Here is a 72,089-nt window from a genome sequence, read left to right as displayed (position 1 = left end):
CAAGTGAGCCAGAACCAGAAACCGCTGAGTGTCCAGATGTGAATCTGGGACCCTCAAGGGAGTAGACCTAAGCCAGGACCCCTGAATGTCTGGGCGTGATTCTAGGACCTCCGAGGAACTGGGCCTGAGCCAGGAACTCTGTAGGTCTGGGCGTGAATCTGGGACCTCAGTGGGAGTAGGCCTGAGCCAGGACCTCTGTGCCTGTGAGCATTGGTCTGGGATGGCAAAGGGAATAGGCAGGAACCAGAAACCTCTACAGGTCTCAGCATGAGTCTGGGACCTCTAAGGGAATAAGTCTGAGCCAGGTCTTCTGCAGGTCAGGGCACACCCATGTCTGGGAACTCCAAGGGATTAGACAGGAGCCAGAGGCCTTTACCGGACCAACCCCAAGTCAGGGACCTCTGCAGGAACAGATCCAGACTAGGGACATTTACAGAAACAAGTCTGAGCCACCATCCTAGGCTAGAGCATGCCTGAGACAGAAAACTCCAAGGGAGTGGAGCAAAGCTTAGGAGTGCTGAGCGACCTCCAGGAATATGGTGTGAACAATGGGGTACTAGAACTGTGGCACTGACTGTACCATGAGGAACAACTATATGAGCCTTGGATTCACTGATACCTAGAAGATTAATCAACAGAATTACAAGACAGCACCAACTACACTTATTAAAGGAAATGATGAGCAGAAAAGGTAAGAACACACACAACACCACAAAGAGCAACATGACACCAGTAAAACCTAAAGACCCCACAACAGCAAGACCTGAGCAACCAAATATAGATGAAGCAGAAGAAAATGACCTAAAAATAACTTCAGGAGAATTAAATTCTTAAAGAGGAAATGAGAAATTCCCTCAAAGAAATAGAGGAAAAGACAAACAAAAAATTAGAAGACATCAGCAAATACCTTAAAGAAAACCAAGAAAAAGCAATAAAACATATGAAAGAAACTCTTCAAGACTTGAAAACTGAAATATAGTCAATAAAGAAAACACACCAAGTAAATTATAGAAATAGAAATCATGAGAAAATGATCAGGAACCACTAATGCAAGCATGAACAGCAGAATACAAGAGATGGAAGAAAGAATCTCAAGCGCTGAAGATACAATAGAGGAAGTAGACTCATCAGTCAAAGAAAATATTAAATCTAACAAGAGCTTAACCCAAAATATCCAGGAAATATGGGACATCATGAAAAGGCCAAACCTAAGAATAACAGGTATAGAAGAAGGAGAAGAAGTTCAACTCAAAAGCACAAAAAATATATTTAACAAAATCATAGAAGGAAAGTTTCCCAACCTAAAGAAAGATATACCTATGAAAATAGAGGAAGCTTACAGAACACCAAATAGACTGGATTTAAAAAAAAAAAAAAGTCCCCTCGCTACATAATAATCAAAACACTAAACATACGGAGTAAAGAAAGAATATTAAGAGCTGCAAAGGAAAAAAGCCAAGTAACATATAAAGGCAGCCTTATCAGAATTGCACTTGACTTTTCTCTGGAGACAATGAAAGCCAGGTCATGGTAAAGTGTTGGGGGCCTTTTTTTGTCTGAGTTTCTGTCCTGCCTGGTTTCTGTCCTCCCACCAGGTCTCACAGCTGGTTAGCCCCAAAGAAATCACACAGAGGATTATATTAATGATAAACTGATTGGCCCATTAGCTCAGGCTTCTTATTAACTCTTATAACTTATATTAGTCAATTATTCTAGTATATGTTAGCCAAATGGCTCAGTACCTTTTTCAGCAGGGCAGGTCACATCTTGCTTCTTCCGTGTCTGGACAGGACTGGGGAGGAATGGGCTTCTTTCTTCCCAGAACTCTGCTGTTCTCACTGACCTAACTCTACTTCCTGTCTGGTTGTCCTGCCTATACTTCCTGCCTAGCTACTGACCAAGCAGTGTTTATTTAAAACATAATTGACAGAATACAGAGTTGTCCCACACCAGTCAAGTGTCATGCAGACATTAAGAGACCACTAGATCCCAGCCCAGACTACTATACTCAGCAAAACTTTCAATCACCATAGAAAGACAAAACAAGATATTCCATGACAAAACCAGATTTAACCAATACCTAGCCACAAACCAGCCCTACACAAAATACTAGAAGGAAAACGTCAACCCAAGGAAGTTGGCCACATCAACAAAAACACAGACAATTAATGGTCTCATAGCAGCTGATCCCAAAAAGGGAAATACACACAAATAAACATCAACAACAATGCAAACTAATTTAACAGGAGGGAGCAATCACTGGTCATTAATATCCCTGTATATAAATGAACTCAACTCACCTATAAAAAGGCACAGGCCTTTTGTATCAGTTTTGGTTAAGAAAACAGAATCCATCCTTTTTCTGCACACAAGAAAAACACTTGAACCTCAAAAAAAGACATTGAAGGGTTGGGAAAAATATTCTAATCAAATGGACCTGAAAAACAAGCGGGTGTAGCTATCCTAATATCTAACAAAATAGACTTCAAACTAAAATCAATCAAAACAGACAAAGAAGGTCATTTCATATTAATCACAGGAAAAATCCATCAAGAGGAAATCTCAGTACTGACCATTTATACCCCAAATACAAGGGCACCCTCATATGTAAAGGAAACACTTCTAAAGCTTAAATCATACATTAAACCCCACACACTAATAGTGGGATACTTCAACACTCCACTCTCACCACTGGACAGATCAGTCAGACAAAAAGTGAACAGAGGAATAAGGGAATTAACAGATGTTATGATTCAAATGGACTTAACAGACATCTATAGAATATTCCATCCAAACATAACAGAATATACCTTCTTCTCAGCATCTCGTGGAACCTTCTCAAAAATTGACCACATACTCGATAACAAAGCAAACCTCAACAAAGACAAAAAAATTGGAATAACCCCACATATCTTATCAAATCACCTTGATTTAAACCTAGAAGTCAACAGCAATACTAATTCCAGAAAGCCCACAAATACATGGAAATTAAACAATGCTTACCAAAATCATCAATGAAGAAATTAAAGACTTCCTAAAACTCAATGAAAATGACCACACAACATATCCAAATTTATGGGACACAATGAAAGCAGTGTTAAGAGGGAAGTTCATAGCACTAAATGCCTACATAAAGAAGCCAGAAAACTCCCACACTAGCGAATTAACAGAATATTTGAAAACTTCAGAAGAAAAAGAAGCAAACTCACCTGAGAGAACTAGGTGGCAGGAAATAGTCAAATTGAGAACAGAAATCAACAAAATAGAAACAAAGAAAACAATACAAAGAATCAATGAGACAAAGAGTTGGTTTTTGAGCAAATCAAGAAAATAGACAAACCTTTATCCAATCTAATCAAAAGGCAGAGAGAGAGAGAGAGAGAGAGACAGACAGAGAGAGAGAGACGAGAGAGAGACGAGAGAGAGAGAGAATATCCAAATTAACAAAATCAGAAATGAAAAGAGGGACATAACAACAGACACAGAGGAAATACAGAGAACTATCAGGTTATATTTTGAAAACCTGTACTCCACAAAATTGGAAAACTTAAAGGAATTGGATAACTTTCTGGATAAATATCACTGACCAAAATTAAATCAAGACCAGATAAACAAATGAAACAGACCTATAACTGCTGAAGAAACAGAAACAGTCATCAAAAGTCTCCCAACCAAAAAAGTCCAGGACCAGATGGTTTCAGCTAAGAATTATACAAGACTTTCAAAGAAGAACTATTACCAATACTCCTCAAATTATTCCACACAATAGAAACAGAAGGAACATTGCCAAACTCTTTATACGAGGCTACAATTACCCTGATACCCAAACCACAGAAAGACATTACTAATAAAGAGAACTACAGACCAATAACACTCATGAACATTGATGCAAAAATACTAAATAAAATACTGGCAAATAGAATTCAAGAACACATCAGAACCATCATCCACCATGATCAAGTCAGCTTCATCCCACAGATGTAGGGATGGTTCAACATACAAAAATCTGTCAACGTAATACACCATATAAACAAACTGAAAAATAAAAACCACATGATCATCTCATTAAATGCTGAAAAAGCTTTTGACAAAATATAACATGCCTTCATGATAAAGGTCTTGGAGAAAGCAGGGATACAAGGAACATACCTAAACATAATAAAGGAAATATACGGCAAACCAACAGCCAACATCAAACTAAATGGAGAGAAACTCGCAGTGATCCCAATGAAATCAGGAACAAGACAAGATAGTCCACTCTCTCCATATCTATTCAATATAGTTCTTGAGGTCCTAGCTAGAGCAATAAGACATCAAAAGGAGATCAAGGGGATACAAATAAGAAAAGAAGTTAAACTCTCACTATTTGCTGATGATAGGATAGTTTACATAAGCAATCCCAAAAATTCTACCAAGGAACTTTTACAACTAACTCATAAACACTTTCAGTAATGTAGCAGGATACAAGATTAACTCAAAAAAAAAATCAGTAGCCCTCCTGTACACAGATGAAAAATGGGATGAGACAGAAATGATAGAAACATCACCCTTCACAATCGCCACAAGTAGCATAAAATATCTTGGCATAACCCTAACCAAAGAAGTGGAAGACTTGTATGACAAGAACTTTAAATCCTTAAAGAAAGAAATTGAAGAAGACACCAGAAAGTGGAGTGATCCCCCATGCTCTTGCATAGGTAAAATTAACATAGTAAAAATGGCAATTTTACCAAAAGCAATCTACAGATTCAATGCAATGCCCATCAAAATCCCAGCAAAATTCTACACAAACTTCAGAAGAACGGTATTCAACTTCATACCGAAAAGCAAAAACCCAAAGATAGCTGAAACAATCCTGTACAATAAAAGGACTTCTGGAGGCATCACAATCCATGACTTCAGACTCTACTACAGACCTACAGTACTGAAAACAGCCTGGTATTGGCATAAAAACAGATAGGAAGACCAATGGAACTGAATTGAAGGCCCAGATATTAATCCACACACCTTCAAACACATGATTTTTGACAAAGAAGCAAAAAATATCAAATGGAAAAAAGAAAGCATAATTTAACAAATGGTGCTGGCATAACTGGATATCAACATGAAGAAGATTAAAAATAGAACCATATCTATCACCATGCACAAAACTCAAGTCCAAATGAATCAAAGACCTCAATATAAAGCAAGCTACACTGAACCTTATATAGGAGAATGCTGTAGGATGTCTTACAGCTTGTGGTTACCTGCCTACTGGGGCATGGCCTCTTATACTATATATGTTGATGCAGAGCATGTCTCTGTTCTCTTTCCTGGTCTCTCTCTCTGTTTGCAGATTTCGGTTTCTGATCATTGTTTCAGTAGAGGATTCTGATTTGTGAGTTTACCCCTAAACAACCATCTATTTCTCAATTCTGAGCTAGTGTGGGATTTCTTTTAAGCGACTGTCCTCAGGAGAAAGTGTGAGGTACACTTGAACACATGGGCACAGGAGACCACGTCCTAATTTTAACCCCAGGAGCACAGACACTGAGAGAAACATTTAATAAATGGGACCTCCTGAAACTGAAAAGCTTCTGTAAAGCAGAGGACACAGTCAACAAAACAAAACGACAGCCTACAGAATGGGAAGAAATCTTCACTAACTCCACATCAGACAGAAGTCTGATCTCCAAAATATACAAAGAATTCAAGAAATTGGTCATCAAAAGAACAAATAATCCAATAAAAAAAATGGAGTACAGACCTAAACAGAGAACTCTCAACAGAGGACTCTAAGTTGGCTGAAAGACACTTAAGGAAATGTTCAACATCCTTAGTCATCAGAGAAATGCAAATCAAAACAACTCTGTGATTCCATCTTAAACCTATAATGGCCAAGATCAAAAACACTGATGACAACTTATGCTGGAGAGGTTGTGGGGTAAAGGGAACACTTCTGCATTGCTGGTGGGAATGCAAGCTGGTAGAGCCACTTTGGATGTCAGTATGGCGATTTATCAGAAAATTAGGAAACAACCTTCCTCAAGACCCAGCAATACCACTTTTGGGTATATATCCAAAGGAGGCTCAATCATACCATAGGTCATGTGCTCAACTATGTTCATAGCAGCATTGTTTGTCATAGCCAGAATCTAGAAACAACCTAAATGCCCCTCAACCAAAAGATGGATAAGGAAAATATGGTACATTTACATGATGGAGTACTACACAGTAAAAAAATAATAAATAAATAAATAAATAAATAAATAAATAAATAAACAACATCTTAAATTTTGCAGGCAAATGGATGGAGCTAGAAAACATCATTTTGAGTGAGGTAACCCAGACCCAGAAAGACAATTATCACATGTACTCACACATAAGTGGTTTTTAAACATAAAGCAAAGAAAACCAGTCAACAAATCACAATCCCAGAGAACCTAGACAACAATGAGGACCCTAAGAGGGACATACATGAATCTAATCTACAAGGGTAGTAGAAAAAGACTAGATCTCCTGAATAAATGGGGAGAATGGGGACCTTGGGAGAGGGTTGAAGAGGAGGGGAGAAGCAGGGAGGGGAGCAGAGAAAAATGTGGAGCTCAATAAAAAATAAATTTAAAAAATTAAAACAAAAAACCCAAAATATCACAGTGGTGCATTATATTGATGACATTATGCTGATTGCATCAAGCGATCAGGAGGTAGTAACCACTTTGAACTCATTGGTAACACATATTTATACCAGAGGATGGGGTGGCAGTGGCAGCTAGGGATGCTATTTGGAGTCTTTGCAGTCCCCTACATGTGAATCAAGAGAAGACCTTTGGGATTTTGGAGCAAGGCTCTGCCATTACCTGCAGACAACTAGTCTCCCTTTGAAAGGCAGCTCTTGGCCTGTTATTGGGCCTTAGTGGAAACTGAATATTTGACAATGGGACACCAATTTATCATGCAACCTGAATTGCCCATCACAAGCTGGGTGATTTAAGCACACTAAGTCATAAGGTAGGACATGCACAGAATCAATTTTATCAAATGGGAGTCATATATACGAGATTAGGCTCAGGCAGGTAGGTCCTGAAGACAAAAAAGTTAAGTATCGCAGGCTATTTGATCACACTGTAAAGCCTGAGATTGCATTATTTACTAGAAATACATGTTTCTAGTTGGAATGTGGCTCAGCCCTAGCACACACCTTTAATCCAAGAGCTTTCTGCTTTAATATTTTAAACAGGATTAAGTAAAGTCAACCATAGATTAAGAGGCAGAGCAAGCAACAAGTTGACAGAAAGTGAACATGATTATTAAGAAAAAACAGAGTAAAATGGAGTCAGGAGGATGGATAGAGAGACACACAGGAAGTAGAAGGGAGGGACACTGAGGTTGAAGAGATTTGTTTTGGATGGGAGAGAGGAGAAGCACTGGAGAGGTCTGTGGAGGAGGAAGGTCAGCTGGGTGCTTTCTCTGCCTCTCAGAACTAACAAGTTTTCACCCTAGCATCTTGCTCCCAAACCTTTATTGGTAAAAGGCAACAATTGAGATTTTGATACAAACAACATTTGACACTCCACTGCAAGGCACAACCACAGGATCAGAGAAATCATGCCAGCTGCAGACAAACTGAGAAGCCATCAGATGTGGTAAGACACCTTGGAAGTCATTAAGAAGAGACTTAAGTAATATTAAAAGGAAAAATCTTTCCCATGTTAAGGATGGGAAATATCCTAACACCAGGTGTTAGTATACAGCATAGTGCTACTTTAGGTGAAAATAGAAGCAGAATATGAAAAACTAAATGACTTATCTGAGATTGACATAATACCAATTATAATTACTGTCAGTCTGGTAATTCATTTTATCTTCAATAGCCATAGTGGGATTTTTGTACCAACCAAGAAAAGTGGATTGATGATTGTGTCAAATATGAAAAATGGACAGATAAGATACAAGCCTTAGAATGATTTATAAGTGTTTTGCTATAAATATGTCCTAATTACTCCAAGTGGCTCCCCCTTTGTTCTCAGCCCTGGGGCTTTGCCATAGGCTCTCCAGATCACTGAGCACACAAAGCTTGGCTGAGCACAGCATTGTTATGTAACAGCATCTCTGGCTTTACTTATCAGAGCTTGTCAGCCTCTTGCCTCACTCTCCTCTCCTCATGACATGGTGTAAACTTTGGGGTCTTAGTCTTGTCTGCCCCCAGTGGACTACATTTGCTTTTGTCCATGGCCCCCTTCCGGGCATCTATCTGCACTCGGGTCCTCCTGGGAGGTTCTCTCTGGCTATCTGTGCTCTGGGTACTGTTGTGCCCTGTCTGTTCCCATAGCCCGCCAAAATGGCGCTTCACTACCTCTGAAGTTGTGATTCCCAGGAAGGTCCCCCAGAGGATGGGTAGAAGTGATATGCCAGCCGAGATCACCTACAGCATGCGCTTCAGGGGACAAAGACACGTGGTCCACATGAAGCTCAAGAAGAACATGATTCCTGAAAATTTTCCTGTATACACTACTAACGACCAAGGAGCCGAGCAGGAGGACTACCCATTTGTTCCTCGAGACTGTTACTTCTACAGCTACCTGGAAGGGGTCCCTGGGTCCCAGGCCACACTAGACACCTGCAATGGAGGCCTCAATGGCATGCTACAGGTGGATGACTTCACTTATGAAATCAAACCACTGGCATCTTCTTCCAAATTTGAGCATGTAATTTCTCTGCTTGTAGTGGAAGAAAGATCACTTGAGTCTAAAAGGTGTAGAAACGAAGAGCAGGTGGCAGAGGCAGATAAGTCCCTTGAAGAGACGAAGCTTGTTGGGATTCCCAGAGCAGCTCCAGTCTATTTGTGGCGCGTGCATGTGAAAGTGCTGAGAGTCCACTACACGATGACTTCTACATTAGCTAAGGCGATCAACAACTTTACCCGTTCGCTTGAGTTTATATTGGTTATGAACAGCCTATCAGACACCATTTACAAGCTAAGTGGCCTAGCTGTGTATGTACGCGCTATATGTATTTGGGAAACACAAGACCAAATGGATGTGGAAAGTAATAAGAATAATGATATGGGACTTGTGGTAGCATTTGGCAGTTTTAGAAGAAATTTTCATGATCAGATAAAGGCATCACTTTCAGTTCTTATAACAGGAAGGAAAATTGGAAATTCTGAATACCTGGGCTATCAGTCCGCACTGTGCAAGCACAACCAGGCTGTGTCATATGTCAATGCTGCCAGCCGCCACGTGTTTATGACAGCAGTTGTTATGTCTCATTCAAACGGTCACGTTATTGGTTTAAAGCATGATGATGAAGGCTGTTATTGTTTCAAAAGAAGCAACTGTCTCATGCATGAATATCCTGTTCTCGTGGACATGTTAAGTAATTGCTCCCAAGCTGCAATACATAAGAGGATCCATGAATGGGACGAATGCCTGAGTGAAAATCGTGCTCAATATGACAATTTTAAATATGTAGTTCCTCGCTGTGGAGACAAGAAGGTGGATGAGAATGAGGAATGTGACTGCGGCTCCTTGAAAGAGTGTGCCTTCAACAGGTGCTGTACAACCACTTGCATCTTTACTCAGGGCACTACTTGTAATATAGGAGCTTGCTGTAAGAACTGTACATTTGCACCCATAGGAACTTTGTGCAGAGACAAACTTGGCATTTGTGATCTTCCAGAATACTGTAATGGAATCTCCCAGAATTGCCCGGAAAATTTTTACATCCAGGATGGAACTCCCTGCTCACCACTAGCAGTTTGCATGTCAGGAAATTGCAGTGATCGTAATTTGCAGTGCCAAGCTCTTTTTGGATATGAAGTTAGGGATGCTTCACCAGCATGCTATAAATTAAATATCAAAGGTGACCGATTCGGAAACTGTGGGGTAGTGAAACAGCGAGGCGGAAGCATACCTCTCCCATGTCAAGATGACGGTATTTTTTGTGGACTGCTACATTGTGATGGTGTCAGTCGTGTTCCTGGTGGTGGTGAGCACACTACATTTCATCACATAAAGGTACAAGACATCAAGGAAGAGCAGTGCTTTGGGTATGATGCACACCATGGGACAGAAGTTCCGGAAATGGGGCTTGTAGTGGATGGTGCAACCTGTGGCCCCGGGAAATACTGTAAAAACAAAGCCTGTGTTTTTCACCAAACCTTGCATTTTAGATGCAACGTCAGCCACTGTAATTTCAGAGGGGTATGTAACAACAGAGGCAATTGTCACTGTATGCAAGGTTGGCGGCCACCAAACTGTGAACACATAGGAGCAGGCGGCAGTTTAGACAGTGGACCTACATTTACTCCGGAGCAAATGTTTCGAGCCAAAATACGAGTGAGTGTGAACAGGATATTACTTGTCTTATTTACTCGTATGGCTCTTATCTTGGTGTCACTTCTTTTTGGTGGAATTTCAAGAGCAATAATAACTATAGACACCAGAGGGAAACAATCTCCTATAAAAAATTAATTGATTTCATTCCATACGAACTGGAGCCACCCAATGAACAAAATCATGTCGATCTCTACAAGAAATTATCAATGATTTCCTCGGCCAGCAGTGTAACTTTCCAAAATCTGAGATTTTCATCATGAAATAAAATCACTGAGGAGTTAAAATTGTGCCTCTATGTTTAAATTTGTGCTTTATAATTGTTTCTTAAAATCTCCCTTCCTCTCTCCTCTCCTCTCCCTCCCTCCATCCTCATTTCTCCTCCCCCCTCTCTGTTTGTAAATGTGGGTGCAGATGCTAGTGGAGGCCAGAGTCACAGTTCTTGGAACCAGAGTTGCAGGTGGCTGTGGGTAACCCATCGTGGATGCTGAGAACCAAACTCTGGGTCTCTGCAAGAGCAGTAAACATTCTTAACTGTTGAGTCTTAATATCACGTAGTTTATCATGTCTGAGGTTTTGTTTGGATTTTAATTGTTTTTGTCTTGTTTTGTGGTGCTGAGCAACACAGTCAAGAACCCCGAGCCTTACCCAAGCCAGGTAAATGCCCCGCCACTCTACTGTGCCCCAACATTTGGTCACATTCTTTATACTTCTATATGTAAATCCATCTTCCAGATCATTTTTCATGAAAAAAGAAAACATTTTTATGATGTCCATGTTAAAAGTTTTCTAGATGCCTGTGTCAAATATGGGCTGCATTAGTGTGTGCTACTGTGAGCATTGTCCTGGTCTGTTTGCAACTCTAGTAGATTATTCTCTGTTTTGTTGTTAATGGAAAATTATTCTCAAAAGGGACATTTGTGAATTAAATGGATGCATGAATGAAAGAAACATTCATGTTTTTAGACATCAGAATTTCAGTAGTGGTGCTGAACTTCGCTATGTGACAATGGGAAAATTCTTTGTTTTGTCAAATACCCAGGGATTACACTCAGCATCTAAGACGTGATATACTCTCTCAAAAGTATCAAACTTGATGCAGTATCTTCAATAATGCTGGAGTAGTTTACGTGCTGAATACACACACTAGCTCCTACCATTGTCTTTAGGTTGTATAACGCCAAGAGCTATAGTTGCAGGGGAGTGTGTAACAAGAACGAGTCCTGTCGTTGTAGGTGTGGTTGGAAACCACCAACAGAGAGGATGGGGTGTAACATGAGGGCCGACTTGTTGGGGTTTCCGTCCTGCCCAGTACCACACAGCTGGCAAGTCCCAAAGAAAATCACACACAGGTCTACATAAGTTATAAACTGATTGGCCCATTAGCTCCGGTTACTTATTAGCTCTTATCACTTATATTAACCCATTATTCTGATCTATATTAGCCATGTGGCTCAGTATCTCTCTCAGCCGCGCAGATTACATCTTGCTTCTCGGTGGTCTGGGCGGGAATGGGCTTCCTCCTTCCTGGTATTCTCCTGTTCTCATTGCCCCACCTCTGCTTCCTGTCTGGTTGACCCACCTATACTTCCTGCCTGGCCAGTCAGCGTTTACTTAAAACATGATTGACAAAATACAGACAATTCTCCCGCACCAATGGGGTAGTAGTGAAGATGGGGCCTTCCACCTTATAGGCAAAAGGTTGAGAACCAGGATATCTATGCGTGTCAATCAGGCACTTATTCTGACACTTTCTCACTTTGTTGTTTTTAAGATTTCAGTGCTTGTCTGCTGACCTTTCTAAAGGAAAAGGGGGCCTTGTGGGAGAGGGGAAAACATCATAAGGAGAATTTGAAAGTAGTAATTCTTGTAACACACCAGAGGAAGTAACACTATGAAGGAAATTGCTGTCTGCTACAGGAAGGAGTCATCATGATTCCTGTGACAATCTCATACTCTCCAAGAAGCCTGGCGTTTTCATCTTGAAATGAACTCATGGTGGACTTAGAAAATGGGCTTCCACATTTAAACTCATCTTAAACATAATTTCTGAAGGTTATTCTGTTTCTTTGTTTTGCTTGGTTTTCTTTATACTGGACTATTCTGTGCCGTACTTCAATGTCTGCTTATGCTTCGTTTATGTCTAGATTTGAGAGAGCTTCCAAAGTCACAAGAGGAACTGCACACATTCTAAGGCCAGTCCTCCCAGTTTCCATAGGATCCCTCACTGAATTTAAAATGATTAGCACATACCAATATTAATGCTGTCGTGGTATTTAAAATTGACGGTATTAGAATTTTATACTTGTCTATTTTACTGCTAGTCTAAACTGGTAAGCATTTGAAGGACGTATGCCAGTGATGTAGGGAGAAGCATGAAAGCATTTTTGTCTTAGGCATCTGGAATTTCAACAGTAGTTCTGAACCTTGCTATGCGGTTACCTATAGTCATATTTTCAGGCCTTGGAGGACGATATTATTATTCCTAGATAAATATACTTCGGCTACATGTTCCTGAAATAAAGACCAAAAGTAAGGAAATGATGGAACATTCTAGGGACTGAATACACAGCCGCGTCTAGGCTACCTTCTCATTCTCATTCCTGAACTATGCTAACTGTGTCTATTCCACGTTCAGTGTTTGACATTTTACTGTTACGCCAGCACACAAGGAATCAGCAGGTATGGTTTTCAATTATTTAATTACTTCCTGAAACTTCTCACGTTTGAAATCCTAGGATCACATATGTCCATTCCCAAAATTACATAAACAGAGGGTGTGTAAATTAAATTTGCATGGCTATATGAAGTTTACAGATAAAATTTTGGTGGAAGAGTTTAGGATGAATCACTTCAGAAATAGTTTCACAGAATATGAGATGGGCAATGAGAAGCCTATTCCCGCCTTTGACGTCAAAGTCTTCAAGCAAATGCATTTTCTGAATCAGAGTTCTACTTTGGGGTTGCCATCAGAAGAGAAAGAAGGGTTAAGAAGCAAGAGAACCAGTGTGGTTGCCACTTGTGACAGTCGTTTTTAATCACCAACTTGAAACAATCTATAATCGGTTGGGATGGGCATCTCAGTGAGGGATTGTCTAGATTAGGTTGGCATGTGTGTGGAGGATTATCTTAGTTTTGTTAATTGACGTGGGAAGACACATCCACTGTGGGTGGCACCCTTCCCTAGGAAATGGGTTTCAAACTCTGTGGAGTGTAGAAGATGATCAGATACTAGCTAGTACTCCTGCACCAGTGCCCTGCTTTCTGCTCCAGACTGTGGACATCATATGATTCAATGCTTCCAATTTTTGCTACCTTGACTTTCCTGCAGAGATGGACCATAGCCTGGAATTGTGAGCCACGCCAGCACTTAGGTTGCTTTCCCCAGGATTTCTTATCATAGCAGCAGGAAAGGAAGCTGAGATCATTTACAGCATTATAGTTTGTCCATTTTCTATCGGGCTCTGTGTGAGCTGCAGCCTTTTGCTCGAGTGGCTCATGTGGAAGAAGAGTCATCTGTGTTTTCACTGAAGATAGGTCACCTCAAACATTAGTAACTGGGTTTGTGCCTGACACTGCTAGCTACAGAAACCAAGACAGGATGGCCCTTTACCAACAAGACTGTATCCGCTTGATCCAGTGTTAGCTACTGAAACCACAGTGTAGCTACCTAGGAAGTGATCATTTTGTCTGTGTTTGAGCAGGCTGTTGCTCAAGTGTCATACCGTAGTCCCTGAAACCATAAGTTTCAGTGTCCCTCTTTTATAATAGGTGCTTATTCTATTACTGAGCTGCCCTGTGTTTGTGAAGGAGTTTTGGTTCCCTGAAGCTGTTTGTCTTCCTCGCGTTCTGATAGAGCTGTAAGTTTAAGTGTGCACGTTTTTCTGGTTTATTCAACATTATTATCTTAGAAATAGTGGAGTAACTAACGTCAGGCAGGATGTAATATATTGAATGGTATTTGAACCCACAATCTATAGTCTCTCTTCATCTTCACTGTTCCACTGTTTCCAGAACTTTGATGCCTTCATGGGACAACTCCGTTTGGTATGTAATTTAGAATTTTTAAATAATTTTCTGCTTGGTACATCTGAGGATTGGACTGGGGACATCATGCACACTAGTGTCCTGACAGTGAGCCATATCCTCAATACACAGTGCGTGTGCTGTGGATGGCAGAGCCTGCTAGGTGAAACTGCTCCAGATTACTATGAGTGGGTCCCAGATGTCAAGCACTGGACATTTTATACTGTTGAAGTTTGGCTTGCTTTGATTGTGACTCTGCTCTTATTCTTCCCTTTGGAGTACGAGAGCACTTAATTTAGCTTTAATTTTTTTTAACTTTTCAACAATTTTAAAAAAAAACAGTAAAAACCATGAAGCTTACACACTTTTTATTATGACACAAAATATTAATTACCTCAAGTCTCCATATAAAATAAGCACAGGATAGCTGAATGTGTTAAGAAGCAAATCTGTTACTTGTGTATAAAAAACTCATCGTAGTTTTAAAGATAAGCTCACATTAACATGAAAGGATGGGGAAAAGTAGTCTAAGAAAATGAGATCAAGATACACATTGGTATTGCCATATTCATACCTGACAAAATAGACCTCAAGCTAAAACCGATTACAAAAAAAAAAAATGAAGAGCACTTATAATAAAGGGATCAGGAAATCAGGAAAATTTAACACAGCTAAACACATGTGCACCAAATTCTGGTGCACCTAACTTTAAAAAATCATGCTAATGGAGATAAAAACACAGATTAACACAAACTAACAATAGGTGAATTCAATATCACATTTTCTCCAATAGAGAGGTTATCTGTTGGTGGAGACTGCTCGTTTGTTCCTGGCTGCCCAGACCCAAAATAATTACACAGAAACTGTATTACTTGCAACACTGCTTGGCCAATAGTTGAAGCATATTTCTAGCTAGTTCTTACACCCTAAATTCACCCATTTCTATTAATCTGTGCATCACCACAAGGTCATGGCCTACCAGCAAGGTTCCAACATCTATCTCCTCTGATGATTACATGGCATTTCTCCCTAACTCTGCTTACTCTCTTCTCTATCTTCTTGGAACTCCCTCCTTGCCCTATTCTGCACTGCAATAGGCCCAAAGCAGCTTCTTTATTAACCAGTGGTATTCATAGCATACAGAGGGGAAATACAACATCATCTCCCCTTATCTGACTAAATAAAAAGGAAGGTTTTAACTTAAACATAGAAAGATTACATACAACAAAGCAGTAAGCAAAAAACAGAAATATACACATAACAAAATTGACCTTAAATTTGTATCAAGATACCATTGCAAAGTGTCCATCTCTATAGCATATCCCTCTGTAAATGTAAACAAACATTTATAAACAACCATTTTGGGAATTTGGGTATAGTTCTCTCCAAAATGTTTCCTGCTTTTTATTGGGCAAAGTAATTTTAGGGGTTTACGGAGATCTTTCAGGGTCTTGGTTTATCAAATGACACTAATCTGGAAGGAATCCAGAGGTCCTCATCCTCTGGGGAAACAAAACTTCTTTTTCAAAGCAACATATCCTTAGACCCAAATTTTGAAGTCAAGATACCTTTAAAGTATGTATGTTGTTTTAGCTTAGCAGCCTGTACAATGAAATGTTTTTCTGTACTTAGTTCATTCACAGTAAAAAAAAAAAAATTAAAAAAGATAATAATATATATAATCCAGACTCTCTATGTATTTTCCATTTCTATGTGGCTTATTTTTTCATTCCTTTAATCTGTGAGTGCCTTGCTCTGTCTCTTTAAAGACTTTGCTTTATTTTTTTAACCTTATTTCTTTTTATAACTGTCTATACTCTTTTTCTTCTCTCTCCCAAGCTTATGTACATTTATCCAACACTGTGACCATTTAGAGGTCTTTTTACCTGAATCTGTCTTTATTGTGGATCTGTAATTATTTTCTGAGTAGAAGCAATTTTTTTTTTAATTTTAAGCAGACATGGCTAGGGCCAACTCCATGGTCCTGCCTCTAGGCTCTGCCCAGTCTAACATCATAGAGGTATGTTCACTGCCTCTGAGAGCCATGCATGCTGGCCCAGCTCCAGGATCGCAGCAGGTCTATGTCACAATTAAGCAACTAGTAGCACACTGCTCACAAACCCCATTTAAGAGCTGCTGAAAGGGTCAGAGTTCTTGCTGCCAGCATGAACCAGGAAGCCTCAGTTTTTTATGCTGAGTCAGTAAGTCTTCTGTTAAAGGAGCTGCAATACCCCTGCTCACCACCAGTAAACAGAGCCTATCTGAAAAAATGTGGCTACTAACAAGCTCCAATTGACTCCCATTTCTGTGAGTCTAGAAGCCTTTTTTTCTTAAGCTTTTTCAGGTCTTCTGTGGATCTATGCCCCAGATGATGGGTGCCATTCTGTTGGCCAAGGCTGCTTGTTTGTTTCCTGGCTGCCCAGACCCAAAATAATCACTCAGAAACTATATTAATTGCAATACTGTTTGGCCAATAGCTTAAACATATTTCTAGCTAGCTCTTATATCCTAAATTAACCCACTTCTATTAATCTGTGCATCACCACAAGGTCGTGACCATTTAGAGGTCTTTTAATCAGGAAGGTTCCAGCACCTGTCTCATCCAGTGGCTACATGGAGTCTCTCTGACTCCACCAATTCTCTCCTCCTCTATCTGCTTGGAAATCCTACCTTGCCCTGTTCTGCACTGCAATAGGCCCAAAGCAGCTTCTTTATTAACCAATGGTATTCAGCATACAGAGGGGAATTCCACATAAGTTATCTGGACAAACACAGAGAAATCTCAAAACTAGATGACATCTTACATGTAATGTACCTAACATATCCGCAGAATATTGTTCCTGCTTTAGCCAAAATTCTATTGCTGTGAAGAAACACCATGACCATGGCAGCTCTTATACAGGAAAACATTTAGTTGCAGCTGGCTTACACTTAATACATTATTTAATCATGGCAGAAAACATGGTGGCATAGAGGCAGACACAGTATTGTAGAGGTAGTTAAGAATTCTACATTCAGATCCACAGGCAGAAGGAAGAGAAAGAAACACTGTGCCTGGCTTGAGCATGTGAAACCTCAAAGCTCAACCCCAGTGACCCACTTTCTCCAAAGGCCATAACTACCCCCAACAAGGCAACAGTTCTTAATCCTTTCAAATAATGTCACTATCTATGAGCATATAAGGGGATATTTTCATTCAAACCACTGAATTCCACTCCCTGGCCCCCTTAGGCTTGTATTTATACGATAATGCAAAACTATTTAGTCCAACATCAAAAGTCCCCAAAGTCTCAACACTGTTTAAAAGTCCAAAGTTCAAAGTCTCTTCTGAGACTCATGGTAATCCCTTAATATAATCCCCATTTAAAATAAAGTAAAAAAAGGCAGATCACATACTTCAATATACAATGGCACAGAATATACCATTTTAAAAATGAGAAAAGGTAATGTAGTTAGGAAATGCTGGATCAAAGCAAGACCAAAAGCCAGCTAGGAAAATTCCAAACTCTGCACCTCCATGTCTGATGTCAAAGAACTCTTCAGATCTCCAGCTCCTTTCCCTATTGTTGACCGCAGCACATCTACCTCTCCTGGCTTTGTTCCACACCTGGTTAGCAGCTCTCCTTGGCAGGTGTCCCACAGCTCGGGCATATTCCACATCTTGGGTTCTCCAAGGCAACCCAGGTTTCACCTTCACAGCTTTGTGGAAAGGTCCCTCTACCCAACACCAAAGAATATAAATGCTACTCGGCAGAACATGGAAACTTCTCAAAAATAGACTGTATGCTTGGCTACAAAGCAAACTTTAACTCTGATGGCTATTCTTGGTTGTCAGCTGGACTGCATCTGGAATTAACTAAAACTCAAATGGTAGAGGACACCTGTGAAGGATGTTTTTTCTTAATTAAATCATTTGAAGTGGGAAGACTCATTTCTAATCTGGACCTTTGAGCTGACAAGAGCCACTTTTATCTGGGCCACACATTCATCTGGCAGCCTATACCAATGCCATGGAAGAAGGAAGCTCTCTCTCCTTTTGCCTGCTTGCTCTCACTCTCAGCCTCACCTCACAGGCTGAACTACTACTGGGTTCTTGGCACTTTCATTGGTAGACAGCTATTGTTGGAGTAGATGGGCCGGAGCCTGTAAACCATTCTAATAAATAGATATTCATCCTATAAGTTCTGTACCTCTAGCAGTGGTTCTCTCCCTGCAGGTTGTTCCCCCTTCAGGGGTCACATATCAGATAGCCCGCATATCAGCTATTGACATTATGCTTTGTAACAGTGGCAAAATTACAGGTATGAAGTAGTAATTAAATTCTTTTATGGTTGAGGGTCACCACCATATGAGGAACTGTATTAGAAGATTGTGGCATTAGCAAGATTGAGAACCACTGCTCTAGAGAGCCCCAACTAATACAGATTTGGGTACCGGAAGTAGTTATAGAGCAACAGAAGCATAAGGATGAATTTTTTAATTAATTGGAATAGGCGTTCTAATTTTCCAACACCTACAGTTTCTAAGGCTCTATAGCTATTAAAGCTTCTCCCAAGGAACTCAGAGAGCACAGAAAGACCATGGTGAGAATTATTTTACAAACTTAAGGAGACAAATTAGTTTTGATTATCCTGATTCACAAATTGTAAGAGGCAACTTATTGGGTGATTTTCTATACAAAACTTTTAACAATTTGTAGAAAAAATAGGAAAACAATAATTGTCATTTCCTCCTAGCATCTCTGGATAAACAGACAAGGAAAAGACTGAGCACCCTCCATGATCAAATGAACAACTTCTAGCATCTTCAAATATACTGAAGGACATTTAATGCAGTGGTTGAACTGGTCAGCTCTACATGGGCATAAACAGTCGAACGATTCCCAAGTTCACAAGAGAGTAACTGTCAAGAGAGCAGGCTCAAGCCAGGGACATCCACAGAAACAGGCCTGAGCCAGTGATCTCAACCAAAGCAGGTCGGAGCCAGCGCCCTCTGCCAGAACAGGTACAAAGGGATCTGCCCAAGCCAGAGACCTCTACGGGAACTGGCCCAAGCCAGGGACCTCCATGGGAGCAGGTCTGAACCAGGGACATCCACAGGAACAGGCCAGAGCCAGAGACCTCCATGGGAACATGCCTACATGACTTCCGGGAAAGACACTGCCTGCATCAATTAGAGAAAGAAACGGCAGGCTCCAATGAAAGGACACATTCAACAACCTAAAGAGCAATGTGAGATACCAAAGCCTAGTTGTCCTACAACAGGAAAACCCGAACATCCCAACCCAGAAGAAGCAGAAGAAAATGACTTAAATATAACTTTATGAAGATGATAGAGACCCATAAAGAGGAAATGAAAAATTCCCTTAAAGAAATGAAGGAAAAGACAACAAACATTGGAATAAATCAATAAATCTCTTAAGAAAGCCAGGAAACCCAAGGGGGAAAAAAACAAATAGGTGAAGCAAAAAATTCAAACAGTTCAAGACTATAAAATTGAAATAGAGTAGGTGCCGAGAAGTTTCATCGGGACGGGTGAGGGTGTGCTATCCTGGGGCGGACTGTCCAGGTAGAGAGCACAAACACCCCTCCCCCAGCTCCTGCTGCAGGGCTTGCTCTCCTACACACCCGCCCCCACCCCCACCCCCAAACCTGCCTTGTCTGCAAGGTCCTTAGCTGTGGAACAGTTTCCTGCCATTTCACTAAGGCTACCAACCCAGAGCAGTGAGTCCCTGACCAGAGGGCAGGCCTCAAGGTCCCCGCCAGGGAAAGCGGGCCCCTGCTGCTGGGGCTGCAGTCTCTGCTGTGATCTGCTGGACCTGCTCTGCCTGCGCCCTACTTCCCTTAGTCCCTGGCTCATTGGGGCATCCAGGAGTTCCTGTGTAGGTGCCGAGAAGTTTCATCGGGACGGGTGAGTGTGTGCTATCCTGGGGCGGACTGTCCAGGTAGAGAGCACAAACACCCCTCCCCCAGCTCCTGCTGCAGGGCTTGCTCTCCTACACACCCGCCCCCACCCCCACCCCCAAACCTGCCTTGTCTGCAAGGTCCTTAGCTGTGGAACAGTTTCCTGCCATTTCACTAAGGCTACCAACCCAGAGCAGTGAGTCCCTGACCAGAGGGCAGGCCTCAAGGTCCCCGCCAGGGAAAGCGGGCCCCTGCTGCTGGGGCTGCATTCTCTGCTGTGATCTGCTGGACCTGCTCTGCCTGCGCCCTACTTCCATTAGTCCCTGGCTCATTGGGGCATCCAGGAGTTCCTGTGTAGGTGCCAAGAAGTTTCATCGGGACGGGTGAGTGTGTACTATCCTGGGGCGGACGGTCCGGTAGAGAGCACAAACGCCCCTACACTAAGGCTACCCAACCAGAGCAGCGGGCAGGCCTCAGCAACCCCCGAAAGGGAGCGCAGGCACCTCCAGCTTGTACTGCAGTGTCGCCTGTGTTCTACTGGACCCCGCCCGACCCCTTGCATTCGGCCTTCTTTACGCGGGTCATTGGAATACCACGCATCCATATTTTGGTGTTGAGGAGTTCACCTGGAAGGGAACGGTTCCTGCCCCTACACTGAGGAGATACACCTAGAGAGTTAGTCACAGCAAAGACTGGTCCAAGACATCAGGCCTCTCCTGGCTCCATTTGAAGGAAAAGATGGGCAGGCGCCAATGCAAGAATTCCCCCAACAACTTGAAAGGCAACGTGACATCACCAGGATCCAGGAATCCCGAAATGAGAAGTCTAAACCCTAATACAGAAGAATTAGAAGAATTCGACTCAAAAGTGAATTTTATGAAAATAATAGAGGACCTTAAACAGGAGGTGAAAAACTGCCACAACCAATTAGAGATTACAAACAAAAAGGTAGAGGAAATGAATAAATATCTCAAAGATACCCAAGAAAACCAAGAGAAACAAGAAAAAGTAATCAAACAGGTAAGGGAAACGGTTCAAGACTTGAAGAACGAAGTGGAAGTAATAAAGAAAACACAAACCGAGGGAAGGATGGAGATGGAAAATTTGAATAAACGAACAGGAACTACAGAGACAAGTACCACCAACAGATTACAAGAGATAGAAGAAAGAATCTCAGACACTGAAGATACCATAGAGAAAATAAACACTCTCATCAAAGAAAACAGCATAACCAACAAATTCTCATCACAAAACATTCAGGAAATCTGGGACACAATAAAAAGACCAAACCTAAGAATAATAGGGATAGAAGAAGGAGAAGAAGTACAGCTCAATGGTCCAGAAAATATATTTAATAAAATTATAGAAGAAAACTTTCCCAACCTTAAGAAAGATATTCCTTTGAAGGTCCAAGAAGCATACAGAACACCAAATCGACTGGATCAAAAAAAAACATCTCCTCGTCATATAATAATCAAAACACAAAACATACAGAATAAAGAAAGAATATTAAGAGCTGCAAAGGAAAAAGGTCAAGTTACCTATAAAGGTAAACCTATCAGACTTACACCTGATTTCTCTATGGAAACCATGAAAGCCAGAAGGTCCTGGATAGATATACTGCAGAAACTACGAGACCATGGATGCAAGCCCAGACTACTATACCCAGCCAAGCTTTCGTTCACTATAAATGGAGAAAACAAAGTTTTCCAGGATAAAAACAAATTTAAACAATACGTAGCCACAAATCCAGCCCTTCAGAAAGTAATTGAAGGAAAATCACAAACCAAGGAGTCCAACAATGCCCACAATAACTCAGACATCTAAAGACCCTTCACCAGCACAACTTGAAGAAGGGAAACACACAAACTCTACTACCAAAGGAAAGAAAGAAAGAAAGGAAAAATGACCGGAGTTAACAACCACTGGTCATTAATATCACTTAATATCAATGGACTCAACTCACCTATAAAGAGGCACAGGCTAAGAGATTGGATACGAAAACAGGATCCAACATTCTGCTGCTTACAAGAAACACACCTCAACCACAAAGACAGACATCTACTCAGAGTAAAGGGCTGGGAAAAGGTTTATCAAGCAAACGGACCTAAGAAACAAGCAGGTGTGGCCATACTAATTTCTAAGAAAGTTGACTTCAAACTAAAATCAATCAAAAGAGATGGAGATGGACATTTTTTACTCATAACAGGAACAATTCACCAGGATGAAATCTCAATCCTGAATATATATGCCCCTAATATCAAAGCACCCACTTATGTAAAAGAAACGTTACTAAAACTCAAGGCAGTCATCAAACCACACACACTAATAGTAGGAGATTTCAACACTCCTCTCTCACCAATGGACAGGTCAATCAAACAGAAACCTAACAGAGAAATAAGAGGATTAAGAGAGGTAATGAATCAAATGGACTTAACAGACATCTATAGAACATTCCACCCAAATAGGAAAGAATATACCTTCTTCTCTGCAGCTCATGGAACCTTCTCGAAAATAGACCACATACTCGGTAACAAAGCAAACTTACACAGTTACAAAAAAATATCGGTAACCACCTGTGTCTTATCAGATCACCATGGATTAAAGTTAGAATTCAACAACAATGCTATCCCCAGAAAGCCTATGAACTCATGGAAACTGGACAGTCAACTACTGAACCTCACCTGGATCAAGGAAGAAATAAAGAAAGAAATTAAAGTCTTTCTTGAATTCAATGAAAACGAAGACTCAACATACTCAAACCTATGGGACACTATGAAAGCAGTGCTAAGAGGAAAATTCATAGCATTAAGTGCCCACTTAAAGAAAACGGAGAAAGCACACATTGGAGACTTAATAGCCCACCTGAAAGCTTTAGAAAAAAAAGAAGCAGACTCACCTAGGAGAAGTAGAAGACTGGAAATAATCAAATTGAGGGCTGAAATCAACAAAATAGAAACACAGAAAACAATCCAAAGAATCAATGAAACAAAAAGCTGGTTCATGGAGAAAATCAATAAGATTGATAAACCCCTATCCAAACTAATCAAACGGCGGAGAGAGAATACGCAAATTAACAAAATCAGAAACGAAAAGGGAGACATAACCACAGACTCAGAGGAAATTCAGAGAATCATTAGATCTTACTACAAAAATCTGTATGCCACAAAATTGGAAAATGTTATAGAAATGGACACTTTTTTAGATAAGTACCATATACCAAAGTTAAACCAGGACCAGGTGAACAATCTAAATAGACCTGTTAGTCGCGAAGAATTAGAAGTTGTTATAAAAAACCTCCCCACCAAAAAAAGCCCAGGTCCAGATGGCTTCAATGCAGAATTCTACCAGAACTTCCAAGAAGACCTAATACCTATACTCCTTAATGTATTTCACAATATTGAAACAGAGAAGTCATTGCCAAATTCCTTTTATGAAGCTGAAGTTACTCTGATACCAAAACCACACAAAGACACAACCAAGAAAGAGAACTACAGGCCAATCTCACTCATGAACATCGACGCAAAAATACTCAATAAAATACTGGCAAACCGAATCCAAGAACACATCAGAAAAATTATCCATTATGATCAAGTAGGCTTCATCCCAGAGATGCAGGGCTGGTTCAACATACGAAAATCTATCAATGTAATCCATCATATAAATAAACTGAAAGAAAAAAACCATATGATCATTTCATTAGATGCTGAAAAAGCATTTGACAAAATTCAACATCCCTTTATGATAAAGGTCTTAGAGAGATTAGGAATACAAGGGTCGTTCCTAACTATAATAAAAGCTATTTATACCAAGCCGTCAGCTAACATCAAATTAAATGGAGAGAAACTCAAAGCTATTCCACTAAAATCAGGAACACGACAAGGTTGTCCACTCTCTCCATACCTCTTTAATATAGTGCTTGAAATTCTAGCAATAGGAATAAGACAACATAAGGGGATCAAAGGGATTCAAATCGGAAAGGAAGAAGTTAAACTTTCATTATTTGCAGACGATATGATAGTGTACATAAGCGACCCCAAAAACTCCAGCAAAGAACTCCTTCAGCTGATAAACACCTTTAGTAGCGTTGCAGGATACAAGATCAATTCCAAAAAATCAGTTGCCCTCCTATACACAAAGGATAAGGAAGCAGAGATGGAAATCAGAGAAGCATCACCCTTCACGATAGCCACAAATAGCATAAAATATCTTGGGGTAACCCTAACCAAGGAAGTAAAGGATCTATTTGACAAGAACTTTAAGTCAATGAAGAAAGAAATTGAGGAGGATACCAGAAAATGGAAGGATCTCCCTTGCTCTTGGATAGGGAGGATCAACATAGTAAAAATGGCAATTCTACCAAGGGCAATTTATAGATTCAATGCAATCCCCATTAAAATCCCATCAAAATTCTTCACAGATCTTGAGAGGACAATAATCAACTTTATATGGAGAAACAAAAAACCCAGGATAGCCAAAACAATCTTATATAATAAAGGATCGTCTGGAGGCATTACCATCCCTGACCTCAAACTCTATTACAGAGCCTCAGTATTGAAAACAGTTTGGTATTGGCATAAAAACAGAGAAGTCGACCAATGGAACCGAGTAGAAGACCCTGATTTTAACCCACAAACTTATGAACACCTAATTTTTGATAAAGGAGCTAAAAGTATTCAATGGAAAAAAGAGAGCATCTTCAACAAATGGTGCTGGCAGAACTGGTTGTCAACGTGTAGAAGAATGAAAATAGATCCATATCTATCACCATGCACAAAACTCAAGTCCAAATGGATTAAAGACCTCAATATTAGTCTGAACACACTGAACCTGATAGAAGAAAAAGTTGGAAGTACTCTACAACATATGGGTACAGGAGATCACTTCCTACGTTTATCCCCAGCAGCACAGACATTAAGGGCAACATTGAATAAATGGGACCTCCTGAAACTGAGTAGCTTCTGTAAAGCAAAGGACACTGTCACTAAAACAAAAAGGCAACCCACTGACTGGGAGAAGATCTTCACCAACCCTGCAACAGACAAAGGTCTGATCACCAAAATATATAAAGAACTCAAGAAACTAAACTTTAAAATGCTAATGAACCCAATAAAAAAATGGGGCACTGATCTGAACAGAGAATTCTCAACAGAAGAAATTCAAATGGCCAAAAGACACCTAAGGTCATGCTCAACCTCCTTAGCGATAAGGGAAATGCAAATTAAAACAACTTTGAGATACCATCTTACACCTGTCAGAATGGCTAAAATCAAGAACACCAATGATAGCCTTTGCTGGAGAGGTTGTGGAGAAAGAGGCACACTCATTCATTGCTGGTGGGAATGCAAACTTGTGCAACCACTTTGGAAATCAGTGTGGCGATTTCTCAGGAAATTTGGGATCAACCTACCCCAAGATCCAGTAATACCACTATTGGGAATATACCCAAGAGATGCCACATCAAATGACAAAAGTATCTGTTCAACTATGTTCATAGCAGCATTGTTTGTAATAGCCAAAACCTGGAAACAACCTAGATGCCCTTCAATGGAGGAATGGATGAAGAAAGTGTGGAATATATACATATTAGAGTACTACTCAGCAGTAAAAAACAATGACTTCTCGAATTTTGCGTGCAAATGGATGGAAATAGAAAACACTATCCTGAGTGAGGTATCCCAGACTCAAAAAGAGGAACATGGGATGTACTCACTCATAATCGGTTTCTAGCCATAAAATAAAAGACATTAAGCATATAATGTGTGATCCTATAGAAGCTAAATAAGAAAGTGAACCCAAAGAAAATCATATAGTCATCCGCATGGAGAGGGGGAAGTAGACAAGATTCCAGGGCAAAAACTGGGAACTTGCGGGTGAGGTGGCATGGGGCAAAGGGGAAATGGGATGAGAAATATGAGAAGGGGAGGATGGGAGGAGCTCGGAGGATTGGGATGGTTGGGATATAGGAAGGATGGATATGGGAGCAGCGAAGTATATATCCTATCTAAGGGAGCCATCTTAGGGTTGGCAAGAGACTTGACTCTTGAGGGGTTCGCAGGTGTCCAGGAATATGTCCCCAGCTGGTACCTTGGGCAACTAAGGAGAGGGAACCTGAAATGACCCTATCCTATACTGATGAATATCTTGCATATCACCTTAGAACCTTCATCTGGCGATGGATCGAGGTAGAGACAGAGTCTCAATTTGGAGCAACGGTCTGAGCTCTTAAGGTCCAAATGAGGAGCAGAAGGAGGGAGAACATGAGCAAAAAATCAGGACCACGAGGGATGCACCCACCCACTGTGACAGTGGAACTGATTTATTGGGAGCCCACCAAGGCCAGCTGGTCTGGGACTGAATAAGCATGGGTTGATTCCGGACTCTCTGAGCATGGCGGTCAATGAAGACTGATGAGAAGCCAAGGACAATGGCACTAGGTTTCGATCCTAATACATGAACTGGCTTTGTGGGAGCTTAGCCTGTTTGGACGCTCACCTTTCTGGACGTAGATAGAAGGACCTTGGTCTTCCCGCAGGGCAGGGAATTTGGACTGCTCTTCAGTATCGAGAGGGAGGGGGAATGGAGTGGGGGGAGGAGAAGAGGAGTGGGGATAGGGGGAGGGAAGTGGGGGGAGGGCAATATTTGGGAGGAGGGGAGGGAAATGGGAAATGGGGAGCAGGTGGAAATTTTAATTAAAAAAGAATAAAAATAAATAAATAAGTAAAAAAAAAAAATTGAAATAGAATCAATTTTAAAAAAAGCACAAACTGATAAAATTGTGGAAATGAAGAATCTGGGTAAATGGACAGGAACTACAGATGCAAGCATAACCAACAGAATACAAGAAACACAAGAATCTCAGGAATTAAAGATATGTAGATTCATTGGTCAAAGAAAACATTAAATCCAACAAATTCATAACACAAAACATCCAGAAAATCTGGGACACCATGAAAAGACAAAAACCTAAGAATAGTAGGGATAGAAGAAGGAGAACTCTTGCTAAAGGGCACAGAAAATACACTTTTAACAAAATTATGGAAGAAAACTTTCCCAACCTGAAGAAGGATATGCCAATGAAGGTATGAGAAGCTTACAGAACACCAAATAGACTGGACCAAAAAAGTTCTTTTGTCATATAATAATCAAAACACTAAACATACAGAATAAAGGATATTAAGAGATGCAAAGGAAAAAGGTCAAGAAACACATAAAGGCAGACCTATCAGAATTACACCAGAATTCTCAATGGAAACTCTAAACGCCAGAAGGTCCCAGACAGATGTGTTGCAGATACAAGAGACCACAAATACAAGCCCAGACTACTATACCCAGCAAAGCTTTTGATCACCATCAATGGAGAAAACAAGATATTCCATAACAAAACTGGATTTAAACAATACCTATCCACAAATCCAGTCCTACAGAAAGTTCTAGAAGGAAAACTCCAACCCGAGGAAGCTAAGTGCACCCACATAAACACAGGCAACAGATAACTGCACACCAGCAAATCCTAAGGGAAACACACAAACACTATCACCAAAAAATAATAGGAATTAGCAATCACTGGTCATTAATATCTCTTAATATCAATGGACTCAATTCACCGAGAAAAAAGACACAGGTTAAGAGAATGGATACAAAAGCAGGATCCATCCTTCGGATGTTTACAAGAAACACACCTCAACCTCAAAGACAGACATTACCTCAGAGTAAAGGGTTGAGAAAAGAGTTTCCAATCAAATGTATCTAAAGAAACAAGCTGGTGTAGCTATCCTAATATCTAACAAAATAGACTTCAAACTAAAATCAACAGAAAAGATGGAGAAGGACACTTTATACTCATCACAGGAACAACCCATCAAGTTCAAATCTCAATCCTGAACATCTATGCCCCAGATAAAACAGCACCAACATATAAAGGAAACATTACTAGACCTCTGTGGGTCCGGGCATGAGTCTTGGACCTCCAGGGGAATAGGCCTAAGCCAGGACTGTGGGAAGTACACTTGAACACATTGGCACAAGAGACCACTTCCTAAATATAACCCCAGTAGCACAGACACTGAGAGAAACATTTAATAAATGAGACCTCCTGAAACTGAAAAGCTTCTGTAAAGCAAACAACATGCTCAACAAGACAAAACAGCAGCCTACAGAATGGGAAAAGATCTTCACTAACCCCACATCAGACAGAGGTCTGATCTCCAAAATATACAAAAAACTCAAGAAATTGGTTATCAAAAGAACAAATAATCCAATAAAAAATGGAGTACAGACCTAAATAGAGATCTCTCAACAGAAGAATCTAAAATGGCTGAAAGACACTTAAGGAAATGCTCAACATCCTTAGCCTTCAGAGAAATACAAATCAAAACAACTCTGAGATTCTATCTTACACCTGTAAGAATGGCCAAGATCAATCACACTGATGACAACATATGCTGGAGAGGTCATGGGGTAAAAGGAACATTCCTGCATTGCTGGTGGGAGTGCAAGCTGGTACAGCCCCTTTGGATATCAGTATGGCGATTTCTCAGAAAATTAGGAAACAACCTTCAAGACCCACTTTTGGGTATATGTTCAAAAAATGCTCAATCATACCACAAGGACATGTGTTCAACTATGTTCATAACAGCATTGTTTGTCATAGTCAGAACCTGGAAACAACCTAAATGCCCCTTGACCAAAGAATGGATGAAGAAAATGTGGTACATTTACAAAATGGAGTACTACACAGCAGAAAAAATGATGACATCTTGAAATTTTGCAGGCAAATGGATGGATCTAGAAGACATCATATTGAGTGAGGTAACCCAGACCCAGAAAGACAAATATCATATGTACTCACTCATAAGTGATTTTTAAACATAAAGCAAACAAAACCAGCCTACAAATCACAATATCAGAGAACCCAGACAACAATGAGGACCTTAAGAGAGACATACATGGATCTAATCTACATGGGAAGGATAAAAAGACAAGATCTCCTAAATAAATTGGGAGCATGGGGACCTTGGGAGAGGGGTTGAAAAATGTAGAGCTCAATAAAATCCATAAAAAAGAAACATTACTAAAGCTTAAATTGCACATCAAACCCCACCCCACTCCCCCACTCTCCCCAATGGACAGGTCAATCAGACAAAAACTTAGCAGAGAAATAAAAGAACTAACAAATGTCATGTCTCAAATGGCCTTAACAGACATCTACGGAATATTCCACTGTAAACAAAAGAATATATCTGTTTTCTCAGTATCTCATGGAACCTTCTCTAAAACTGACCACATACTTGGTAACAAAGCAAACCCCAACAGACACACACACAAAAAAAAAAATTGGAGTAATCCCCTGTATCTTATCAGATCACCATGGTTTAGAGTTTAACAACAACACCATTTGCAGAAAGCCTACAAACTCATGGAAATTGAACAATGCTCAACTGAAACACCCCTGGGTCAAGGAAGAAAAAAAGAAAGAAATTAAAGACTTCCTAGAATTCAATGAAAATGAAGGCACAACGTACCCAAACCAATGAGACACTATGAAAACGGTGCTAAGAGAAATGTTCATAGCACTAAGGGCCTGCATAAAAGAAAGTGGAGAAATAGTGACCTAGCATCACACCTGAAAGTTCTAGAGCAAAAAGAAGCAGACTCATTTAGGAGGAGTAGACAACAAGGAATAATCAAATTGAGGGCTGCAATCAATAAAATAGAAACAAAGAAAACAATACAAAGAATCAATGAAACAAGCAGCTGATTCTTTGAGAAAATTAACAAGATAGACAAACCTTTATCCAAAGTAATCAAAAGGCAGAGAGAGAACATCCAAATTAAAATCAGAAATGAAAAAGGGGAACATAAAAACAAACACTGAGGAAATCCAGAGAATCATTAGGGCAATCATTAGGTCATACTACAAAAACTTGTACTCCACAAAATTGGAAAATGTAAAAGAAATGGACAATTTTGTGGATAGGTGCCATAAAGAAAAACAATGAAAACACCTAAAATACTCATCGAAAGCTAACTTCAGGCACTTGAGATGTGGCTTAGTGGTAGAGTTCTTGCTTGAACTTCCTCAGTGTGCACAAGGCCTAGGTTTAATCACAAGTTAATTAAATTTAATTAATAATTTAATTAATCAACAAGTGTTAAAATTGCAAGAGTATCACAGGCAAAAAGAAAAATATAAAAATTTAACAAAACAATGGCTGGAACCTTCCCTAATCTTGGAAAGGATGACATACAGGTTTACCAGACCCAGGCTGATGTACCCAGAGCCTCCCCCCACCAAGCCACAGCAAACCTGCTGAACATGTGCAACACAGTGAGAATTCTTATAGCAAGAATGCCACCCACATTTAAGGCAACTGCTGCTGCACTACAGCAAATCTCTCAACAGACACTTAGGCCAGGGAGCAATGGATGACATATTCAAACCTCTGAAACAATCAAAAAAGGAAAAAAAAAAACCTGTTTGTCCAAAATACTGTACACATAGAAAGTATTATGAAGAAATTAAGACACATTTTCAAAATAGTTTTTCTGCATCTAATAAGATGATCATGTGGTTTCTGTTTTTTAGTCAGTATGTGGTGGAATACATTTCTTGACTTATGTATGCTGATCCATCCCTCCATCACTGGAATGAAGCTGACCTGATCATGGAGAATCTTTTTGATGTGTTCTTGAATTCTATATTGAAAATTCTTGCAGCTCTGTTCATTGGAGATATTGGCATATACTTTTTTGTGTTAGGATAAAAGCAAGTCTTTTTCTGGTTTTGCTATCAGGGTAATACTAGTGACTAAGACCTTACATATGGGCCTTTTGGAGACTATGCATCCTGAGATGGTTAGTTTTAATATCAAGTCCCCAAAAATTGGCTTCATCGGAGTAGGGAGCCTCACCTAAAGAACTGTCGTGCCTGCCTTGATTAAAAGGGCAAGGTCTACCTTTTGATAGTAGCCCAGATCAAAGATCAAAGTTGGCAAGGAGACTGACCATCTTTTGTTCATTTGCCTTTCTCACTTGCCATGAAGCTTGTCATGGTGCTACTTCTGTTGCTGAGTCCATCATTGATGGAGCCAGCACTTCCAAGCTTTCATTATGGACTAGCTAACAGCAGCTCTCCAGGAACCTTCCCGGCTTCTGGTGCCAGATTAGGACTACTGAAGCACCCTGCCTTGTGGATTGAGTAACTACCTGTTGTTACCCCCAACCCCTCGCGAGACACAGCTAGCTTGGGACTACTATGTCAAGGCGCCCAGCCTCAAGGACCAAGTAACTACAGGTTTCTCAGCTTCTCAGTGATTTAGCAGTTATCATTTTTAAAGCAGACCATACATATGTGTGTATGTTCATATGTAATATGTATATATAATATGTTCCTCTGGAGAACCCTGACTAAAATACTCTGATCACAAGACTTACTGTTAGGTAAGTAGAGATGAGGCAGAAGGGTAGAAATGCATGAGAAACAAAAGAAGTGTGGAAAAACCTATTAGAACTCTGCTGACATTGCACACACAAATCCCAAAACAAAACAAGATAGAAATCTGTAAGACTGAAGGAGAGAAGGGGGAAAACTAAATGATCATAAGTAACCCGCTGAAGAATTAGCCTGGTCTCGTAAGTCTCTGTACTTGACCAGCGGTGAGTCTTTGTATTCCTGTTCATCTACTGTAAAAAGAAGCTTCGCTGATGGGGTTGGGAGATCCACTAATCTATAGTAAAAGATAAGAATTTAAAGAAAAGTTTATTACTATGCCTACTTAGTAAAATAGTATTAGATACCGCCCTAGGGCCTAGGGCCTAGTCAGTCTTGGAGTTTTGACCCAGTTAGTGGTTCCAGGTATAAGTTCTGCTTTGTGTAGTAGGCTTTAAATCCACACAAGTTGTGAAGGAAAAGAGGAGGGGGTTGGGGGGTAGGGAAGAATTTAGAAAGAAGGAAGGCTGGATTTGATCAAAACATATGCAGGTAGGGAATTCTTGAAAAAAAATAAAAATTTGGGGCAATTAACCCAGGTATATTTCTTCACACAGCACTGAACTATGCTGAAGAGCAAAATCACTGTAAGCCAATAATGAATGCCAGGTAGAGGCTTTTCACAGAGGTACAGGTTACCGACTGTAAAACCTCCTAGGGTTAAGCAAATAAAAGTATCACACTTCATGACAGCCAGAGCTCCTCTCATCCATACAAAGAGAGGCAGAGGCAGGGTGGAGCTCATTTAGAGGGATTGCCTAGCATCATGGCCCAGGGTACAAGCTGCAACACCACATTGTAACATGAGGGCCTACTTGTTGGGGTTTCTGTCCCGCCCAGTTCCCCATAGCCGGCAAGCCCCAAAGAAAATCACACAGAGAACTCCGTAAGATTATAAACTGATTGGCCCATTAGCTCAGGCTTCTTATTAGCTCTTATCACTTATATTAACCCATTATTCTTATCTATGTTAGCCATGTGGCTCAGTACCTTTTTCAGCCAGGCAGATTACATGTTGCTTCTTCAGAGTCTGGGCAGGAGTGGGAGGAATCAACTTCCTCCTTCCCAGAATTTTCCTGTTCTCATTGCATCATTTCTACTTCCTGACTGGTTTTCCCGCCTATACTTCCTGCCTGGCCAATCAGTGTTTATTTAAAACATGATTGACAGAATACAAGAATACAGACAATTCTCCTGTACCACTTTCCCCCTCTTTAAAAAAAAAAAAAAAAAGGAAAATATCCATAGTCCATTTTTTGGGAATGTGGGCATAGTATTCCAGGCTACTTCCTGCTGGTTGGGGGTGCTGATAATCTTATGGGGACCTAAAGAAAATTTAGAGTTATTATCAAGTCCTGTGAGTCATGATCATCTCAGGCAGCAGTGCTGAACCTGTTCTGGATGAAGAACTCAGACATCTGGGCCAACTATCCTGCTGGAGATTTCTCAGGTGGTCTTCCTTGATCAAACTGGATTTTTCTCAACTCAGAATGAATTCACAGCCTCTCATTTTCTGTGGAAACAAAAGCAAAATCTCTTCTCCAAAGTAACATACCTTTTGACTTCAATTTGTAAGTCAAGGTATTTTCAAAATACCCATCTTGGATTAATTCAGCAGCATTTATAAGCAAATATCTTTTAGCAGCTGATGCTCCTTCCTCAGCATTCAAACAATTCAAAGAGAGCATAATAGCATACAGTATCAAGATTCTCTGTGTATTTTCTGTGGCGGCGCAAATGAATGTAGACAGATTATATAGATATATACAGCTTTAATAAGGAAATAAACTTACAGGACCACAGGTTCCCGCGGTGTACCGGAAAAACGGAGCAAAAGAAAAAGGGCTGCTGGGCTCACGCCCGGCAGATTTATCCGTAAACATTAGCCCGAGGCGAACACGCCCCCAATGGGTGGGGCTATGTCCCTACAATTTTCCATCTTTGTGTGGCCTTATTTTAACCTTTTATTTTTACTTTTACTTTTTGAGACAGGTTCTCTGTATATCTTTGTCCTGGAATTAGCTCTGTAGACCAGGCTGTCCTTGAACTCACAGAGATGGTCTGTCTGCCTCTGCCTCCCAGGCATTGGGGTTATAGGTGTGTACCACCACACCCTACTACTCTTTTTTTTTCACTTTAAGAACTTAAACCTATAGCCTGCTGCTACACGGCATGACTATAAATGAATCAAAAATAAAAGGGATGTAAATGTGTGTGAATACCACACAGGCACACAAAGAAGCAACGACAGGGAAGGGGCAGAAAACATAAGCGTTACACATGAGGGGTTGGTATATAAAGGAGCTCTGTGCTTGTTTTACAACTTCCCTGTACATCTGAAACTATATCAAAACTAACAGAAAGAACAAACATCTCACAGAAAACCAAATGCTTCAAAAAAGCAGAAACAAAGACATGAAATTTGTCTTGCCACTTTATATAATAAGACACTTTCTGCGGCTTAACTAGCAGTAGTGACAAACTTGGTGACAGAGACTGAAGAACATAGTACTTCACACTTTGTACTTAGATGATGAACCAAAGACCACATTCCTGGAGGAAAACAACCTGACAAGACAGAATAAGAGCCCTAAGGATGTGGAGGGTGCAGTGACCCAGTCTACGGACCATGCATATGGTATTATAACACAAACGAGGTCACTGCAGCCTTATATAAAATACAGAAAACTGGGAAAACTCCAGCACAGAAGTATTTAAGAAAACGGAGCTATAAATCTCGGTAATAATACTCAATACACTAGTAAACACCGGCAAGTGCTCATAACAGAATAACACAATAAAGAAAAAAATGTGAGAAAACTATTTAAAAAGGAAAACAAAGCAAACTGACAAGAGTCCATGGGATGATGATATCAATGAGCAAGTGTTTTCCTTTACCTCTCAATTATTCAATAAATATGTTATTGTAATACAGAGCAATATCCAAATACTACAAGACATGCTCAGTTACTGCATTGACATTTCTCCTCTCAGAGACAAGGAAAAGGCAGGATGAGTAATATATACAAATAACTTTATTGTTTTTAAGGATCTATATTGGTGTATCCATGAGTTAGGTGCACTGCCCACGTCCAGAAGAGGAAAGGTTACAAAAGATACGTAAGAAATATTCACATAGAAATCCTGGGAGAACGTCCTTTTGGAAAGAACAAGTGCTCCACACAAATAAGAGGGCTGCGATAGTGTTTTAAGACTCAAGAGCCTCCCACGGTGCTGAGGTATAGTGACTGACAAGGAGCTTGCCAGCTTCTTTCGTGTCCACTATTCACTGAAGTCTCATTCGTTTCTCAGGGGGACCTTTAGAGCTCACAGTCTGCTGAGCATTCTTCGTGCTCTCCTTCTCCTCGGATTTCACAGTTTCTGGTAGAGGCTCTGCCTCTTTCTTTGTCTGATCCACTAGCCATCAAAAGCAGTATTTGACAAAACGAAGGTGGAAGGAGAAATAAACACTGGTCAGTACTTACGGTTTACTCTTTTAAATTCATTTTGAATTGCTTATAAAGTTGAATATTTAGTTGTTTTTTCAGGCAAGCATATTTTAAAATTAATTTATAAGCCTAAATATTAATTAAATAATGCTAGGCAAACACATGGTATTAAAATAAGACATCATGTGTGAACAAGCCACAAAAAACGACTCTACGGCAACTGTTCTTTCTGAAGAAACCTACCATCAAATCACTGTGGCTTCTTTGCCCTTCCCCTTCTACCTAAACTCTACTTTTAAATGCTAGTATCGTTACCATAGAAACACTAAGTGCTAGCGATTCAAAGGAGTTCAAAGGTTAGGGGTGACAGCTCGTCTCGCATGCAGTTGCTGTTAGAACATTAAACATGGCCGCCTGATCTCACTTCAAGTTTAGTAAGAATAGCAGATGAACCATACCTGGGACAGGCTTTTCTCCAGACTTTTGCTAGGATTTGAAAAACAGGAAATGGGGGAAAGGAGAAGGAAAAGTCAAGTTAATGTTTCTTCTGAATTGTATAGTCTTAAATGACATACTTATGTAACTGCATAGTAAAATGACTTCATAAAGGACAATTATCATTTTATGGTCATGCACCATAAAAAGTGGGCCATTTTCTACTCTTCATTTCAAAAAAAGACACAAATCAAAACCGGAAGTCAGCCACAAAAATGATATACATCTAACAAGCTGTGTGCCTTCCCACAAAGGCTACAATAAAGAGAGTAGTCACGTAGAATCGAATGAGAAGAACTAAGAGAACCAGCAAACCTTCATAGACTTACCTGCTTAGAGAGCAGGGACTGTAAAAGAAAGGAAAATGAAGCCAGAACTGGTTTAATTCCCAACACTTGGGAGACAGAGGAAGGCAGACCTCCGAGAGTCTGAGGCCAGCCTGGTCTACAAAGTGAGTTCCATGGATAAACCCTTTGATTTTAAGTATGGCAGGCATGGGAACTCAGAAAAAAAAATTTTTTCTTTCCCCCAAAAATTTATTGAAAAAATTGATGGATTGATTTTTATTTTTACTTTTATTTTTTTTATTTTTCTATATATCTATATACCGTGTACATGCCTGGTGCCCAAGGAAGTCAGAAGAGGAGGTAAGATCCTTTGGAATTAGAGTTACAGATGGTTGTAAGCTGTTTAAGTAGGTGATGAAAACAAAACCCAGATCCTCTTTTTTAAAAAAAAAAAAAAAAAAAAGCAGCACGTGCTCTTAACTGCTCAGTCCAGATGGATCAGTGGTTTAAGATCATGTACTGCTGTTGCAGAGGACCAAAATCTGGTTCCAGGCACCCACACAGGGCAGCTTACAACTACATGGAACTCCAACTCAAGGGGATCAGGCGCCCTCTTCTGGCTCTTCTAAGCACTGCACCCACATACACAAAACTATATACAAATACATAATCTATTCTATTTTTAAAAAAGAATGCAAACTATCTTTTTTACATACCAATCCCAGTTCACACTCTCTCCTCTCCTTCCAACCCCTCCATTTACCCCACCCTCCATCCACTCCTCAGAGAGTGTAAGGCACATTGCTTTAGGGAAGGTCCAAGGCCCTCCCTACTATATCTAGGCTGAGCAAGGTATCCATCCAAAGAGAGAACAGATTCCCAAAAAGTCAGTACAAGCAGTAGGGATAAATTCCAGTGCCAGTGGCACCTCAGTCTGCCTCCTCGGTACAAATGTCACCCACATTTAGAGGGACTAGTTTGGTCCCATGCTGGTTCCTTCCCTGTCTGGCTGGAGTTGGTGAGCTCCCATTAGCTCAGATAAACTGTTTCAGCGGGTGTCCCCATCATGGTCTTGACCTCTTTGCTCACATTCTCACTCCCCCCACTCTTCAACTGGACTTTGAGAGCTCAGTACAGAGCTACCATGTAGGTCTCCACCTCTGTTTCCATCAGTTGCTGGATGAATAGAACTATGGTGACATTTAAGATATTCATCACTCTGACTACAGGGCAAGGCCAGTTTTGGCACCCTCTCCTGTATTGCTTAGGGTCTTAGCTAGGGTATCCTTGTCGATTCCTGGGAATTTCTCTAGTGCCAGGTTTCTTGCTAGCCCCATAATGGCTCCCTCAATCTCATAATGGCTCCCTCATATCTGTCCTTCCTCCATCTTATTTATCATGTTCCCTCAAGTCCTCCTCCCTCCCCTTCTCTTCCTCTTACGCCCTCACTTCTCCCCCACCCCCCCATGCTCCCAATTTCATCAGGGAATCTTATCTAGTTTCCCTTTCCAGGTGGATCTATGCATGCTTTTCTTAGGGTTGACCTTGTTATTTAGCTTTTCTAGGATCATGGACTAGTATCCACTTATAAGTGAGTACATACCATGTTCATCGTTCTGGGTCTGAGTAACGTCAATCAGGATGGTTTTTTTCTAGTTCCATCCATTTGCATGCAAATTTCAAGATGTTATTGTTTTTTACTGCTGAATACTACTCCATTATGAAAATGTACATTTTCTTTAACCATTCTGCTGTTGAGGGGAATCTAGGTTGTTTCCAGGTTCTGGCTATTATGAATAATGCTGCTATGAATATAGCTGAACAAATGTCCTTGAAGTATGATTAAGCATTCTTTGGGTATACACCCAGGAGTGGTACTGCTGGATGGACCTAAGAAACAAGTGATGTAGCTATCCTAAATCTAACAAAACAGACTTCAAACTAAAATCAACCAGAAGATATAAAGAAGGACACTTCATATTCATGACAGGAGCCATCAAGATGAAGTCTCAATCCTGAACATCTATCTATGCCTCAAATACAAGAGCACCCACATGTGTAAAAGAAACATTACTAAAGTTTAAATCGCAAATCAAACCCCACACACCAATAACAGGAGACTTCAATACCACACTCTCTCCCTTAATGGGCAGGTCAGTCAGACAGAAACTTAACAGAAAATAAGAGAACTAACGAATGTCATGACTCAAATAGACTTAACAGACATCTATAGAACATTCCACTCAACACAAAAGAATAAACCTCAGCACCTCATGGAACCTTCTTTAAAATTGATCACATACTTGGTAACAAAGCAAACCTCAACAACAACAAAAAATAGGAATAACTCCTGTATCTTATCGGATCACTAATTGCAGAAAGCCTATAAACTCATGAAAATTGAACAGTATTCAATTAAACCACCCCTGAGTCAAGGAAAAAATAAAAAAATTAAAGACTTCCTAGAATTCAACAAAAATAAAAAATAATTTTTTAAAAAAAAAATGATCTTAGGAAGTCTATTATTGCTGTGCTGTGGGACAATGGTTTGTACCCCGTCACTTATATTTTAAATAAGTGCTGATTGGCCAGTAGCCAGGTAGGAAGTATAAGCAAGGTGACCAGGTAGGAAGTAGAGGTGGGACAATGAGAATTCTGGAAAGAGGGGAGCACATTCTGCAGTTGTGACCCAGCCACAGAGCAAGCAAGATGTGACTGCCTCACCAAAAATGGTACCAAGCCACATGGCTAACATAGACAAGAATAATGGGCTAATATAGGTTACAAGAGTTAATAAGAAGCCTTAGCTAATGGGCCAATCAGTTTATAACTAATGTAGACCTCTATGTGATTTCTTTGAGACTTAATGACTGTGGGAACTGGGCAAGACAGAAAAACTCAGACAACAGAATGGTGCCCGATGTGTGGACAACTACATTCACATAAAGCCTGAGAAAGCTCGGGAAGTAATTCTAGACAGAAAAGAATAGAGTTAGGCATCGTTTATTGATAGTAGGATTTTCTCAGGTGGGCTCTGCTTGCTAGAGGCAAGCGCTCTCATTTAAGAGAGGCTTCCTGATTCAGCTTTAGCTGTAAAAACTTTGTAGCCCTTTTAAGAGGCTCTGCCACAAAACACTTAAATGGTGTTTATGAATAGCCTACAGCATGCTTCTTGGTGGCGGCATGGACCTTAAGACAACATAGAGCTGTAGCAATAAACATTGCTTCAGCCAGTACCTCCACCATGAAGCTAAGAAATGGGCTGGATCCAGCCATCAAAGCCATGGCTTTAATCCTAGCAATATTGCTTAACAAATTAAAGACTCATGTGGTCAAAAAAAAAAAAAAGAGATATACAGTAAAGAGATTCAAAGACAAAGAAAACTTCTAAATGGTTTACAGTGTGTTAAAAAAATATATGCAGGCTTGGAAGAGAAAAGAAAAAAGTTAAAGTCCTTAAAATAAAAAAGAAAGAAAGAGAATAGTTGGGTGTGCTGGCATACACCTTTCATCCCAACACTTGGGAGACAGGGGCAAGCAGACCTCTGTGAGTTCAAGGTGTAGTGGCACACACCTTTAATCACAGCCCTTGGGAGGCAGAGACAGGGAGATCTCTGTGAGTTCAAGGACAGCTTGGTCTACAGAGAGTTTCAGGACAAAGATACACAGAAACCCTATCTCAAAAAGCCAAAAATGTGTTATACACTTACATCACAACTCAACCTGAATGAGCTGTGCATGCAGGGCTCATGAGCCACGTGAATCTGGCGGTTAATGTACTGGACTGTAGCCCCGAAATAATTACACGGAAACTGTATTCTTTTGAACACTGCCTGGCCCATTAGTTCCAGCCTCTTATTGGCTAGCTCTTACATATTGATCTAACCCATTTCTAATATTCTGTGTAGCACCACGAGCTGGCTTACCAGGAAAGATCTTAACCTGTGTCTGTCTGGAGTGGGAGAATCATGGCGACTGCCTGACTCGGCTTCTTTCTCCCAGCATTCTGTTCTGTCTACTCTGCCTACCTAATGTTCTGTCCTATTAAAGGGCCAAGGCAGTTTCTTTATTTAACCAATAAAATTAACACAAAACAGAAGACTATCCCCCATCACTGGACAATGCAAATCTAGATGTTCTTCCCTCAGGCTATGCAGGAGAGATGGTGTACTCACAGAATAAATGACCAGCACACTTCATCTCAAACAGACCAGAGCAGCTTCCCACACCACACAGCTCTAACTCGTGTTTCCCTTGTTCTATCTTCAAGAACAGTTTATGAAATTTCTCTAAGCTAGCTGGGCAATGGTGGTGCAGACCTTTAATCCCAGTACTCGGGAGGCAGAGGCAGGTGGATCTTTGTGAGTTTGAGGCCAGCCTGGTCTACAAGAGCTAGTTCCAGGACAGGCACCAAAGCTACATGGAGAAACCCTGTCTCAGAAGACCAAAAAAAAAAAAAAAAACAACAACAACAAAATTTCTCCAAGCTAACTTTCTGATCTCATATCCCAACCTGTGCCTCTTCACCTCTTCACGATCACATAAGCATTATTATAGTAGCACTCTTCACTACCTTTAAAATTCCCTCAATCCTTCATAACAACAATCAACACGTCTATGAAAATACTCATTTCCACAAAGGAATTCTAAATTCCAGAATAACTGACATTAACATGGCCATGCATTCCATTTCTCAGTTGCTTGACTTCAAAAGCTCACGTGGTAGAATGGCAGGTGGATCTGCTACTGGATTACTTCTAAATCACTAAGTGTCATTACAAACTTTTAACACAGTGATAAGAGAACTCTATTACTACCTCAGCTTCCTCTCCTGACCATGCCAAACCCTCTACCCCTTTCTATTCCTTCCGCTCAGAGTCTTAACCCATTAACCTTTAAGAGCCTACATGTGATATATATTAGGCTGGGAATGCAGCAAGCAGAATGGAGAGCATGAGTTTCATATTTGAGGTTTGTCACAACTGATTATTCTTTCAGTAACCTTATGGATGAGAATATGATCTAAACACAGACCTCAATGCTCATATAGATTCAATAAGGAACAGAGAACAATGCTAAATGCATTCCTTTTACCCATTACCTCCATTAAGTCTTTTTAAACAATTCCTTCAGGGGTAATTCTTTTGCTAATAAAAAAAAACAATACTTTAAAATTATACTTAAAAGACTTTCCAATTAAAAATGTGTCAAATCAAAATTCATAACATTCTTATTACCTGAACAAATCTGGGTGGGAATTTTTGTCTGAGGTCAACAAGTAAAGCATCCACGCGCTGTCTCTGAAAAATAGAGCTTGGTTCTTCTTTCCTTTTGGCTTTAGGTTTGACTTTATCTAATAAAATATAAAATCCAAATCAACATACTGAAATACTCAAACCTTTATTTTAATAACACCTTTACTAAGACAACTCTTCAAATAAAACACAGCAAATATAAAAAAGAAGTTCCTAACTCTCCTTTACAAATGATGCTAAATTCTCATATTTCAAAAGCTGACATACCCCCCCCCCATCTCTTTTCGGTATTCAAGACAAGGTTTCTCTGTCACTTTGGAGCCTGTCCTGGAACTCCAGGCTGACCTTGAACTCAGAGATCTGCCTTTCTCTGCTTCCCAAGTACTGGGATTACAGGTGTGCAACACACTGACACGGGAGGTGATGTATGCTATGAGTATGTTTTATTGCCATTACTTAATAAAAAAAGGTGCTATGGGCCAATGGCTTAACAGAGGAAAGCCAGGCTGAAAGAGATAGATAGAGAGAAGGCAGAGTCAGGGAGAAGCCAAGTAGCTGTCACAGGAGACAGACGCTTTGCCGGTAGGCCATGACCTCATGGTAATGCACAGATTAATGAAAATGTGTTAGTTTAGGATATAAGATCTAGCTAGAAATACGCTTAAGCTATTGGTCAAACAATATTGCAAATAATATAGTTTCTGTGTGATTATTTGGGGTCTGAGTGACCAGGAAGGAAAGAACAGTGGCTTCTGACCACACCACCGCCTGGTCACACCTGTCTCTTAAAAGATATTTCAGTTTCAGTATTTAACACTGACTGAAGGACAAACAGTTCTGAGGTTAGCATTCTTCATAATTACCTAAATAACAATACATATTGGCTTGAAATTACTTTTGAGTATTTTAAGTGTACTGAATGATTTGATGTGCAATCTACTAAAGATAAATATAAAAGACAGGTTTTAGTTATTATACTCTGTTATAAAGACAGTAATTAAACCAGGCAAGAGAATTAGGAATTAAAGATCATCCTTAGCTATATAGCAAGCTCAAAGTTGACCTGCCTAGACTACACAAGGTCTGCCTCAAAAGACTGCAATTAGCTAGGGATGGTGATGCATATCTCTGTTCATCTTAGCACTTGGGAGGACGAGAACAGGAGAATTAAGGGTTCAAGGATACCCTGGGCTCCATATGGAGAGATTTTCTAAAACACATTCATTTATTCATTCCCATTCTCTCTGAAAAAAGCTAAACATTGTACTGAAAGGGAAAATTAGAAAACAAGATCATGAAGGCAAGCATAAAAAAGAATATGAAAGAAATTCTGAAGTTACATGTGTGATCTGCTCTGGCAGAGAGAACAGGGGTAGGGGGTGGATATAGGGACTTTCTTTACATGAAGGATTCCAAGTGACCATGCTCTAGACAACATAAGGTAGGTACAATTGTCCCTAGGTCAACTTTACTCCATTAACGCACACTTTCCTACAACAAACAGTACTGCCTATACCCAATATTAAGAATCAAAGTAACTTTATCTGAAGGCCACTACACAGCTCTGAATACTACATAAAGGCCATCTTTCCTACACCTTTATTATTCTCAAAAAAAGAAAATAAACTGATACAAACACATTTCTGGGCATAGGATTTTGGTAAAAGCAGGGCAAAAGAACAGTCATCGATTAGTATTCATGAGAACTAAAGAACCTAGGGTTATGACAGGTGCTAACATCCAAGAATTAGAAAGTCACCTAGGGTCAGTGAGAGGTACAGTGGACAAGGCACTGTACCTGAGACCTGAGTTTAATCCCAAAACACACATTAAAGGTAGATGTAGCATGAATTTTAATTGGTATTAACAATAAAAATCCAGAGTCAGATATAGGGGTTAATGCTAAAAGATCAGAGAAGCAGAGCTAGTTCTTACCTCTACCAAATCCTCAGATTGAATCCTGTCCCTAGGAATTCTCAGATGGAATGCTGTCTCTACGAAACCTCAGACTGAATGCTCTGAGCTCCTGTCTCCTCCCACCTCCTCCTGCCTTATATTCCTCTCTGCCCAGCCATATCATTTCTGTCTCCACCTCCCAGTGCTGAGATTAAAGGCCTATGATCCAAAGTACTGGGATAAAAAGGTATGAGCTCTGTTTCTCTTTGAAACTGGATCAATCTAGTGTAGTCCAGGGTGGCTTTGAACTCAAGAGATCTGTCTGCCTCTGCCTCCCAAGTGCTGGAATTAAAGATGTGTGCCACCGTTGCCTAGACTCTATGGCTAAAGTAGTGATTTAGTGTTGTGAGAATTCATTCAGCCAATAGCTGTTTGGGTACTGGCCCACTAGGGTGTGGGCTGAGGTACTATCAACACAGACGGAAAGCAAAAAGTGTGTTGTCTCTCTCTCTGTCTCTCTCTCAGCTGGTGGTCTGTTCATAGCTCCCAGCATCCACAGAGCAGAGGACCATAGCGTCTTTCTTATTTTGAGTGTTCCCTAATAAACATTTGTTATCCTTTATTATGGGCTCTTGTGGACCTCGTACACCTACAGCTTAGCTCTGGACTCTGATCTTCAGGCAAGCTTTATTTGTTAGATCACAAACAAAATAGCACCACAGGTGGATACAGAATACCAACTACAGAGTTGTCCAATATCCATACATGGAACACAAGCTTACATGCACATCACACACTTACTTACACACACAGATACACACAATGTCAAAAGACAGTCAGCAAACACCCTGATCAAACAGGGATATAACTTGGGAGTAAGTGCTTGCCTAGCACGCCTAAGGCCCTGGGCTTCATCCTTAAAACAACAGGAGAGGGAAAAAAGGAAAAAGAAGGGAGGGGGAGAAAAGGAGAGAACACAGTCTGGCCATCTGAAGAAAGGGCACCAAGAATAGTATCTCATCTCCTGACTTTGAAGACTAGAGGGCTCAACGGTTCCAAATTCCAAGGCAACCCAAGAAGTAAAAAATACCTTTGCTCACTCATCACCAGTTTCTCCTCGTTATGTGCCAAATATTTGAAAACTTTACATCTTTTACAAATCTTATGGACATGTGACCTCATGGGCAAAACTAACAACTGTTCTGATGTCACTATCGCTGCACCTATGACATGAACACAGGAGCAGTAATGCCATCATCTGAGAGATTAAAGCCTATCTCAGTAATGTCGGCACAAACTGTTTTGGGAGGGCCTAGGCACTCTACTTACCTTGCTCTTCATGATCTTTGAAGTGCCACCAATAACCTTTGGAAGGATGATAGCGACAGTATGACATAGCTTCATCAAAAGCTGACTGAATACCATGTACTGCGGTAAGCTTGGAAAACAAAACAACAACCAACAAATTCTAAATCTCTCATGAGGTCGAGTAAAATGTCCTAAGTAAATATAAAATATTACATATGCAAAGATAATAATTCCCTGTTTTCAGAATCTAGATTACCATTTGACTGGAGTTGTAAATAGCCATATCCCTTACATAAAATAATTAGCATTTCTATGTAAACTATAAATTCTCCAATAGTCTTTAAATCATCTCTAGATTACTTACAAGCATAAGTACTGTACAAACAGCTGTTACAATGTATTGTTTAGGGAATAATAAAAAGGGCAACAAAAATAATAGCAGAGGTGCAGTTTTCTTCCAAGTGTTTTTTGTTTTTTGGTTTTTTTTGGTTTTTCGAGACAGGGTTTCTCTGTGGTTTTGGAGCCTGTCCTGGAACTAGCTCTTGTAGACCAGGCTGGTCTCGAACTCACAGAGATCCGCCTGCCTCTGCCTCCCAAGTGCTGGGATTAAAGGCGTGCGCCACCACCGCCCGGCCTCTTCCAAGTGTTTTTATGCATATTACTAATGATGTGGAGCCTACAGCTCTTCAGACTCTATGTATTAGCACTGACTTGACCCAGAGTAAGTGCTCAAAACCCTTTAACAGTCAACATTTTATACCAGCTTACACAAAGCAGAATAGGGTATCTCGTTTAGAAGTTTGCATTCATGTTCAAAGAATGTAGAAAAAAATAACCAACGTGTACAGGCACACATCTGGAATCTTAGGACTTAAAAGATGGAGGCAGTGGGACCAGGGGTTTAAAGCCATCTTTGGACACATAATGAGTCCAAGGCTACTGTCTTAAAGAAAAAGATAAAATAAGGGAAGGGAAGGGAAGGCAAAGGAAAAGAAAGGAAGGGAAAGGAAGGGAGGGAGAAGGAAGGGGAAGGGAGGGAGAGGGGAAGGGAAGGGAAGGGAAGAAAAGGAAGGAAGGCAAAGGAAAGGGTGAGGGAGAATAGGAAGAAAGGGAGGTAGGCAGGTAGATGTGTAGGTAGGTGAAGACACATACCACTCTGGAGTTTATCACTGATCCCAAGTCTGGTGCCTGATAGATGACTCCAGCGATGATATAGTAATCAGCCAGTGGGATGACTAAAGCAGCAGGAAAAAATGCTTAGAAACACATCTTGGACACAAACTGCTAAAAAACGGTATTTTCATAGAACAAACTAAACTTTGGCACTTTACTATATGGAACTTTAAGGCCTTGCAATTTCTCTCCAAGTACGCAGTATGGGAAAACAGTCATACTGTTCATATATGTTACCTAGGATTGTTAACAGTTGAGTACTTCCATGCAGTTCCACCCACAAAGCCTAAAGAGTTTACTCTCTGCACTTCACAGAAAACATACAGGACTTCTCAAATCCCAGGCACATCTGAATCAAGTTTAATCAGTCCAATGTATCTTAAGATTATTATTACTTTTTTTTTTTTTTTTTTTTTTTTGGATTTTCAAGACAGGGTTTCTCCGTAGCTTTTGGTTCCTGTCCTAGAACTAGTTATTCTAGACCAGGCTGGCCTCAAACCCACAGAGATCCGCCTGTCTCTGCCTCCCGAGTGCTGGGATTAAAGGCGTGCGCCACCACCACCCGTGCATCTTAAGATTATTAAAATGAGATTATTACTAGGTCCATGTATAGATACATAGCACATTTCAGCAAAGCCAATGCTATCAGTCAACCAAACTGGGACATAAGACTGAAGAACACGAGAGACTTAGAGACCAGAGTGAAGATATCTGATGCACTACACTTGCGACTGAGTCCCAGGACTGAGTCCTAAGGGCAAAGACAACTCTACTGAGCTTGATACCATCTTGTGTCATCACTATATCCTGAATGTTCTCAAGGAGCCTTGTTTATTATCTACGGTTCTGTTTTTCTCTATAGAGACTCTATACCTTTCATTTGGAAAGAAGACTTGAATTCTGAACTATAACTTCTTTGGCAAGTTACTCTCTGGTATCAAAAGGACCCAGGGAAAAGGATGTCCCCCAAGTGTCTTTATGTACAGGATCTACTTGAGAGATGTCTCTCAGCAATACCACCTTGCTTTTCTACTTTGAATAATCTCTTCTGCAATGAGACTCTTTTAAAAATCTTGAAGTGCCCATCATCACTGAAGTATATGCCTCAGCTCTGATTCAAAAGCAAATCTGAACACATTTACTCTTCAATGTTGTTTCCTAAGCAAATATTCATTTGGTAGTAAAACCCAGGTAAGATTTTTGGTTGAATGTGTCATTTGAAGATAACTCAGTAGATCCTCTATGGATTTAATAAAACTATATAGGCCATGTCTTTTATAAAGTATTAACTCAGAGACTGAGAGGAAATGAAAGTTATTCAGGAGGCTCAAGGTCCAGTGGAAATTCAACAACCGTGCTCACAGGAAGAGCTGAACTATCTGACTTCCAGTGCTAATAGAGCTTTTGATATACTTCTTAATTGTAGCTACACCTGCATGCCCAACCAAAACGTACACCATGAATATGGTGGGAACTGTTTCCTCCTAGGAGTCTTCAACTCTAGTGGGCAGAAAACGCCTAAGTGATCAGTCCTCAAAAAAAGCCTTAGGCTCACAATTTCAAATGGCTTCCCGTAATAGAAATATGTATGATGTATGTATGTGTATACTTATATATGTATGTATTGCATCATCTTATGCTGACTAAAAAGCACATTTGGTATGGATCCTCAAGAGATACTGATTCCTACAAAGTCTTTTCCTGTAGTTTATCTACTGTGTAGCCTTACCAGGAAACCATAATGAATTCTGGCCATGAGTACAATAGATGCTGAGTCTGATGAGTACATCCCTACAAGTACTGGATATATATGTAGTTTATGGGACCTACAGAAACAGAACTCAGTGCAAAAAACAAACAAACAAACAAACAAAAAAGGCCTAACATACCAGTTCCTGAATGGTACACCAAAATAAAATAAACCCCTTCTTTAAAAACAAAATAAAGCACACAGGTTAGAAAGTAAACAAACTGTAGTGTCTTGTACCTTGAGCAGGGGACTGCCGCTGTTGCTTCCGAATGATGAAAAGAATGGGCTCTTGAGCATGTAAAAGGATGTACTCAACTCCAACCATCTGACTGCAATGGAGACACAAAGAGATCTATGAATGATTCCTAAAACTTTGTAGGACACTTAAATTACCAAATAAATTGCAACAGCAGTGTAAAAAGGGGACTAAAATTGCTTATGATTAATGTTAATAGTTGGCTATTGAATAAAACCAGCTATTTTCCTAGACAGTTTGATGTGGGATTCCCCTCTGTATGTTTTATTACCATTGGTTAATAAAGAAGCTGCTTTGGCATATAACAGGGTAGAATAAAGTCAGGCAGGAAATCCGAACAGAGATATATAAAGTAGGAGGAGTCAAGGAGAAAGACACCCGCCAAAACCTTACTAGTAGGCCACAATCTTGTGGAGATACAGATTAATAGAAATGGGCTAATTTAAGATGTAAGCGTTAGTTAATAAAAAGCTTGACCTAGTAGGCCAAGCAGTGTTGTAACTAATAAAGTTTCTGTGTGTGATTATTCGAATCTAGGCGGCCAGGAAACGTAAGAGCAGCCTCCATCTACAACAGTTGTTATATAAACTAAAATGTGGGTTTTTATACAAATTTATACATTTATAAAATCCATAAAAATTCATGAATTTAAATTTGTTTTAGTAACAATATGCTTAAAACTACAATAAGTTACCTTTAACAGCTATAATTACATTATAGCAAGAGTTATTTAAAATATAGTAACTAAACTTTATAAAACCACTGAGCCATCTCCCCAGCCTAAAACTTTTGGTTTTCCTTCCAAAGGTTTAACAGTGTCTGTCACCAATCACCACACACAGGTAAAATGACCAATCACCGCAAAATCTCTAGTTGGCAAAGGTGTTACCTTCTTAAAACAACTTACTTCAAGTGCTCTAATGTTAGCCTCTGCATCTTGACCACTTCATTATTACACGTCCTGTCATAAAAAGGATTGCTTCTTTCTGAAAAGTAATCTAGAACACTACCACTGTTCAAAATGGGGATCCAAGAGCTATCAACCCAAGAGATTCCCAGCAGGTTATCTATAGGAAAGAAACAAAAGAATTAGAAACAATGAATTACCTAATACAATGAATATCTACTATGTGTTATGAATTAATGATATAGACTCTGCCCTTCGTACTCATAGTTTTGGCTGTGAGTCTAGCCTTTAACAGGTGAGCCATTTCTCCAGCCCAGGCCTATATACTCAACAGTCTAACAGAAGACAGAAACATGAAAAAAAGAACACAGTAAGGACTATAGTAAAGTTAGGTATAGACTAATTGTAAAAAGGCAAATGAAGGAACAAAAACACTTTCCAGAAGAAATGAAAATTACTTTTTCATGGGGCAGGAGGTGGCTTCTGCACTGTGTTAAAGAAGAGAGGCTCACCATCAAGAAATGGAGAGTAAACTATTTCCCAGCAGAGAAAACTCATACAAAGTACTAAAAGATAAAATATATTGTTTATATATTTTGATTTTGAATAGTTTGATTGGGTAACAAAATGTTAAGATCTAGATATTAAGACTAGAAATTTCCAAAGGTTTTAAATGACTCAAAATTTTCCAAACACACCCACAACCACCAGTTTAACTGGCAAGCAAAGAATGTTAGGGAACTTCTATGAGAGACAAGAGGTGAAGGATTTAAAAGTTAAGAGGCAAATGGTGAGTAAAGTCCCCTTTTCATAGCCATAATATTTCAGATTCAGAGTAGAATTAAATCTTAATTTTTAAAAAGACATGGTTAGATCCAGAAACAGTGAAGACCTTCAGGTCATAGCACTCTAGGAGGCTAAGACAGGAGGATCAAGAGATTGAGGCCAGCTTGGGCTATATACGATCCTGTCTCAAAAGACACTGAGTTAATTTTCTATAACTAAAGAGTTTTACTGTGCACTGACTATGATGATGATGTTTCATATCAGTACCTACAAAACATCACTAGAGTTAAGTTATAAACATCATAATGCTTATATAATACCGGTTGAAAAGCTTCACCTCTTCTATACAGCTACCCTGGGCATCTCTGAAGAAGTCAGATCTAACTTAAGGTGACAAGTGCAAAATGAATCAAATGTAAAAAAGTTGTGACATGTAAAAAAATTTAAAAAATGAATTGTGCTTTATGTGTTCTAAAATAAAGGAGACAAACAGATGACATATGCTAACAAAGATTATACCAACCATCTATATCTATCTGAATATAGATATAGAAATATACACACATATGTTACATACATATGTATATAAAGATAGATAAAGTCATAGTCAAAATATACAAAAACAGAAACTGTTTTCAGAAAAAAATATCTCTTCTAATGAAAAGAAACAAAGGGAAACCATGACTAAGATTTTAATTCTCTAGTTCTAACAATTTTATTTACTGTAAAACATCCATTTCTTTAAGCTATTTTAGGAGATTGACTTTTTTCCCTTAAAAATCTTTCTTATGCCTTATCTTTATGACATTTACCAGGCAGAACCCATTTCATACCCATATCTATTAACAGTCAATAGGTAAGATCTTTAATTACACGTACAACATTATGTGTTAGATGTTGGGCACACTGTAACCCAATAATTGTTAACTGTGACAGTGGTAGTGGTGATCTTTTCTCTGCTCTTATGGCAATTTTAATACACTGTTATTACTAATTCTTGTATCATAACCAGAAACTCTGAAATGTGCTCCCACTAAGTTGTAAGTTTTTATTCAGCAGAAAAATACTCATCAAATGCTTACAATTCATGACTGAAGGCCAAGACTAGTATGATTTACTCTACTAATCAATATTTTTGTTGCTGTTGTTGTGTACCCCCTGCTCTGCTTTCCATCAGCAGCTGTCTTAGGAGACTGAATCTTGGAAGACTGTTCTGTAAACGGATGGACAGTTTATACCTTCAGGTCCATGAATGCTTTGGGAGTCTATGAATGTCTGGAATCCTACTGCCAAAATTGGATGCGTTCATACATGTTATGTAAAGGGAAGTAGGGGGTTTGTAGACAACAATAAACCTTCAAAGCAGCCCAGTTAATCACAGATCTTTATCAATCAGTTTAAACAGCATCCTGTATCCAAGGACATTCACCTACAAAATACTTAACTGGAATGAAAAGTACAGTCTTTGACTGGAAAAAAAAATGTATTTGTCCCATTCAAGATAACCTGTGATCACAAGTTAATAAATATAACTACTATCAAATCAAACAGATTCAGTCACATCTCACAAATGTAGTTTTCCAAACTATCTGCAATTTTAATACATTCCGGGAAAGTCTTTTAAAGTTTTTTAAACTCTACCCTTGCCCCCATACACTATTCTCTGCAGAGAAAATTACCTAATAAATAAATACATAAATTAAAAGAAAGACAGATAGAACATGCCATCCCCATTTGATCAAAACTCTGCAGTGACTACGTCTTACTCAGAGGAGATAAACCTTACCCTACCCTACAATACTTCTCTAATTTATCTTCCCGCACCTTCTCACTCTACTTCTGGTGATCCCAGCTTCTCTGCCTTTTCTGTAAACAGCAAACATATTATAATGATACTAACAAATCCAAATAATAAGTAAAACATTAAAAATTATAAATAATCAAATATGGGATCATAGACTACATTTTTCTCCTTTCATTTATTAGCAAGATAGCGTGGTGAACAGCTACCAGCTTAGCACTCAGCAATATTCCACTGATAAACTTGAAATTCTTCACAACGGAAGACAGGTAAAAATGTGGTCCAGAAATACTCATAACCACTACTTAAGTAACTACACATAAACTAGTTGGAACCTGAGTTCACCTAAGATAACAACAGATATCTCAAAAGATATTTCATTTAAAAAACGAAACACGCCGGGCGGTGGAGGCGCACGCCTTTAATCCCAGCACTCGGGAGGCAGAGGCAGGAGGATCTCTGTGAGTTCGAGGCCAGACTGGTCTACAGGAGCTAGTTCCAGGACAGGCTGCAAAGCTACAGAGAAACCCTGTCTCGAAAAACCAAAAGAAAAAGAAAAAAGAAAAAACGAAACATGCTGATTCCAGTAACTCTAATTAATTAAACCCAATAAACATACACACCATGGAAGTAGGTAGTGAACTTACTTGTTGGGAAGAAAGGGTTCAGCGGGAGTGGGGAGGATAAAGGAGGGTAATGGGCGGTTTATATGATTAAAACGCAGTATATGAATGTATAAAATCGTCAAGAAAAAACAAAATATATACGAACAAAGCAAGCATGCTACCCGAGAACAAGAAGCAATGAAGACGTTGCATCTCAATTTATTTATTCTCTGACTCAACAAAAATGACAATACCGCTACAGCCTACCGAAGATAACTACCGAATGATATATAAAAAGTATTATAGACTAAAAATTCAAACATTAATACGAAGACTTGGGGTTTTCTGTCCCGGGATCCGTGGGATAGGATCAGTACTTACCTTATTCCACTTCTCTCTTCCCAAAAGCTATCCCTTGACCCCGATAACGCCCCAGCATTGTGGCAGATAAGGCCAAAACTGTTTCTAACGCTTCCGTTTCGGCTCTTTTAACGAGACTCGTCAGAATACGGAAAAGCTTAGACAACTTTTCGTCAAATTAGAGCCTTACGTTGTCCAGAAGCCACTCAAAAGGACTTGCGAGACCTCATAAAAGGGTGTGAAGCTGACCTCGGCGAGCTATAAAGCCCCAGTAGAATAAATTACCTCGGATATCCACCGCCGCCATAATTCCAAAAGCGCTCGTAGAGCTTCCTTCCGGCGCACCGTAACGGTAATGAGTGCCGCGACGGAAGCGGCGGGTTGACGACCGTACGGGAAGCAAGGAGGGCAAACTTATTCTCGCAAGCGTGGGGACGGATGTGGGAGGGAGTAGGAGCTAGTGAAAGGAGCCGAATTAAAGTTTTGCTATTGGACACCTACAAAGAGGAGAAAAGCGAGGCAACCAGTGGCGACCGAGAGGTGGAAGAGGTGGGGCCCACAGAAGAGAGCCGGGAATTAGGGAAGGGCAGGACCTGTAGACTCTGGTAGATCTTTACTAGAGAAAGGAGAGGGTGGCGTTGCGGTGCCTGCCAAGCTGGAACCCGCTGAGTCTGGAGGAACAGAAAGACAAAAAAAAAAAAAAAAAAAAAAAAAAAGGGAAAGCGTCAAAGCATCAGGACAGAACAGCGGGGAAAGTAATTCTATTTAGAGGTAAAGAGATTGAACCCTCATGCACACCGCTGATATTCTAAAATTCTCCTGTAAACCGAGTCTAAGAGCCAAGTGGATAGCAAATTTGGAGCCAGCTTGGATTACATAGACAGTATTTTCAAAATAATAAAAACACCTCATGTGTATATAAACAAGCCGTTATTTAACAAATAATTCAAAAGTCTTTGGCTTGCCCTTGTTGGCTGAGCCCATTAAAAAACTAAACCAATTAAAAACCTGAGTTAATTTATGAATAAATTTTGCAAAATAGGAAGTGCTTCTGAGGTAAACTATTAAGAAGATTAAGGGAAAAGGAATGCCCCGAGTAGTGTCTGCTTTCCAGGTGGTCTGAAACAGGGAACAATTCTGTGTTGTGGAGAAGGCATGGAAAACAATAGAAGGACTTTCTGTGTCTAATGTGACTTTATAAAAGCAAAATGACGGAGATGCCTGCAAACAAGACAGACTCCCAAGATCTGAAGGAAGGAGCCTATATTTTCAAAACTAAGTACTACCAAGCTCCCGCTCCCAGCATTTAACCATAACCAACAAGTAAGCCGGGGGACTACTTGTAGACCACTTACAGACCAAAAAAATAGCCCATTTTAAATCTCAGTGTAATAAAGGTATATTTCTTGTTCGCTTCTTTTTTTTTTTTTTCCAAGACAGGATTTCATGGAGCCAGTCCTGGAAATAGATCTTGTAGACTAGGCTAGCCTCGAACTCACAGAGATCCGCCTGCCTCTGCCTGGGATTAAAGGTGTGTGCCACCACTGCCCAGCTCACTTCCATTTTTGAACTTGGAGTTTATCCGTGAAATGGTGTGGAGGAAATAGGCACAGAGAAGTATGCACGTGCTGAGCTGTGTTTTCTAAATACAGACGGCTTCGGCAGGAAACAGCAAGCTTTTTTTTTTTGGTTTCACTGATCTCGTTTCCTTGTGTCCTTCGAAGCAGATTAGGAGAAGCTGTGACCGAACACTGGGGAAGCTGGTAAACCAGATTCAATCAGACTCGGGAAGACCGCTGGGTTTTGCAGGCACTGGAAGAAATGTGATTGAACTTGCAGCTTAGAAAGGTGCTTTAAAGAGGGTGAGTTAGAAGTGTTCTAAGACTCAAATCAGGGATTCTATTTAGGAGGTCAGGGGAAACCAAAAGAGAGTGACTCGGCAACCCAGTAGAACTGGCCCTGGAGGTGTAGGTGTGGGGGAACTGACCCTGAGGGCCTGAAAGCAGGAGAACCAGCCCCACCCCTTCCTGCTTGCTGCTCCAGCCTAGGCAGTGCTGGAGAGCTCACCCTGGTGGTGAGGACAGAGCTGGTGGGCTGCCAGAACCAGGGCTATGAGTTGGTCACCCCATCACCCATCCCATCTATGATCTGATGGAGCATGTGAAGGGACCAGTCGTGCAGACTCAAAACTGCAGAATCACCACAACACAGGACAATAACAGGATGTCCAAGAGGAGTCCCAGTGAGGGCCCAGCATCAATGGTGTAGCAGAGGGGGCTGGAGGGATGGCTCAGTGGTTAGGAGCACCGGCTGCTCTTCCAGAGGTCCGGAGTTCAAGTCCCGGCAACCACATGGTGGCTCGCAGCCATCTGGAGGCAGAATGTCGTATACGTAGTAAATAAATAAATCTTTAAAAAAAAAAAATTTCCATCAATGGTGTAGCAGAATCCAGAGGCCTCAAACCAGACCATGATTCATAGCAATGAGCACTTGCAAGTAAAGATACACGCACAGACTAACATATATACTGTGTGATTCACTGTGTCACACTACAGCTTCTATGGGGAGATTTTCTTTTTTTAACTTTTACTTCATTTTATTTGGGTGGGGTTTAGGGGCAAAGGGTGGATGTGAGAGGAGAGGAAGATGGGTAGGTTCGAAATGCATGCTGGGAGAGCCACAGGAAAAAAGGAAACGAGAAAAAAATCTCCTAAGATCTCTCCTGACCAGAGAACAATGCAGAACATACAACAAAAGCTCCCTTTAGGCTGATGCTCTAAAGAAAAAAGAAGATACATGGCTGTGTTCCATACGATATCCTTGAGAAAATGTTCTAAAAAGTCTGAAGTCTGTGTGAGATGTTTTCTCCTTTTATGAGGAGGAATTTCAGGTATTTCATAATATAAATGAAGGCATGAAATAACCTCAGGATTGTCGAGGCAACACCTCTGAAAAGTCGTTCTGAAATCTCTGGGAGGGAGTCCAGTGGCTCAGGGAGAGACAAGGTATCAAGATGGTTTGTGTATTCCAAGAAAATTCGTCGCTCATACACGCCATGCAGTACAGGACATTACTTCTGGAAAGAGCTGTTCACCTAGGGGCGGGAGCTGTAACTGTAAAATAATCCAGTCACTAGAGCTTTAACCCGTAACCCTACAATCCCAAATAAAATAAGCCCAGTCCAGAAGGAACAGAATCACCAGCACCTAATGGGTGTCTTTATTCTTCTCACTACAGAACATTCATCAAATGTCTGTGAGGTTGGATGTCACTAAACTTCCAAGACCCCCATGAGGCAACTAAAAGCACCAACAATGGCAAACTCGATGATCAGAATCCCACACCACAGTAGACAATCCCAAACCGCCATCCTGTTCCTTGCGATTAAGGTCTCTGCGTTGCAGTAACTGAGTTTGGAGAGTTAGGGAGCCCAAAGTCAAATAGCTGTGTGTCAAGTGACAATCGCAGGAGGTAGCAATAACATGCAAACCTACTGATAAACCCTTCTTAAGAACCTGTGAGTAGATGATTAGGCAGTTTTCTAAATAAGACTATCAAGGAGGGGGATGTAGTTCATGAAAAGTTTTTACAACCCAATAAACCTCTCTGCCGACAATGCAATAATCCAGATCACACCAAATCAAATCGAATTAGAAAAAGCCCAGGTTTAATGGATGCCAGTGCTCCTGAGTGGGCTTCCAGTCCCCCAGCAAGGAGACATGAAGAAAGACCAAAAACCACGTGTTTGTTCTCTGGGTTGCTGTTTAAATACCATGTGGGAGTGGTCTTGAGTATCTCTGAGGAGGGGTCATCATTTGGCGGGCTTTCTTGGGGGTGGAGTCTGGACTGAGGCAACTCCCAGGGGAGGGGCTTGGGATGGAACTTTCTACCCAAACATTCCAGACTTTTTGGTTATAGGGGTGCCAGGGGCTTGGTTGAAGCCTTAACCCAAACAGTTCAGTGGTAGGTGCTTCCCCTAGCATGGGCAAGACCCTGGGCTGCATCTCTAGCATTCGAAAGAAGTTGTAGCTAGGTGTGGTGGCTCACATTTGTAATCCCAGCACTTGTGAGACAGAGGCAGGAAGATCACTGCAAGTTCGCGGCCAGTCTGCTCTAGAGAGTGAGTTCCAGCACAGCCAGGGCTACATACTGAGATACTATTTCAAAACCTCCCTTCCAAAAAAACTCCCTAGATTTAATTAATAATACAATCAATTGATCCTAATATTCTTATTGTCATTTTAATTTGGGTCTTATCTACATGTGGGTCTCACTGTTAGTCATATTTATTTCATCTTTTTCATGATTAAAATCACCAAAGATTTATCTAGTTTGATTATATTTCTTTAAAAAATCAATTCTTACCTTAATGAATTCTAGTGTGGTTGTTTTTTTCTCTTTCATTTATTTCTGCTCTTAATCCTGTTCTTTCTAATTCTTGTGACTTTTCCCCCTAATTTTAAAAAAAATCAAAATTATCTCATTATTGCTCTTTTAATCATTTATTGCTATAACTTTTCCTTAAGGAAACACTTTCTGTTGTATACCTTGAGTTTGGTGCCGTGTTTCCCTTTTCATTTTATTCTGACTGGTTGTTTCTTTTTTTTTAAGTCTTGACTCATTTTTTTAACCCTGAGTTTTTTAAAAAAAAAAAACTTGTGTTTTTTTAAAATTTACAAATGTATGTAATTTTTAGTTTTATCTTTTTGTTATTCTACTTGCCTTGCTCTCAGAAAATATATTCTGTGCAATACCTATCCTTAATGTTTGCTAACTTTGCTTTGCCTCCTATGTGATTATGTTACAACTGTGTTTTGAAATGAGATTTTGCTGTATAGCTCAGGCTTACCTTAGGCTTGCTGTGTGGACCAGGTTGACATGGCACTGGCTCAGCCCCCTCACTGCTGCATGGTGATGCCATCCCTGAGACATCTAAACTTCAGTGAGTACCATTCCCTTCTTTCCGCCCTCACACATGCAGTCCAGTCCATGGGAGCAAACGTGTATGTGGGTGAGTAAGCGGGCGCGCATACACACAAGCACACAAGAAGAAACCACGAACATTTACCTAGAATGTTCTACTCATGTGTCAGCAAGAGTAAAACAAAGGACCAAAGTTAAAACAAAAAGGTTTACAGGTCTGCAGATGCTGACTGAAATAAATGTAACTTTAGTCAGAGAAGACTACGTGGGTAGGGAGAAAGCAGGAAACAGCGTCTGGGGACAGATGCTCCCCCTAGCATCTCTCCAGTGATATATGAGAAAATTATAGTATGCTCATTCCCACCACCTCTTAGAAGTGGAAATGCCCAGGCATTTCGGGGATCGGTGTGATTCTCTCTCGCAGCCCATTTTCCTGTTACTTCCTCTGGCTTGGTTGCCCTGTAACTCTGGCCCACCTTCCTAGTAATTGCATTTTACACCCTCCAGTCACCACCTCCTGCTGAGTTTCCTGCAGTTCAGATTTTTTATTTCTAAACAGAGGCTGTGTGGACGTAAGGAAATCATGTTCTGTTCTCAGAACCATGCATAGACTGTGTTGATATAAGAATATTTACCAAGTATTTACTGATAGAAGGAAACTTAGGGATTCATATTCAGTTTCCTGCTGCTGGGGGCAGCCCATTTCCTCCACAGATGTCTGTCTCTATGAACGGCTTTATGTGAGCTTGGCATATGATGTAAACTCATTGTGTGTTTTCTCATAGTTGTCAAGATAAGAGTCAGTGTTACTTCACAGGGTTTAGTTAAAAGATTGACCCTTGATAACACAAGGGAAGCGTGTTGAAGTGATAGACTTTTTGATAGAGCCCATCCACATTATTTCCATGTGAGATGCAGATAAAAAGTATCGATGCGTATAATTTCCAGATAGAGAGTGTACTGTGTAAAATATAAAACCATTCTCTATATGTGCTATTACAAGCTAAGAATACCATCTGATTAATGGCCCAGTCACTGAAAGAAATGCAGTTCTCTTCCTTGGTATTTCTTTAGTCCCTAAACTGTTAGTTGTGATTTGGTATAAAATGGCCATGTAAATATTGTAATAAAAATGGCTATGTACATATTGTAATAAGAAGTAAAATGATTTAAGAGATATTGTGAGGATACAGGGGATCAGTCAACTATAAGACCCTTGAACAAGTGTCCTAGTCAGCATCTGCTGTGGTAGATTTCATCCTCAGTCTGGTCTTTCCTTGCTCTCCTCCAATCCATCCCTTTTGGGCAGGGAAGGTTTATTCTGTACCCTTGTATATTTGAAGTAGATGACTTTTTAAAACATTCTATAGTGACTCACAGTTAAGAGATTGCCTTGAACCTCAGAAGAGAATTTGGATTTTGGACTTCCGAACAACGTGCTTTGCATTGTAAGATGAATATGAAACGCTCTTGGGTGAGGGGGGGAATGTTCTCATTTAGACCAATGAATGTATTTGTGTATCAAGTTGACAAGGGGTGGAGTTTGTCAACCTTACTGGATTGAGAATCGCTAGGGAGCCACACCTCTGGGCATATTTATGAGTGTATGAAGAGAGTTTAACTGAAGAAGGAAGGAAGATCCCCCCTGAATATGGGCTGCACCATCCAATGGGGGAGGTCCTGGACTTTGATGTACCAGCACTCCTCCCTCTCAGCTGCCTAACTGCATGGCAGTATAACCATGTGGCTTATGCACCTGCTGCAAAGAGTCCCTTGCATGGTGAACTATACGCTCAAAGTGTGAGCCGGAGCAAACCCTTCCATCTTTAAGTTGCATTTTTTTTAATATTTATTTATTTATTATGTATACAATATTCTGTCTGTGTTATGCCTGCAGGCCAGAAGATGGCACCAGACCCCATTACAGATGGTTGTGAGTCACCATGTGGTTGCTGGGAATTGAACTCAGGACCTTTGGAAGAGCAGGCAACGCTCTTAACCTCCGAGCCATCTCTCCAGCCCCCAAGTTGCATTTTTTGTAGACATTTAGTCACATGAGCAAGAAAAGTAACCATAGGCATAGCAGACTTCAGTACAAAGATTTTACAAAGGTGATGTCTTTATCTGCTGAACACTAAGAATATCTGAATAAACTCTAAGGACTCCCTACTTGTCCTGGCATTGGTGAGATGACTCAGTGGGTGAAACGTTTGCTTCAAAGCCTGACAACCTGTATTCAGTTTCTAGAACCCACATAAAGGCAGAAGGAGAGAACTTAACCCACAAAGTTACCATCTGAGTTCCACACATGGGCCAACACATTCCATCATACATACACAATAATAACTAATAATAATAATAAAGACATTTTTATCAAAAATCTTTATCATGACCTAGTAGTCCTTTGTTTGCTTTTTCTCGAGATAAGGTTTCTTTGTATAATTTTGGCTGTCCTGAAACTTAACTCTACAGACCAGACTAGCCTCAAACTCAGAGATCCACATGCCTCTGCCTCCTGAATGCTGGGATTAAAGGCATGCGCCACCACTGCCTGGACATAGTTCTTGATAGAAAGAAGTATTCAAGGATTACTGCCACATCACTTCAATATGTCTTACTTGATCACACTCCATGAGATGAAGTTGTGATAAACACTTAGGAATAAACAGACTAGGCTCGATAATGATGTTCCCTTGGCCATTCAGTATATATACTCAAGCTAATATAATTTTAGACATGAAAGTTGGTTAATATAAAATATAACAACACTAAAATACAACTAAATTGAAAAATATCAGCAAAAATGTAAATAATAGCCAGGCAGTGGTGGCGCACGTCTTTAATCCCAGCACTCAGGAGGCAGAGGCAGGCGGATCTCTGTGGGTTCGAGACCAGCCTGGTCTACAAGAGCTAGTTCCAGGACAGGCTCCAAAACCACAGAAAAACCCTGTCTCGAAAAACCAAAAAAAAAAAAAAAAAAAAAGGAAAGAAAGAGAAAGTTACACAAGTCAAGGACATCAATAATAGAGCCTAAGTCTCCCAAAATCCTAACTCCTTCCCATTCTGTTATTTTGCATTTAGTACATTAAACACAACTGAAATCTGAACAGGTGGTGGTGCAGGCCTTTATCCCAGCACTCAGGAGGCAGAGGCAGGCAGATCTCTGTGAGTTCTAGGCCAGCCTGGTCTACAAGAACTAGTTTCAGGACAGCTAGAAGAATTGTCACACACAGAAATAAAAAAAAAAAAGTTAATCAAAACTTGAGTATGATTTTCCTTGAGGAGTAAGGGGAATGAGCACATTGCTTCAGCTGGGAACATAGTCACAAACATGAGAGGGATCGTCTTCAAAGAGGACTAGGTAAACCTGTGGCGTTAGTGCGAGTGCTGAGACAGGAGCCTGCAAGGTATGCATGGTCCAGCTCATTTCAAACTGATTGGCACAGAAATTTTAACTTGTTCCAGAAGACTCTGGCTCATCAGTAGGGGACCATATTACAGAATGAGAATTCAAATGTCAATATGAATTGGAAAGAATATATTAGATAGATATAGACATAGATATATTAGATATATATCAACCAAGAGTTTTTTTTTTTTTTTTTTTTTTTTTTTGGTTTTTCGAGATAGGGTGTCTCTGTAGCTTTGGAGCCTGTCCTGGAACTAGCTCTTGTAGACCAGGCTGGCCTTGAACTCACAGAGATCTGTCTGCCTCTTAACTAAGAGTTTTTAACAATAGAGGTTAACAGAGACAATCAAACAAAGACCTTGTTGTGAAGCAGGAGGGATTGCTCCCTCCTGTCAGGATATGATCAGAAGAATGACCCATAGTGGATGATGCCTTGGGGACCTGTGAGAGAGGCTCCAGGAAAAAAGGCAGAGGGCCTTTTTCCACAGGTGCATTTGGTTCCCTGGATTGTTCTTGGACATGATGTCATGCCTTCTGTGACTAACATTTATTCATATTCATATGAAGACATATTTATTCTTGGTGAATGTCAGAACGTAGCTCTAGAGCCTAATCTGGTCAGTGTACCCTGGATCTGGACGTCTGTTCTGCTTTTATGTTTTCCCAGATATAATCTATAGTAAATGTCAGGAAACTGTGTTTAAATTGGTCTGTCCTGAGAAAGTTCTGGGAAAGGGGCTGCTCTGTTAATATGCGGTATGTACGTGCTTACTGATGTTTATTTGCATGCTTTTCTGATCATGCCTTTCTGAACTCAGCCTTCCTCGGATCATTGCTTTCTTTGTTCCATTCATGTATAAAAGCACACTGAAACTGAAGTGTGGCTGTCTGCAGCAATGGGCTGTAGTCCGCCTGTTCTCCAGGTCCTCGGATCCCAGGTCTGCATCAATGGGCTGTAGTCCGCCTGTTCTCCAGGTCTTTGGATCCCAGGTCTTGCAGACACAGATCTGCACAGGTCAGCCAAACTTGACATCTTCCTTGCCAAGGCCCACAGGTGACTGTTGGGTATATGCAGAAGTAGAAAAGACTCAGGAAAGGAAGGCTGTCCTGACTTTTCACACATAAGATTTCCTCCCATGGCTTATGCATTAGTAACTCAGATGGGGAATCATCAATTCTGACTTCAGAAGAAAGATGAACGGTAAAATTCATTAGGTTTCCTGAATTAAAAAGAAAGAAAGAGTAATGTCTTCCTAGAAAATAATTAAACCACCATGGGTCTCATCTGTATGATTTAAAATTATGAAGTAGGTCATTACTTGGTGTTCTGAGTCTAGGGTCCATCTAGCTACTTGACAATCGCAACCCATCTGTCCAAAATTAGTCAAATTGTTCTGCACACCTGGAATGAAAAAGCATTCGTTTCATGTTAGGGTTGTCAATGTATTGTTGTTGAGTGTAATTCATGTGCATCTTGATTATCCATTCTGATTTTCCTAAAATGCTTGAAAAGAGAAAGGAATATATGAAATGTGTAATAAATGCTCTCATTCAAGAGTTCAGCGTCATAGAAGGAGGGGATTTGGATAGTGCTATGGTTTTGATCTGAACACATAACCGCAGTCAGAGCCCCATCCCTAAAGGCTGTGGCAACTTTAGGAGGTGGCATCTAGAAGGAGTGCATGGGTTCCTGTCTCACGCTGTGCTCCCAGGTCTAACCACAGTGTGAATATATCTGCTGTATTCCCCTGTCACTGGGGTGATGCTCCACCTTCTCCACTGTGAGGGACTGAAATCCTGAGTCCAAATAAACCCTTCCTTCTTTCAGTGGTTCCTATCAGTTTATCACAACAACCAGACAACTAATGAGTTCAAATAGAACATTTTTATTTCTACTTATAAAACAGGGAAAACAGACAGACATGTGACAAGCTGCCAGGTGTTGAGGAGGTCAATTAGGACAACAAGCAAGATGGAAAGTAACCATCAAATCTCTTGAATATATTTTCTGCATTTGTGCAGGCAGGGGGCAGAAAAGGAAGAAACTGGCTCCTAAGGGTTCCATTTTCGGAATGGCAGGGTGAAATGGAAGCACAGATGGAGAAATTGCCTTACTGCCAAAGGTCCCTGAGTAAAAGGCTCCTAATGTTTCTTATTGATTTGTAGGGCAGCAGGAAGGAAAAAGAAAGACTAGAAGTAAACAAGCACTGAGTCAGAATAAAGGAAACCTGTCTCCAAAAACCCTCAGTAGCAAGGTCTTGGCAAAGGTACCAGGGAGTGTCTCAAACAGTATTCCAGTAGATGCTGGGCCTGATCTGTAAAATGCAGCTATTTACACTTCTGTCAATGCTGCATTAAGGAATAAAAAAGATTCTTCCTCTTGGAGTAGTTGAAACCAAGACCTAATCCAAGTTCAAATTCTCCACTTCTCTCCCTATGTCCTCCATCTGTCCTATTGTCTGTGTTCTGTCAACTGTCTGTTGAGTGTGTCTGTCTGTCTGCCCCTAAGAAAGGACTTTGTGCTCACAAACACATGGAAATTAAACAAAACTCACCTGAATCATCAATGGATCAAGGAAAAAAAAGAGAGAAATTAAAGAATTTCTAAAATTCAATGAAAATGACCACACAACATACCCAAATTTATGGGACACAATGAAAACAGTGTTAAGAGGAAAGGTCGTAGCACTAAACACCTACATAAAGAAGCTGGAAAAATCTAGGGAAGACTAGTGAATTAACAGATCATTTGAAAACTTTAGAACAAAAAGAAGTAAACTCACCTAAGAGAACTAGACAGCAGGAAATAATCAAATTGAGAGCTGAAATCAACAAAATAGAAACAAAGAAAACAATTCAAAGAATCAATGAGACAAAGAGTTGGTTCTTCGAGAAAAATCAACAAAATAGACAGACCTTTATCCGAACCAACCAAAAGGTAGAGAGAGAATATCCAAATTAACAAAATCAGAAATGAAAAGGAGGACATAACAACAGATATGGAGAAAATACAGAGAATCATCAGGTCATATTTCGAAAACCTGTACTCCACAAAATTGGAAAACTTAGAAAACATGAATAACTTTCTGGATAAACACCACTTACCAAAATTAAATCAATATCAGATAAGCAAATGAAACAGACCTATAACTGATGAAGAAACAGTCATCAAAAGTCTTCCAACCAAAAATAAATAAATAAATAAAGCCCAGGATCAGAAGGCCTCAGCGCAGAATTTTACAAGATTTTCCAAGAAGAACTATTACCAATACTCCTCAAATTATTCCACACAATAGAAACAGAAGGAACATTGTCAAACTCTTTATACGAGGCTACAATTACCCTGATACCCAAACCACAGAAAGACATTACTAAGAAAGAGAACTACAGACCAATAACACTCATGAACATTGATGCAAAAATACTAAATAAAATACTGGCAAATAGAATTCAAGAACACATCAGAACCATCATCCACCATGATCAAGTCGGCTTCATCCCACAGATGTAGGGATGGTTCAACATACGAAAATCTGTCAACATAAGCCACCATATAAACAAGGTGAAAAATAAAAACCACATGATCATCTCATTAGATGCCAAAAAAAGCTTTCGACAAAATACAACATGCCTTCATGATAAAGGTCTTGGAGAGAACAGGGATACAAGGAACATACCTAAACATAATAAAGGAAATATACGGCAAGCCAACAGCCAACATCAAACTAAATGGAGAGAAACTCCTTGCAATCCCACTGAAATCAGAAACGAGACAAGGTAGTCCACTCTCTCCATATCTATTCAATATAGTTCTTGAGGTCCTAGCTAGAGCAATAAGACATCAAAAGGAGATCAAGGGGATACAAATCAGAAAAGAAGAAATCAAGCTTTCACTGTTTGCTGATGATAGTTCACATAAGCAATCCCCAAAATTCTACCAAGGAATTTCTATAGCTCATACACACTTTCAGTAATGTAGCAGGATACAAGATTAACTCAAAAAAAATCAGTAGCCCTTCTGTACACAAATGATAAAAGGGCTGGGAAAGAAATCAGAGAAACATCACCCTTCACAATTGCCACAAATAGCATAAAATATCTCGGCGGAGAAAGAGGAGAAGCATGGAGGGGAGCAGAGAAAAGTTCGGAGCTCAATAAAAATATAAAAAATATATAATATATAAAACATAAAAGAAAGGGCTTTGTGCTGTATCTATTGAATAGCACAGAAAAATGGAATGGAAAAAAATGAGGTTTTTTTTAACTTAACTTTTTTTTGAGACAGGGTCTCTCTGTAACCCTGGCTTTCTGTAACTCACTATGTAGACCAGTCTGGTTTCAAACTCACAGAGATCTGCCTGCCTCTGCCTTCCAAGTGCTGGGATTAAAAGTGTTTTCTTTTTTTATAGAAAATGTTAACAGTTTCACAGAGGAATAAGTTGCTTCCCTGACACAGAACAGCACTTAAAGCTGCAAGCAGACGCTATCAACCTATATCCACATGTTGCTTTCGGCGTTTATGGTGACTTTTGTTTTCTTTAAGATCAAGGTCAATTTACTGGCTGCTTTCAGTAAACAATTGCCACAACACAGACACACATACACACAAACACACACCATGCATTTGCATACATTATTCTGGGTTGGGGTATAAAAGAGTACATCATTTTAAGATTAAAGCTATGGGTTTAGATTAAGCTGTAAAAGGCATGAATTGTGAACAGACATCATAAAAATCATACGTTCATAAAAGGATACCTTTTTTGGAATTTTATGCAATTACTGGGGGCAGTTGTTAATTTTCATTTATTTATATTATACTTTAGAAGGACAAAGACTAGACACAGGCTGGATAAAGAAAGAAGAAACTTACCAATTACCAACTCTACTGACTTCTCACACAATTGACTTTGAGAAAAGAGGGAAAGGAAAAAAAGAATGGAGATCTGAAAAATACTTGACCACCCTCAGTCTTCTGAACATTGATATGTCTGCTTTCTCCACACCAGACCTCAGCATCTCCTGTACGATCAACCCTGGAAGGAGGCTCCTACGGGCTGGAATGATACTCATATTCCAACACTCCTAAAAACCATCTCTCTAATTTCCATTCTCATTACCTCTCACTAAGAGTATTGTCATAGACCTGCACTTACCATCCCTGCCTCCGGCTTATCGCCCCACTCAACTATCTGGTAAGTAATGAAGAATACAGCGCAGGGCACCTTTGGAAGTTAGATGCGGACAGTCAGTAACTGAGCCCACGGGAGAACAGTGTCTAGTGACATAGCCTTTTTAAAAAATGTTTATAATTTTTATTTTATGTGTATTGGTGTTTTGCCTGTGTGCATGTCTGTGTGACAGTGGCAGATCTTGGAGTTACAGACAGTTGTGAGCTGCCATGTGGGTGCTGGGAATTGAATCCAGGTCCTCTGGAAGAGCAGCCAGTCAGGGCTCTCAATCACTGAGCCATCTCTCCAGCTCTGTGATAGAGCCTTTTAAAAAGCCAAGCTCATCCATGAATGAATTAGGGAAAAAGAACACTCCACTTCTTTATTCATTTCTTCAATAGGTAATTATGATTAATAACTATTAGTATGTATATTTACTATATTCTGGAGTTGAAAATATTCTTCCTAGTAATAAAAATGGGGGTATTGAAAGAGGAATTTCAGTGAGCATTTCACACAGATGGCATCCAGTGAATGATTGCAAGGGCAAAGAGGTGTTTTCTAGATGCAGGAAGAAGAAGGGAGAGAGAGAGAAAGAAGAGGAAAGGAGATATATAGGCAAGACACACCTTGCTCGTTCCAGCAAGGTAGAAACCAAGAACCATTACCCAAGATTGACTTCTGACCTCCACACAAGTCCTTTGGCACACGGCACACACACGCACTTGTACTCACGAAAACATACATACATGCATGCAAGCATACAGAGAGATACAGAGGGAAAGGGGGGGGAGGGAAAGAGAATACCCCGAATAGAAATACAGATACGGGCTCAAACATCAGCTGAGATGCTAGCTCAGCACAGCTGTTTCAAACCTACAGTGAGCTGACTCATCCAAACCCTGGCACTTTCTATAGACCACAAGCATTTGGCGTCATAACTTATCCTCATGATACGATTTCACTTCCGTCTACATCTCTAGCCAATTCCCAGAGCCCTCGTGTTTCTAGCTGCAGAGGTCTATTTTACTTCCAAAAAGATCCAGTTACCCTCTGCAAGTTTTCCTCACAAGTCAGTCATTCACCCAACTTTACGTCCTCATCCCATGCACGCACGCGTGCATGCACGCATGCACGGCCTCCAAACATAGGACGGAATCAGTGAATGTGAGTGGCTGAATGAGACTGAAGTAACTCTTCCTGTGAGTTCTCTGTTGCTTCTCATGTTGCCATCCCAACTCTTTTCCAAGCCCGGGAGAGTTCCGACTGCGAGCCTCTGACGCTCCTCAGTGGGTCCCTTTAAAGGCAGATGCAGGTGAAAGAATCCAGACCGCCCCTTTTTAGGATCAGGTTCTTCCATTTACAAAGTTGCACTGGTCAGGAAATAGCATTGCTCCCTATTTGAACTCACGCAGAGTCACTGGTAGCCGGCTTCTGGGGGTGGCAGTAGCAATTAAAACCAATTACGCAAGGCCTAATTTTGATAATCTTGTATTGTCAACAGATGACTCACAGTTTGGGCATCTGCAGCTGGGTAGGAGCAGTTTATGGAGAGACTGTCACCTTGGACCATGTGTTCTCGTTGGAGGCAGTAGAAATTGGCTCTCAGGGATGCACAAAGACTTGTGAAATCATTGTGCCCTCATTACATTTGAATCAGAGATGTTATGTGCTATAGACACAAACATTCAGTATATAAATAATGTTGAAGTTTCATGAGAACCACGTTATGTGATTCTTTTTATGCAAAATATTCAATCCAGGCAAATCTACAGAGGTAGGAAGTAGCCTGGTGATCATCCTGCTGGGGAAGAGAGCTGTGGGCTGTTGGGAATTCTCTGCTAATTGGTACGGTGTTTGCTTGGAGGAGCCGTAGAAATGGTCTCAACTTCAATGTAAGTTTATATAGTTCTCCCTTGCAGCCAGCTTCTGGGAGTTGGGTAAGGTCTGCACTCTGTGAATATGCTAAAAAGCCTTTGATTTCACACTTTGGGAGGATTGAATGGTTTGGGATTTCTCTAAAATTGCCTATTAAAATGCTTTCCCACTCTTTTTGTTCATTTCTTTGTTTTTTCGAGACAGGGTTTCTCTGTGGCTTTGGAGCCTGTCCTGGAACTAGCTCTTGTAGACCAGGCTGGTCTTGAACTCACAAAGATCCGCTGGCCTCTGCCTCCCAAGTGCTGGGATTAAAGGCATGCGCCACCACCACCCAGCTTGTTCATTTGTTTTTTAAGGTAGGACTTCTCTGTGTAGCCTTGGCTGGCCTGGAACTCGCTCTGTAGACCAGGTTGGCCTCAAACTCAGAGATCCACCTATCTCTGCCTCCCAATTAAATGTGTGTGCCACCACCACCCAGCTCTTCCCTTCTTTTTTTTTTTTTTTTTAAAAAATGAGATTTTCTGTGTCTGAATCTATGTCCATGCACCGTGAGCAAACAGCGCCTTTGGAAGGCAAAAGAGGGAACTGGATCCCCTGGAACTGGAGTCATATGTGGTTGTGAGCTACCAGGTGGGTGTTGGGAATGGAACCAGGGTCCTCTTGAAGAACAGCCAGTGCTCTTAACCATAGAGCCATTTCTCCAGCCCCTTAAGAAGAATATTTCCTTAAAAGAAGAAAAAAAAAAAAAGGAGGAGGTGCAGACAAGGAGAGCAATTGGGAGGAAATATAACTCAAGAACCGGCAACAACAAAATCAGAAATAGTTCCTTGAACTAACAAAAATTTTCATTTAAAACTTTGTGTATTTGTTAATTTATGTATGTGTGTATATGTATGCAATGTGTGTGTGTACATGCTCGCACACTGGCACATGTATGTGCTATGATATATGTGTAGAAGTCAGGACAACAGCGTTTGGGTCGCAGATATCAAACTCAAGTCATTAGGTTCTAAATGGCAACCACCATTATTTTCTTACAGGTCCTGAAATTTCACTTTTAACCTTGATATTCCCAGCCCAAACATCATGGTGACTGCTCACTCTCCAGAATTGTCTAGGTTAATCTTCCCCAAACTAACCAGTGCCCTAAGGGCCTCACCTCTGCCAGTAGATGGAGTCTGAGTTGGTTTCTCTGCCCAAACTTGGTTGCTGTGACTAGGCAGGTGTGCCTTATAGGAGTCAGGACTCATTAGAAACTGTTTCCTAGTGCTGGCAGTGTAGCTGAGTGGCCCTGGGAATGTTGTCACCAGTGCACACATTCATTCATATCCCCACCACCAACTAGAAACTATCTCCTTACAGCTGCATGCTTGAGGCCACAGAAGGGTCCCTTGGCCATGCGGGCGAACTCTCAGGAAGACAGCCTGTTTGGTGTTTAGCAAGCATGGCATTGTTAGAGCTGCTCCTGCGAGTAAGGGTTAGGGTATGGCCAATTCACGTTAACTGCTACATTGGACGGACAATGTGCTCAAGGGCAACGCCTGCACTACGGGACGGTTCGCGAGCCGGGCAAGGGGCTGGAGATTGAAACACTTACACACAGAGACACTGGCCGTCCTTGAAACAAAATACTGACTTTACTGTGCTCCAGGGAAGCTTATATAGGGATCCTTAACTGCTAGCCACGCCCCAGCTCTTGGGATTTTTCAGCCGTAAACCCACCAGAAACCACTCCCCTGCCATCAGGCATTCATGAGGGTCTTGTGCTCAGAGCAGCTGCAGGCACAGAAAACCAAGTTGTTTGCTCCATTAACTCCACGGGCAAAGGGTCACAGAAAGTCAAGGGTCTGAGGGTCTGCAGCCCCAACATTCAAGCATCCCCTAGAGATGGTCCCCTGTGAACTGTCCCGGTGAAGGGACTAAGTCCTTTATTCTTGAAGGGGTATGGGGGTGACTCATCCTAACACCCATCCTGATCAGCATTTCAGAAGTCAGGTGCTGTGTTGAAAAGTACCAACAGCGGCTCGTGGGATGCTTTGATTGCTGTAATTGGTCTACAGAAATTTACGTTCCAAATAGATTCATTATTTTTTTCAACCTCAGAGCCACACAGAATGAGTTTCTACAGAATTATATTGCTTATGCCACTAGCACATGCATCACATTTTATACTACAATTATAAGGTAAAATGCATGAGCCAGCCGTCATCATACAAGATATATCCATCAAAGTTAAGACATTTAGATAATGGTGCCAATGTTGTGCCTCTCAATACCATGTGACTGTGATACGGGTAGGAGGGGCCTCCATGACAGAGTGTCCACCCTGACACAGTCTCTGACAAGCCAGGAATTAAAACCCTGAGGACAAAAGGAGCCACAAGAGAACATAAAACCACAATCATAAAAACAAAAACCTCAGCTTTTGACACCCAGAGTGATTGCGGTAGGTTGGAAGAGTGGGGAGGGGAGGTTAGGGGGTGGAGCAGGTAGTGGGCTACAAAGATCGCCATAGCAACAGGAATAGGCAGAACCCTTTGACAGCTCTTCCCTCATTGGTCCTAATTCTCATCTTATTTGCATACCCATATTCCGTTAACCAGGGCCAGCTGGTGCACCATAAATTTGAACGCTCTTGGGCTGCAGACGCAGAACATGCCAAGAACTTGATGGAAAAAGAGAAGGAAAACTGCCAGGGACAGATTTGGAAGCTCTCCACACCTGAGGCTCCTTCCCCTGGGCAGGGCGCTTGTCCTAGCTAGCCTCCAGGACTCTACTAGCAGCAGGAAGTAGGCGGACTCCTTCCTGCCTCAGTCTCCATGACCCTCCACCCCAGCTGCAGATAGGAACTCCTTCTTGAAACCTGCTTTTAGCCTTCCAGGCCTGCCAGAGATGAGGGGATGGGAGCCCTTCTGCTCCTGTTGCTCCTGTCTGTGACCGGCTTTCTGCAGAGTTGCTCTGCCGGGGACTGTTCTTGATTGACACCCCGAGGCCTTCCAGAGCTTCCTGGATTTGTAACCCTCCTCCAAGCGTTGACAGGTCTCTGCTAGCACTCCATTGCTATAAAGACTTTGAGCTTGTCTTATTCGAATTGTCCATTCCCATATGGCAGTTTGTTTAAAGTTATCTTTGGGGGCTGGAGAGATGGCTCAGCAGTTAAGAGCACTGACTGCTCTTCCAGAGGACCCGGGTTCAGTTTCCTGCACCGGTTACCAGTCATCTTGTCATACTGCCTGTAACTCTAGCTGTAGGGGACCCAATACTCTCCTCTGGCCTGCATGGGCACCTGCACATTCATACACAGATACAAATAAAAATCATAATAAAGTAAGCCTTTATGGGGCCGGAGAGATGGCTCAGCGGTTAAGAGCACTGACTGCTCTTCCAGACGACCCGGGTTCAATTCCCAGCATGCACATGGCAGCTCACAACTGTCTGCAACTCCCAAGATCTCACACTCTCACACATACGTGCAGACAAAACACCAATGCAAATAAAATGAAAATATTTTTTAAAAAATAAGCCTTTCAAAATTAAGTTACCTAAACCCATTTAAGGTTATTAATTCCCAATTAATGATCAAGCTTCTATTGTCTAAACATTCCTCACTGTCTGCCCACCCCATTCTTGGAGGGAAGACAGAGGGGAACCCAACTGGAGACAGAAGATGGTCTCTGCTGATCAGTTCAATGGTGTGAAGGTCATGTTATTTGACCTGAAACTGCTGGTGACTTGATCTTAGAATTCCCAGCCTCGAGAACCAGGGGAAAAACATTTCTGTTCTCCATCAATTACATGTTACATCTTTAGGAATGGACTTCGATGGAAATTAGCATCAAGAAGTGGGATACTGCTGTAACAAATACCTCAAAATACAACTGTGGTTTTGGAAGTAGGTTAGCAGATGGTTTAGGGCACCATTATAGAAAAGGCCCAGGGGTCATGCACAGCCGTGTGACTGGTTCCGCTGGGGGCTCAAAGCACTAGAGAGAAAACCTGAAGTTCCTCCGGTACTGCATACATGCTAGTAAACATTTATGATCTTGTTAGAAATATGGGCAATTCTTATAAAGCCTCAGGAAGAAATGAAGACAAAGACATTGGAAACTAGAGGAAAGGCCGTCCTACTACAAAGTGGCAAAAAACTTAGCTCAATTGTGTCCAAGTAGTTTGTGGGAGGCGGAACCCGGGCGTGAACTCTCTAAGCAAAATGTTCAGAATGTTGCCTGGCTTCTTCTAGTTACTTAGAGTAAAACAAGGAGTGTGTATGTGTGTGTGTTGGGGGGTGAAATGTATAATCAAAAGGGAAATAGAATGTAAAGATCTGGAAATTTCATAGCCTGGCAGGAGAATTAAAAATAAAATATTTAGAAGAAAAACACCAAAGGCATGGTCAAACAACTTTTTTCTGATATTATTATGGCACCAGGTGCAACAGAAGATTACTACTGACGGCCTTCTGGAGACTGTTGTGGCTGTCTCCGTCACCACCGTCCCCAGATGTCAGGGCCTGAAGAACAGATCAGTTTCAGCTGGGCAGCAGTGGCGCACGCCTTTAATCCCAGCACTTGGGGGCAGAGGCAGGTGGACCTCTGTGAGTTCAAGGCCAGCCTGGTCTACAAGAGCTAGTTCCAGGACAGGCTC

The 72,089-nt window shown here is 40.6% G+C and overlaps 2 protein-coding genes across 4 annotated transcripts; one reads left to right on the top strand and one right to left on the bottom strand.

The window, feature by feature from the left end:
- Positions 1–8,210: 8,210 nt before the first annotated feature.
- On the top strand, positions 8,211–10,454 carry LOC130882259 (disintegrin and metalloproteinase domain-containing protein 21-like). Its single transcript, XM_057782168.1, has one exon. It carries the CDS (start codon positions 8,211–8,213, stop codon positions 10,452–10,454), a length of 2,244 nt encoding a protein of 747 aa, XP_057638151.1.
- Positions 10,455–34,753: 24,299 nt separating this feature from the next.
- Med6 (mediator complex subunit 6) lies at positions 34,754–52,409 on the bottom strand. Of its 3 annotated transcripts, none has more exons than XM_057782518.1 (8): positions 52,350–52,409; positions 48,513–48,672; positions 47,587–47,678; positions 45,579–45,661; positions 44,448–44,556; positions 41,205–41,320; positions 35,644–35,671; positions 34,754–35,153 (listed from the first exon to the last, which is right to left on the bottom strand). In XM_057782518.1, exons 1-8 carry the CDS (start codon positions 52,369–52,371, stop codon positions 35,023–35,025), a joined length of 741 nt encoding a protein of 246 aa, XP_057638501.1. In that variant the 5' UTR covers positions 52,372–52,409; the 3' UTR covers positions 34,754–35,022. The 3 variants fall into 3 exon arrangements, with proteins under 3 accessions (XP_057638501.1, XP_057638502.1, XP_057638503.1); XM_057782519.1 differs by lacking the exon at positions 52,350–52,409 and adding an exon at positions 52,086–52,243; XM_057782520.1 differs by lacking the exon at positions 41,205–41,320.
- Positions 52,410–72,089: the final 19,680 nt, after the last annotated feature.

Source organism: Chionomys nivalis, chromosome 10 (genome assembly GCF_950005125.1).
Source record: "Chionomys nivalis chromosome 10, mChiNiv1.1, whole genome shotgun sequence".
Classification (NCBI taxonomy): Eukaryota; Metazoa; Chordata; class Mammalia; order Rodentia; family Cricetidae; genus Chionomys; species Chionomys nivalis.
The sequence above is the reverse complement of the archived record's forward strand: the minus strand, read 5'-3'. Positions and strand labels throughout refer to the sequence as shown.

Coding starts and splice junctions, on each gene's coding strand:
- LOC130882259 (XM_057782168.1), top strand. CDS start 8,211: ATGGCCCCCTTCCGGGCATCTATCTGCACTCGGGTCCTCCTGGGAGGT.
- Med6 (XM_057782518.1), bottom strand. CDS start 52,371: ATGGCGGCGGTGGATATCCGAG. Junction 47,679..48,512: donor CTAACATTAGAGCACTTGAA/GTAAGTTGTTTT, acceptor TCTCCATTGCAG/TCAGATGGTTGGAGTTGAGT. Junction 44,557..45,578: donor CAGTGATAAACTCCAGAGTG/GTATGTGTCTTC, acceptor TTGTTTTCCAAG/CTTACCGCAGTACATGGTAT.